The sequence below is a fragment of the Phocoena sinus genome, chromosome 21 (assembly GCF_008692025.1).
Source record: "Phocoena sinus isolate mPhoSin1 chromosome 21, mPhoSin1.pri, whole genome shotgun sequence".
NCBI classification, from domain to species: domain Eukaryota; kingdom Metazoa; phylum Chordata; class Mammalia; order Artiodactyla; family Phocoenidae; genus Phocoena; species Phocoena sinus.
In genome coordinates this window covers 7,782,063-7,854,151 of record NC_045783.1, presented here as the reverse complement: position 1 = coordinate 7,854,151, position 72,089 = coordinate 7,782,063, and positions in this window count along the sequence as shown.

The following is a 72,089-nucleotide window of genomic DNA, read 5'->3' as shown; positions in this document are numbered from 1 at the left end:
GAAAATGAAAAGCCCAAATACTTCCTGGATTCAAACGAATAAAATCATAACCCAAATCCTACCTGGTAACATTTCAGATGGTTTATGACTATTTTCCACAATGATATACCAAGTGAATCTCATATTTATAGTAGATTCCAGTGAAAATCACCCTTCATTAAACAAAAAGGTCAGCAAGGAAAAGATCGTATCTTTTTAGACCAGGAGAGAAATGCATTTACAAACAACAAGGTGTTTTTTTGTTTGTTTACATATTTGTTCTGCCCCTGTGACGATCGATGTATGTGTCAACTTGGTTAGACTGTGGTGCCCAGATACTTGGTCAGACACCGGTGGAGATGCTGCTGTGAAGGCATTTTGTCAGGCGTGATTAACATTTAAATCGGTAGACCTTGAGAGTACACGCTACCCTTTAAACTGTGGGTGAGCCTTAAGAGCAAAAGACCTTCAAAGAAACAGACTGAGCTCCTCCAAAGGAAGAAGAAATTCTGTCTCCATACTTGGGCTTTGACATCCACCTCTCCCTCTGCACCCAGCCTGCTGGCTGGCGCTGCAGAATGTGGACGGGCAAGCCCCTCCAATCACGGGAACCAACTCCTCAAAATAGAAACCTCTGTCTCTCGGATTTGCTATAACTGTATTTCCATCTATGATAATAACGATTGCATCACATCTTCTCTGCATGCAATTTATATGTAAGCTGAGTTTATTCATCATGACAGGTGAGGTCTTCCTGACCTTCACTCACCCTGCACTGCTAATGTAGGGTGATGGGAACCTTCTCTTCTTCCCTGTCATCAGGGCTCATGGTGACAGGGATCCATCTCATCAGTGCATCCACTTATTAAGGTTAATTGTGCACTGCCTTTTAAAGTATCTGCCCAGAAAAGACTCAGGTACTTTTGTTCATATTTCACTGGCCAAAATATGACGTTATTTCACTTAATTTCCCAGAAGGTTGAGAGGTGCAATTCTATCATCTACCCAGAAGAAAGAGGAATGATTTTTTGTGAGCAATAGTAGTAAATAGCAGTGTGTGAACAGTTCCTTTATGGAAGATACACTCATCATGTCCCCAAGGGTCATCATCCCTCCCATCAGGCCAGTGTGTCAAGGTCACAGTCTGGGATCTGAACCAGTGCTCTGTTCTCATATGATATTCTACGGGTGCCGCTCTTGGTAGAGAGACGCCGAGCCAAAATGAAAAGAAACCTCCCTTGCACTCATACAACCCATAGTAACAGAACAGTAACGAGATCACCACAATAAACATCTCCCTTTTGGAACGGGGAGAGATGTAAGACTCACAAACATCACCAGTCCCTGGCAGTTCTAAAATACCACAGGGAGACACTGCTGGGGTGGAGAATGTTCTCTGGTTACACCAGATGCTTACCTTCAGGAGACCAGGGTCTGCCCTCGGGAGAGGCCTTACTTTTCCATGTTCATCCTTGGCCACATCTGCAGTAGATGACAGAGAAGAAGCTCTCCTGGGGTCCAAGCAGGTGGTCCAGGCTGCTTCCTGCCAATGGAACATGGGAAGACTCAGTTTTGCTTTGCAGACTAAAGAGTCACAAACATGTCTTGAGACTAAGATTTTGATATCTTTAGCAATAAAACTCTCTTAAGACAAATCTTATGTATTTGATGACCATCAATCTTTACTAAAGATCTTTTTTCTTCAACCAAAGACTCACTTCTTCCACTTTGTTTTTTATGGAGATGCCTCAGAATGTAAATACCACTGTATGTGGGTGGTTTCCCTAAAATGGACAGAAATTTCTTTCCCTGCCCTTATTTCAGAGAAAAACTGATATAAGTAAGAGAGATAAACCAGATGCAATTTTAGTAAAAGAAAACAAAGAAGCTAAATGCCGGCCAATTAACTCTGTGAACAATAAAACCAAACATCAATCCAACTTCAATCACAAGATTCATAAATTGTTGATTTCAGAGAAAGTATAACTAAATATGTTCAAGAGCATAAACTTTTATGATTTGAAAAGTAATTTGCTCTCACATTGTTTGAATTTAACTGATAACGACAAACAACTGTGACCATGTTGAAGTGACAAAAAATGTGTTTATTTGCAGAACTGCACAGGACGGAATATAACATTTTTGTGTGAAAATGGGTAAAAAATTATGAATCTATTGTCCTGTGAACGCAGATAACGTAACATCACTCCAATAGGGTCTGAGCTTTCAGGATTCCACTTTATGAAATTATACAATTAATGGAGCAAACATTCCATTATAATATTAGGAGAATAAGAAACTAATCTTTTCATGTCAATATTTTTCTCTTAGTAGAGAAGCTACTTACTTGGAAAAGGGAGATCAACGTGACATGATTGCCCCCCCAATTTTATTATTTTTGAATGCATTTCAAAAATATATTTTCCATTGGGATTTAAAGAGTAAGTACATATATGTCCATTTGTTTTCAATATTACTCAAATATTAAAGTGTGAAATTAAAGAAGACATTTCTTAGGTTTTACTTAATTGTGTATAACATTCAGGTGAAAAGCACATACGACAGTGCTTCAGAAACATAACTGTAAAGACGGAAACTTAATCCCTGTTTAGTTTAAAACTAAAAAGGTAATAAACACAGTGGAAAAATCTAAATGTTTGGCAAATAATCTTAATCAAGTATTGACTTAACTGTGAGTTATGCTAAAATATGAGCACTTTTAAAAAGTCCTCATGTTAAAAGTTTGTCTAGCAAAGCAAAGTAAGCTTTTATTAAATTAAACTTTTTATATGAGCTAATTGTAGACTCACATGCAGTTGTTAAAAATAATAAAAAGAGATTCCATTTACTCTGTATCCAACGGTAATATCTTGTACAACTATAGCCCAATATCATAAATAGGATATCGACATTGATGCCCTCGGGTGCAGACATTTCCATCACCACAAGGGTCCTCCATGTTGCCCTTTTAAAGCCACACTCCATTCCCTCCCACTTCCCCCTCACCCCCAGGAACCATTAATCTGCTCTCCATTTCTGCAATTCCTTCATTTCTAGACCTATGTAAGTGGGTTTATCCATCATGTAACAACCTGATACTGACTTTTTCACTCAACATAATTTCTGGAGATTCATACAAGCTGTTGCCAAGTAATGTTTTCATGGGATGGTTGGACCACAGACTGTTTAATCATTCACCTGTAGAAGGACATCTGGGTTGTTTCCAGTTAGGGCTATTCAGAAAGCTGCTGTAAACATTCACGAATTTTCTTGTTTCTTTTTCGTATGAACATAAGTTTTCATTTCTCTGGGATACACGCCCGTGAATGCAATGGCTGGATAATGTGGTAACTGCATATTCAGCTCTTTAAGAATCTGCCAGACTAGCTCCCAGAGCGGCTGCACGGTGTTGCGTTCCCACCAGGAATGCATGTGTGCTTTGGTTTCTCTGCCTCTTGGTCAGCATTTAAATGTTATCGCTATTTTTTTATTTTAGCCATTCTGAGAAGTGTGTGGTGATATCTCACTGGAGTTGTGCTTTGCATTGCCCAAATGGCTAATGTTGTTGAATATAATTCTCCGGGCTTATCTACAATTTTTATATCCTCTTCATTGAAATGTCTCTATGTATTTTGCCCAGTTTCTAATTGGATTAATTTCTTTTTAACTATTGAGTTTTGAGAGATATTTATATATTCTACAGACTGGTGCATTGCTGGATATATGGTTCGCAAATATTTTCTCCCAGTCTGTAGCTTGTCTTTTCATCCTCTTGACAGGGTCTTTTGCAAAGCAAAAGTTTTAAATTATGAGGAAGTCCAACTTACCTGTTTCTTTTTTCTTTTATGGATTGTTTATGCGGTGTCAAGTCCAAGAACTCTTTGCCTAGCCCTAGATCTTAAAGATTCTTTTTTCCTTTCTCCCTAAGAGTCTTACAGTATTAATTTAAGTCTGTGATCCATTTTAGGTTAGTATTTGTGTAAAGTGTGAAGTTCAGGTCCAGGTTTGTTTTTTGTTTTGTTTTTTGGCCCATGAATATGTAATTGCTCCAGCACTGTAGCCCTCAATTGAATTGTTTTAACCCTTTGGTCAAAAATCAGCTGGGCATATTTGTTCACATCTATTGCTGAGTTATCTATTCTGCTCTACTGATTTATATTAAACTCTTTTTAAGAATTAAAAAATATAGGCGCAATTATACTCCAATAAAGATGTTAAAAAATATATATATATATATAGGCACTTCCCTGGTGGCCCAGTGGTTAAGAATCCGCCTGCCAATGCAGGGGACACAGGTCTGAGCACTGGTCTGGGAAAATCCCACATGCCGCGGAGCAACTAAGCCCGTGCACCACAACTACTGAGCCTGCGCTCTAGAGCCCGGGAGCCACAACTACTGAAGCCCACACGCCTAGAGCCCGTACTCCGCAACAAAAGAAGACACTGCAATGAGAAGCCCGTGCACAGTAATGAAGAGTAGCCCCCGCTCGCTGCAACTAGAGAAAGCCTGCGCGCAGCAAACGAAGGACCCAAAGCAGCCAAAAAAGAAGTAAATAAAATAAATTTATAAAATGTATATATACATATCTCCTGAAGAAAAGTAGAGTATTTAGTAGTTAATTCCTTTTGGTAATTGTAAGACAGAACAAACTGCTCCCATACTCCATTTCCTCCCTCCTCTGCAGAGTCAGCCTCTATCGCACACAAGCGAGGCCATGTAAATGAGTCAGATCCATTATGTATGGAATGTGGATAGATTTTACATAAGCTCCTTACAGTCCTGGCTCCTAAAACCTCTTTGGTAATCCTACATGCTTTCACTTTCCCATCTATTGGGTTGGCCAAAAAGTGCATTCCATTTTAAGTAAAAATAGAAGACACAGTTTTCATTTTCACCAAGAACTTTACCGAACAGCATATTTACTAACCGAACAAACTTTCTGGCCACCCCACTACCAGCTAAAAAAGGACTACTCAGTGACCATAAAGGAAAGTGGGGTCACAGAGACAAGGATCCTGAGCTCCTGAATGACTGAGTGGAGTAGATCCCTTCCCCCAGCTAAACTCCAGTACATGTGCAAAATAAACTTCCTCTGTGCTAAGTTATGGAGGTTGTTCATAAAAGCAGAAAATATCCTGATTTTCTTATCCCCTCTCCCTTAATGACCTGGGATTCTACTTCTCTATAAAGCATTGCCACATATTCCAAGAAATCGTAGCTTTTACCCAACATCAAATAAAAACAAGAAGTCACGGCCAGTGACATTCTGTTTGGCCTACCTCCCCCACAGACACCAACGGCAACCCGCTGAGTCCATTTTATCAAGGCAGGACACATTTTGGTTTCCGAGTGACAGAGAAACACCAACTGTATATGTGATATGAGTTAGTATGGGTCTTTCTATTCAACAAACAAGGAAGTCTGGTCTAATTCAAAACTGCCTTCTTCAGGCATTCCGAGGAGGGAGGGAAACAAATCAAAACGGGAACACAACATACTAAAATGTACGGGATGCTGCAAAAGCAGTTTTGAGAGAGAAGTTTATAGCTATAAATACCTATTGATACATTAAGAAAAATGAAAGATAAATAAACAACCTAACTTTATACCCCAAGGAACTAGAAAAGGAAGAAAAAATGAACCAAAAGTTGTTAGAGGGAGGAAATTACAAGGATCAAACATAAATAAATGAACCGAGACTAAAAAGAATAGGGAAAACAGTACAGCTACATACAAAAGAATGTAACTGGACCACTTTCTCACACTACATACAAAACTAAACTCAGAATGGATTAAAGACTTAAATTAAGACCTGAAACCATAAAACTCCTAAAAGAAAACACAGGCAGTATGCCCTTTTACATTGGTCTTAGCAATATTTTTTTTGGATATGTTTCCTCAGGCAAGGGAAACAAAAGCAAAAAATAAACAAATTGGACTACATCAAACTAAAATGCTTTTGCACAGCAAAGGAAACCATCAACAAAATGAAAAGGCTGCCTACTGAACGGGAGAAGATATTTTCAAACAATATATCTGATAAGGGGTTAATAACCAAAATATACAAAGAACTCACACTACTCAACACCAAAAGACAAGCAACCCAATTTAAAAAATGAGCAGATGACCTAATAGAGATTTTTCCAAAGAAAACATACACACGGCCAACAGACACATGAAAAAGAACTCAACATCACTAATCATCAGGGAAATGCAAATTAAAACCACAGTGAGATACTACCTCCCATCTGTTAGAATGGCTATTATCAAACAGACAAATAGCAAGTTTCGGCAAGGATGTGGAGAAAGGGGAACCCTCGTGCACTGTCGGTGGGAATGTAAATTGGTGCATCTACTGTGGAAAACAGTGTGGAAGTTGTTCAGAAAAATTTTTAAATAAATGGACTACGACGTGATTCAGCAATTTCACTTCTCGATATTTTTCCAAAGAAAACAAAAACACCAATTTGAAAAGATATATGCACCCCTATGTTCACTGCAGCATAATTTACCATAACCAAGATATGGAAGCAACCTCAGTGCCCATCAATAGATGAATGCATAAAGAAGTGTGGAAATATATACGGTGGAATGTTACTCAGCCATAAAGCAGAAGGGAATCTTGCCATCTGCAACGACACAGACAGACATAGAGGGTACGATGCTAAGTGAGATAAATCAGACGTACACTATGATTTCACTTATATGTGGACTCTTAAGAAACAAAACAAAACAAACAAACACAAGCAAAACCAACCATAAAAAAACAGAAAAAGGGTCATAGATACACAGAGAACAAACTGGTAGTTTCCAGAAGGAAAGAAGGTAGGGGAGGATGAGTGAAATAGGTGAATGCGATCAAGAGATACAAACCAAATAATAATAATGATAATAAATAAATAAAATTAAAATAATGGAAAAGCTCAATGAAACTAAGAATTTTTTAAAAAGATAAAATTGACAAACATTTGTTAGCTAAATGAACCAAGATTAAAATAGAGAAGATTCTAATAAACAAAATCAGGAATGTAACGGGGGCATTACAACTGATAAAGAAATACTAAGGATCGTAAGAAAAGAGCATGAAAAATGTTATGTCAACAAATTAGATAATCTTGAAGAAATGGATAAATTCCTAGAAACATATAACCTACCAAGACTGAATCATAAAGAAACAGAACAGACCAATTATTAATAAGGAGATTGAATCAGTAATCAAAAACCTCCCAACAAAAAAACATCCAGGACCAGGTGGCTTCACTGGTGAATTCCACTAAACATTTAAAAAAGAACTAATACCAGTCTTTCTGAAACTCTTCCTAAAAACAAAATAGAAGCAAATACTCCCAAACTAATTTTATGAGGCCAGTATTATCCTGACACCAAAACCCGACAAGGATGCTACAAAAAAGAAAATTATAGGCCAACACCCATGATGCACACAGAAGCAAAAATCCTCAACAAAATATAGCCAACCAAATATAACGGTACATTACAAGGATCATGCATCATGATCAGGTGGGATTAATTCCTGGGATGCAAGGATGGTTCAACATACACAGATCAAGAAATGTGATAAACCACATTAAAAAAATGAAAGGCAAAAATCACATGTTTCTCTCAATAGACACAGATAAAGCATTTGACAGAAAACAACATCCTTTCATGATAAAATCTCCCAGCAAACTGAGTATGTAAGGAGCATACCTCAGTATAGCAAAGGCCATGTATTACAAGCCCACCGCTAATATCGTATATTCTATAGAGAAAATTTGAAAGCTTTTTCTCTAAGATCAGGAACAAGACAAGGATGCCCACTCCCACCACGTTTACTTAACATATTACTGGAAGTCCTAGCCAGAACAATAGGATAAAAATATTTCTTAATATTACAATTACCAAGTATTTCTTTCAGAGGTGAATTTGAAGGGATGGATTCCCTTTTCATTCTGCCTATACTTACAAAAATAAATGTTTTTGTTAAAGACAATAGACTATCTCAAATTAGACAACAGGAAACAGTTTCAAACTGGAAACATGAAATCCAGATCAGGGAGTATGACCGTTAAATTTGTAGCCAAGTTATGATTATTATATATAATTTTTCACATAGGAGGTTAATTTTATTAATAACACAAAAATAGCTTTTTGAAACTATATTAGGTTGTATCTAAGGAATGTATATAGTTCCACCATTAAATGTTAATTAAATGTCCTATTTTTTCTTCTCATATAAATCTGTACATTCTTTTTTTAAATATATTTTAAAATTAATTTTAATTTTTTTTTTTTTTTTTTTTTGGCTACACCATGTGGCACGTGGGATCTTAGTTCCCCTACCAGGGATCAAATCCATGACCCCTGTGGTGGAAGCACGGAGTCTTAACCACTAGACCGCCAGGGAAGTCCCTAAACCTGTAAATTCTTAGCATTGCTTCATTTTTTAAGCTCTTTTGAGGTATAATTGACAAATAAAATGGCATTATATTTAAAGTCTAAATATGATGCTTTGATACATGTGTAAATTGTGAAAGGATCTCCTCCATTAGGTTAATTAACACATCCAGCACTTGACATATTTACCTTTTTTAAAATTTTTGCAAGGACGCAAATTATACTTTCTTAGCACATATCAAGTATACAATACAGTAGTATTACCAATTAAGGTCACGATGCTATTCTCTATCATTGCACCCTTTGTAATTCATCAGGATCCTTGTCTAAAGGCTTACACTCGTTTGATGTTCCTAGAACATAACTCCTTAAGGACAGAAATCAGAGATTTTACGGAATAACGTTAGCACAGTCCTAGCAGGAATGGTGTGTGTGTGTGTGCGTGTGTGTGCACGCAAATATATAAATATACACATATATAAAATTTAATTAAATGCCTGAATGAGTGGTTGGCACTCAGTTAATTTGGGATAAATGAGTAATGCAAGGCAGCCCCCAGGAGGCCAACAGAGAAATAATAGAGCATTTGGAGGGTTTATTTCCTACAAATAAAACATATTTGACATGAGACAAACCAGAACTATTGTCATGGGTTCAGGAAACACAAGAGGTCTAGGAATTTCAGTCTTCCATGTCCCAGACAGAAGAGAGAACGGGACTTTGCTGAAAAGCTGCAATGACTACTACAACAACAACAAAATGCAATGAAAATATTCTTCATAAAACATTTTGCTTTTCAAATTACATTTAGTGACCTAAGGTAGAAATTATATTTACATGTCTTTCTATCAGACAGTGTTTATCAAACTAGGGTCCTATATAATAATTTGAACATTTGTGTTTTGGTTTAAAATAAAACAGTTTAACCGTAGTTAGAGTTTATCCGGATGATTACCCTTAAGGACTGAATATTGTACCCCCTTCCCCAGATTCATATGTTAAATCCTTAATCCCCAGTGTGATGGTATTTGGACTTGGGGCTTTGGGGAGGTGACTAGGTCAGGAGGGTGGAGCCTCACAATGGGATTAGTGCCCTTATAAGGAGAGACAGGAGAGAGCTTGCTTGCTTTTTTTATTTTTTATTTTATCTCTTTCTCTCCACCATGCAAAAAAAAACCAGGGATAGAGCTCTTACCAGAACCTGATCATGCTGACACCGTGATCTCAGAGTGCCAGACTTCAGAACTGTGAAACATAAATGCTTATTGTTCAAGCCACACAGTCTATGGCATTTGCTACAGCAGCCCAAACTGACAAAGACAATTACAGTATAGCTAAGCACTGTTACATGATTTCAGTCCTAGATTTGCCTCACATTTGATGGTTTTATGGGGCCAAATGATTACTTAGAGATCGTTCAACTTGTAAAGTATTGGGTGGTGTGTTAACTGCCAGTAAGTTGTCACATCACAATGTCAAGATGACAACTCTGTGGCATATTTATAAACAATATTCTAAGGGACGGGAGAGCATTAGGTGAGCTAAATTAAATTTAATTAATTAGATTAAGAGTCTCCAGCATTTGGAGATCCCATTCCTGGACGGCATAGACATGATAGGACTGAGGTCTCTGAAGGCACTAGGGTGGCAGGGACCACTGTGCAACCCTGCCTTCTAACTTTTGACCCTCTGTTTTGTTTTTCTCCTGAATGGAGTGAACCCAAAAGTTCACTGGAAAAGTGGCTCTCTTTAAATTTCATTAAATATCACTGAAGATATTTGGGGGTCCCAATAAGCTTATTGTAATGAAATTCCATCTGTGTAATCTGTGCCCTCTGCCACGTTTGAGACATTCTTTTCTCAGACTCGAAATTTTAGCATTCAGCAGCTATGAATTAAGAATAACCAGATTAGATAACTGACAGATTTAAATATAAACACACACCTGCATCCAAGTGGAATAGAGAGCATGATTTCCATACTATATAGTATCTGGATTTAATCTAATCACCAAATGTCCTAACCTCTTGAGTGTTTGCTTTATAAACTGTCCTGAAATTTCAAACCTGGAAAGGCCCTGCCTCACCATGGAGCTTATATCTCCAACTTTATGCAAGTAAAATATTAGGCCCAGCAAAGTTAAAGGATATGCTTAAAACTACCTAGTTTGCCTATGGCAGAGTTAAGATCAAATTTAAATCTCTTGGCTATCAATCTAAAGATGTTAAAAAACAAAGCCATTATGAAGTATCATCACGTTTAAATAACTTTTTTTTATATTGGCCCCTTGATAATAACAGTGCCAGGGCTTCCCTGATGGTGCAGTGGTTAAGAATTCACCTGCCAATGCAGGGGACACGGGTTCAGGCCCTGGTCCGGGAAGATCCTACATGCCACAGAGCAACTAAGCCCATGCACCCACAACTACTGAGCCTGTGCTCTAGAGCTTGTGAGCCACAACTACTGAGCCTGCATGCCACAACTATTGAATCCCGCGTGCCTACAGCCCGTTCTCTGCAACATGAGAAGCCACTGCACTGAGAAGCCCGCACCCCGCAATGAAGATCCAATGCAGTCAAAAATAAATAAATAAAAAAAATAAATTAAAACAAAAGTGCCAATCTGACATGCTTGCCGAAGGGAGTAAACTCTGATGAAGAGCTCAGTACTCAATGTTATCTGATAATGATGACAATTATGATATTAACAATAATAATAGCACTCAAGGCACACTATCATATAAGGTAATTTAGAGATAAAACTTTGATTTATTCAAAATTCACCATTACATTCTCAGTCTGGTAGTTATAGTATCTTTTTTGTACGTGGGCCTCTCACTGTTGTGGCCTCTCCCATTGTGGAGCACAGGCTCTGGACGTGCAGGCTCAGCAGCCATGGCTCATGGGTCTAGCCGCTCCGCGGCATGTGGGATCTTCCCGGACCGGGGCACGAACCCATGCCCCCTGCATTGGCAGGCAGACTCTCAACCACTGCGCCACCAGGGTAGCCCAGTTATAGTATCTTTAAGCTAAGCATTCAACAAATGGTAAATGTTATTGATTGAATAAGGTACCATATATGAACATACATGTCTATATCTGCCTGTATCTATCTATCTTTCTAGTCTTATCCAAATTCAGAAAGTTAGGACTATGAGATTATATAGACTCTAAAACTGGTATTCTTGAAAGTAATGTAGGAAAAGGGATCTATGTAATCAATATAATCTGAAGGACAATCTTAAAATTTAAAACCAGATCCAGGATGGAACATATTTCACAGAAAACAAGGGAAACCTCTGTAATAGGTTGAATGGTAGCCCTCTCAAAAGATATGTCCACATCCCAACTTTTGAAAACCGTGAATGTGACCTTATCTGACAAAAGGGTCTTTGCAGATGTAATTAAGTTAGGGAACTTGAGATGAGATCATTCTGGACCACCAGGTGGACCTTAAATCCAATGACAAGTGTTCTTGAAAGAGAAGAGAAAGCCATGTAAAGACAGAGGCAAAGGTTGGGTAGTCACAAAGAAGAAAGAAAGCCACCAGAAAGTGGAAGAGTCACGGAAGAATTTTCCCCAAGGGTCTTTGGAGAGATTGTAGCCCTGTTGGTCCCATGATTGTGGACTTTGGTGAAAGAATAAATTTCTGCTGTCTAAAGCTTTTCAGTTTATTGTAATTTATTATGGCAGTCACAGGAAACTAATACAGTCTCGAAGACCTAAAAACAAACACAATTGAAAATTATAGGGGGGCTTCCCTGGTGGCGCAGTGGTTGAGAGTCCACCTGCCGATGCAGGGGACACGGGTTCATGCCCCGGTCCAGGAAGATCCCACATGCCACGGAGCGGCTGGGCCCGTGAGCCATGGCCACTGAGCCTGCGCGTCTGGAGCCTGTGCTCTACAACGGGAGAGGCCACAACAGTGAGAGGTCCACATACCACAAAAAAAAAAAAAAGAAAGAAAGAAAATTATAGGGATCTATAATCATTAAGTAAAAGAATAAGAGAACCATGAGCACTAAGTAAAAAGAGTGGGGAACCATGAACAAACATGGGGATGACTGGGGGCAAGAACCAGAACCAGTGCTTTCACTGACCTTAGATGATATTCAGAGCCCATAACAAATTTGCAGAACTGAATTTGAAATTACTGAGTTAAGACCTGACTTTTGAAAGGTACTAGGACAACAGGATTCCTGAAGATAAAAACCAAGCAACCATGATTTCACAATCCAAAATTACCAACACACGATGAAAAAGTAAGCATGAGAATCAGAGACAACAAACAATTTAAGCTCTGAAGATATGATCTTAAAATATAAGATACTAGTTACAGTAATAAACTAAAAATGAAGACAATGATTAAAGAAATAAAAAATGACTAAAAATAATGAGCAAGCAATAGGGGTCTCTTAAGTGACCACAAAGATAGGAAAAGAAACAAATATTTATATGATAAAAGTGTACTATTTTTATATTTAAACCTCAAAGGATAAGTTAAATAAATTAGATACAGCTGAAGATAAATAGCAAACTCAAAGGTGGATCTGGAAAAAATTACCCAGAAATTGGCATAAAGAAAAATGAAGAATGAAAACATGAAATTTGAGAGACACAGGTGATAAAATTAGGATTACTATATGGCTGAGTATGGTCCCCAAAGAGTTAATAGTGTAAATGAAGGAGAAGTATTATTTAAAATGTTAAAAACTGAACATTGTTTATAACTTAAGGCATGAATACAAAGATACAGGAAAGGCAATGGCTATATCAGGCAAAAAGGAAAGCAAATTCACTTGTAGACATAATTTGATGAATTTGTAAAATACCAAAGATGATGGAAGAGAGGAGACATTGCAGGAACAGATCCACAGTCGTACGAGAAAATGAAAGTAGCAGCATAGCATAAAAATAACTGATTATTTAACAATGATCCTGGAACAATTGGTTATTATCATGGAAAACAAATTAAACTGGATTCTTACATTAGGCCATAGCTTAAAATTGACTTAGGTATATTAACAAAGACAAATATAAAAAGCAAAAATTTTAAGGTTTTAAATGAAAATATAGGATTTTTTTTCCTGAACTTAGAGAAGTAAAAAATATCTTAAGTATCACCCCATTTTAACCACAATCCAATTACATTAAAATGAAAGCCTCTGTTCTTCAAAAGGCACCATTAGGTAAATGAACAGTCAATTCTCCAATTAGAAGAGGTTCACAAAAAGTTTTACTGAAATATGCTATTCACTTGTAAATGTGTCACAGCTGTATTAGTCCATGTTCAACAGAAAAATGTATCAGTCAATTGCATCATTCACAAATGAATAGTATAGTTGCCTGAGAAATACTGTATATCAAATATAGAATGTTGAATGAAAATATTACAAAAGTCTATACAGAGTATACTGTTTATACAATTACAAAGTGAACTAGACAAAACAATATATTGTTTAAATATCGCAAAAAATGAGAAACACAAAGTCCATTTGGGTGACAACGTCTAGGTTGGGAGCAGGTTGGGGACTGGGTTTTGGGAAGAATGCATTTATTGAATCATGAACAATTATAAGTTAAATGAATTCTCTTCTGAAATATACATTTTAAAATGCATTTTCTTATTTAAAGGTAACTCAAAACATATTTAAATAAATTTAATTCATTTGAACTCTTTTAATAGCCCTGAATAAAGTTCATGACAAACTACTTTGTAGCACCAGTCTTCAGAATAGAATTCAGTATTCTCCAAAGAAAGCAGGGTTTCAGTAAACGTTTTTAAAAGGTGTTCTGTACTCAGTGAATATAGGGCTTCAACCTCCAAATGCAGTATATAAACAGAGTTTGGAGGCAAAAATAATCACAACATTGATGAGATGAAAATGTCCTAAATTTAAGTTACATATTTAAAAGTTAATATCATAATTTTAAATTAATATCATAAATGACATTTTCAATAGAAGGAAAATACTTGTGGTTTCAATTGAGTCCCTGGGCCGCGGGGGAGGTGAAGATGTTAATTTAGCAATGTTTCTCCAAGATTACTGAAAGAAAAGACCACAGTTTCATTCAAAAACTACTGTTTGACTATGCACGGATTCATTCACCAAATAAGAATTTATTTCCCACCTACTTAAAGAAGGACACTGCCAGGTAATGTGAGAGATATAAAAATTATCTCTTTCCTCCAATAGCTTATAGACTGATGTATTGGTATGAAACTGCATGGTAGGACCTGCAGTGGTGGTATCCTGCCTACATACAAATTCCTCACATTTGAGTAAGAAATCTCTATCTTTCTTGCTACTAACTATGGCAGAGCCTACTAAATCATGCAAACTCATGATTTTCTCCCCTAAAAATCTCTATGTCACAAAGAAAATAATTTGGTTTGATTATGTGAAAAATTACATTTTCTAAATAAAAGCTTACGTAAATGGACAAAATTCCATTTTAGACCCATTTTGGAATTCTGAAGCTCTCCACATGATTTTAAAGCAACACAATACAGAGATTAGAGGGAAGAGGCAAAAGGTCTTTTATCCCTGTTTGCCAGCAGAGTACCAGGTCAGCAAACAATTTCGTTCAAATAGCCAGAAATCAACTTAACAACATTCAACGAGGGAAAAAGAAGCCAGTCTATCTATTTTAAAGTTTCCTTTAATTCTAGAAGTCCTGAGTCTCTGTTTTCAATTCACTAGAACTCACACCCACTGTTCCATGCAGTCTTCAAATGCATCATCTTTGTCTGATACTTGTACCAAATTAAGTTTTCCTGATCATAATAAAGGATTTCAAAGTGAAGGATCCAACCAGCGTAGTCATAATATTTTGGTAGTTTAAAAACTATGTGAATTAGATGGTTTGATATCCCACAATTACTTTTGGAGGAACAATTTCTGAAATACACAGTTGTGCCCAAAATGTTAATAAAATCTAATAAGGCATCAATAATGAAAATGAATCCTTGGGTGTATGTGAAGTACTGTCCTGAGCATTATATATGTTGACTCATGTAATTATTAACATGACTTTACAAAATATATGCTATTATTATCTCTATTTTGTAAATTAAAAACCAAGATGGAAAGAATTTTAAGTCACTTGTCCAAAGCCACAGAGTTAAACAAATGGAGTGCTGAGTTTAAAATTCTGTCACCTGGATTCAAATCCCATGCTTAGAGCTCCCAACCACCAAGACAAAGATGATTTACCATCTAAGTTCGATGTCAACAAAACAACAGCACACAAACATATACACGGCAGAAGTGCTGCCTCTTGAGCTTAGTCATGTGATGAGATGATCTACTTGACTTAAATTCATATTAGTGCTACTTCTTGAGTAGATTTTTGTGGGTTTTTGTTGTTGTTAATCATACAAAAAGCTGTTTAGCTGTAATATTATTTGAATCTATGTGAACAGTTCAAGTGCTTCTCAGATGACGTTTACATTAAATTAACATATGTGTCTTGGCATATATTTTAAAATCAGCAAAAATCCAAGGATACTCTCTAAGGAGAGTGAGATTTTAAAAATAGAGTTTTAAAAATATTTGTAAAAAATATAAATTATTGAATATGGTAACATAGCTTGAGCTCCACATAAATGACCAAGACAGTGCAGCGAGAGTTAAAGGAAACAAGCTGTTCCTATAGCTTGAAGTAGTTAGGGTACCCTTCACATGAAAAAAATTAAAGTGAAAAAACCCTTGATGGATGGACAGAATATATGAAACTGAATTGGCAGAATAAATATTTTCCAAGCAGATGAATGCTGTGAGCAAAGGAAATGAATAGGACTCATGATGCTTTGTGATGAAAACCACTGATGAGTCCATACGTGTATGATTATAAGTCCTTGCATCTCTCATAATACAAGATACTTCATTTACTTTCAACAACTAAGTACTATTTGAAAATTTCATATTAGTGTGACAGCACCCAAATTGATACTAGTTTTTAGTAAATTAAATGCTTATACATATCATCTGGTAGAATTCCTGAAAATAAACAAAAATGAAGGGAAAGTATTTAATACAAAGTGAGTAATAAGGGGCTACTGACTACACAAAGGTAGTGATGGGTGTCTTAGTAAATAAGTCAAAAATAATACTGTAATTGCTCAAAATGTGGACATCACACATATATCTTTACATGATAAATATAAAATTATATAATTATAGGACATACCTATAACAGTTTATTTCCCTGAAGATGGATATTTATGAATTAGAAAATTTCTGCATATCATAGTTTTAAAAGATGAACAGAAATAGTCTAGAATAGTTTCATAAAATATGAACCTACATACAGTAAGTATTTGGCATTCTCTATGTCTAACCAGCCTCATAGAATAATCTCTCCTTTACTTGCCTGTATACTCTTTTTGAAGTTTCTTCAATTGTTAATATTTTGCCCTTTTTTTTTTTTTTTTTTTTTAAACATCTTTATTGGGGTATAATTGCTTTACAATGGTGTGTTAGTTTCTGCTTTGTAACAAAGTGAATCAGCTATACATATACATATGTTCCCATATGTCTTCCCTCTTGCGTCTCCCTCCCTCCCACTCTCCCCATCCCACCCTTCCAGGCTGTCACAAAGCACCGAGCTAATATCCCTGTGCCTTGCGGCTGCTTCCCCCCAGCTATCTACCTTACTACGTTTGTTAGTGTGTGTATGTCCATGACTCTCTCGCGCCCTGTCAAAACTCACCCCTCCCCCTCCCCATACCCTCAAGTCCGTTCTCCAGTAGGTCTGCGTCTTTATTCCTATCTTACCCCTAGGTTCTTCATGACATTTTTTTCCCTTAAATTCCATATATATGTGTTAGCATACGGTATTTGTCTTTTTCTTTCTGACTTACTTCACTCTGTATGACAGACTCTAGGTCTATCCATCTCATTACAAATAGCTCAATTTCATTTCTTTTTAAGGCTGAGTAATATTCCATTGTGTATATGTGCCACATCTTCTTTATCCATTCATCCGATGATGGGCGCTTAGGTTGTTTCCATGTCCTGGCTATTGTAAATAGAGCTGCAATGAACATTTTGGTACATGACTCTTTTTGAATTTTGGTTTTCTCAGGGTATATGCCAAGTAGTGGGATTGCTGGGTCATATGGTAATTCTATTTGTAGTTTTTTAAGGAACCTCCATACTGTTCTCCACAGTGAATATTTTGCCCTTTTCACCACATCACATCAAGGGTACACAGCATCAACATGACTCATCACAGTTGATGTTTAACTTGATCACCTGACTGAAGGAGTGTTTGTTAGGTTTCTCCACTGAAAAGTCATGCTTTTTCTCCCCACTCTCCATACTCCATCTTTTGAAAGAAAATTACTATAAACAAGTGAAATTTATGGAACGAGGAGTTATGTTCCACCTCCTCTAGGGCAGAAAATATACATAAATTATCTGGAATTCTTCTGCATGGGAGAGTTGTCCCTTTTTCAGCATGTATTTTAATTCTTTGATCCTTAATTTATAACAGTACAGATGCAAAGATATTTATTTTATACTTGAGGTTATTATCCAATGATTATTATTATACTCAAATAATTCCAGTTGTAGTACTACTTTCACTTGGTAATATGCATTTAAGGTTTCATGATGTCTGTTACCAGATAGCTCATTTCTTTTTATCACTGAATAATATTCCATTGTATGGATATACCACAGTTTGTTTAACCATTATCCCATTCAAGGACAATCTCCACTTGATGCTATTGTAAATCATGTTTTATTAATTTCAAATTCAAACAGTTTATCAATGATATTTAGGAAACTAATTGACTATTGTATATTATTTTGTGTATCTTGTGATCCTACTGTACTCACTTATTAGTTCCAGAATGTTCTGTGTCCATAGCAGCATTATCTATAATATCCAAAAGGAAGCAGCTTAACCCAAGTGTCCATCCACAGATGAATGGATAACCAAAATGTGGCAAACACACACACACACACACACACACGTGCACACACAAACATCAGAATATTATTCAGCCTTAAAAAGGAAGGAAATTTTGATACACACTATGATATGGATGAACTTTGAGGATATTATACTAATTGAAATAGCCAGTCACAGAAAAACCAATACTGTATGATTTTATTTATACAAGGTACCTAGAGTTGTCACACTCATAGAGACGGAGTGTAGAATGGTGGGTACCAGTGGCTGGCAGGAGAGGGAATGGGAGGTGCTTTTTAATGAATATAGAGTTTCAGCTTTGCAAAATGAATAGAGCTCTGGAGATTGGTTGCACAACAATGTGAATATACTCACTCAGTCCTGAACTGTGCACTTAAAAATGATTAAGATGATAACTTTTAAAATTTTTTAAATGTTTTAAGTGAAAAATATTAAGAAAAATAAAACTTTCTATTTTACCTTCGCTTTCCTTTCTGATGCTCTTCCTTTCTTTCTATAGATCTGAGCCTCTGATCTATGTAATTTTCCTTCCCCCTAAAGAATTAACATTTCTTTCCTGCAGGTCCGTTTTATTTGTCTAAGAAACTCTTCTTATTTCCTTCTTTTTCAAAGATTCATTTCACTTGATGTAGAATTCTCACTTGTTTTTGTTGTTGTTTTCTTCAACATTTTCAATGTTTTAGTTTACCCTTTTCTTCCTTGTATGGTACTGATGAGAGTTTGCTATTATTTTTATTTTTGGTCCTTAAAAAAAAAAAAAACACCTGTTAAGCCTGGCTTCTTTACATTTTTCCTTTGTCTTTTGACAAAGACTGACAAAGATACATGCACTGAATATATGCTTAGGAGTATATTTCTTGTACGTTTCCGGACTGGTATTCGTTGAGCTTCCCAAATTTGTGGTTTTGTGTCTGCCATTAATTTGTAAAATTCCTGTCATGATTACTTCATATATATTTTTTTCTACTCCACTCTCTTCTACTTCCCCTTCTGGTATTCTAATTATGTATATGTTCTCCTTTGAAATTGTACTACTGTTCTTGGATGTTCTGATCTTTTATTTTTTGGATTCTTTATTCTTGTGTGTTAAGTGTGAGAAGTTTCTATTGACTTATCCTCAAGCTCACTGATTCTTACCTTGGCTGTGCCTGGTCTACTGATGAGCCCAGCAAGGGCTTTCTTCACTTACGTTACAGTGCATTTGATTTCTAGCATTTCCTTTTGATTCTCTCTTAGGGTGTTCATTCCTTAGCTTACTTAAATCCATTGGTTCTTTGATGTAGTCTACATGTTTTTCCATTAAAGCCCTTAACATATTAATCATGGTTATTTTAAATATCTGGTCTTACAATCCCAACATGCATGCAGTCTGAGTCTGCTTTTGATGTTGCTTTGCCTCTTCAAATATTTTTATCTTTTCTTTTATTTCAGTATGCCTTGTAATTCATTGGTGGAAACCTGGACATGATGTATCAGGCAGTAGGAGATAAGGTGAACAGGCCTATAGCACAAGGTTTTATGTTATTCTGGTATTTGTTCAATATTTGCTGTAGCTGTAGATATCAGAGACACCAACTTCCTCCAGTGTCCTAGTTTTCATCCACAATGTTGACATTTGCATCCCCTCTTTCTTGGAGAATCTGTGTTTTACAGCTCTTTCAACTCTAACCCACTGTCTTATACTGGGTCCCTGTTGGAGGTTGGTGAAATGGGTGGAGGGGAAGGGTTCTATAACCTTATGACTAAATTTAGTCTTTTAATGGGTCTGTGCCTCTGAGCTGTGACCTTTGCCAAGTGTTTCTCCACTGTCCTGGCTTTTCCCTCAGCCTTTACAGTGAATAAGGAAGGCTAGAGGGGGGTGGATTAGAAACAGTGCCCTCCCTCCAGCTGGGAGAAGGCTCCATTAAATCTCTTTCCCCAGAGATTAAGTCTGTTATAGAGAACAAACTTGGTGTGTTTCACAATTATAACCCTTTCTCTCCTCTTTCCAGGGTCAGTTGGAGATTCCTCTTGGTTCTTCATTGTGAAACCCAGTACAGTTCCCAGAGGTAAAACCTACAAGAGTAGGGCCACCTCCAGAGAGCATGGTCCCAGGGGTTCTTTCCGCACTCAGCCTCCAGCAGTTCGTCAAATGTACTCTTTGTGCCTTCCTACCAGCTCCTGGCTCCTGAAGCTCCTGCTCCAGGTAAGCAAACATCAGCCCTGATGCTTCGGGGTCCCCTGTGCCTCCAGAATGGTGCTTTACCTGCAACCACAGTTGTCTGAAATGCTCAGGAATGGTCATCTACTTTCAGTTTGCTTGGCGTTTTCCTGTTGTAACGATGTGACTGACAGCTTCCAAGCTTTTTCCATGTTAGGAACTGAAACCAGATGAATAAAGAAATCCTGTGGATGGCAATGTATGTGAAAAAGATGCCCAGAGAGCCAGCATTTCAATTTAGTGGTGGATTCCGATACTGGATTGGAAAAATAATTCCAGCCAAATTTCATTGTCTGTTTAGCCTTAATTTACTCACAATTTGAAGAAACAGCCATTAGCTCAGGAGTATCAGACTTTGGTAGCAGTAGGCCAAGGGGCCCTTGTTGCCAGCTACATCCAGTGCCAAGATTTAGAATGCCCGCTTAGATACCATAGCACACAACTGTTGGCCATTGTTTTGGCTGCTGCCATCTGTCTTGCTTCCCAAATAAATTCTCTCCCCTGTTGACTGACATAAATGACATTCTGTAGAAGGCCAGCGCACGAATTTCTGAAAGACATTCCCAAGCAAGGGCTTTCTCTGTCATTCATGGCTGCCAGCCTTCTGACGTGACTTGCTGGTGTGCTGATTTGTAAGGAGACTTCCAGGGTAGCTCCTGTGTGAAACGTTTGAGGGGCCAGATTATTTACTGCTTTCCTCCTACAGCCAAGGCTCATTCAGCCCTGGATTCCACGCAGTGTGATTCAAAAGTGGGATTAATAGAGCAGGCCTGGTAGTTTGGTACCACTGCCCATGTGACGCTGTGGGAAAAATAACCTCAGATGCATCCCATTCACGAGCACAATACCATCACTGTGTTTCTCAGTGTGTATTTGTCTAATCTCCCCTCCTCTTTGGAAATTTGTGAGTAACTACAATTTCAAAAATAGAGACATATATATATATATATAGATAGATAGATAGATAGATAGATAGATAGATATAGATAGATAGATATAGATAGATATATTAGTCTGTGGTAGAATTAGGTTTCCTGGGAACAGAAGATACTGGGTACTCATGGTAACCGACCACCATTGCCAAAGATTTTAGTTGGAAATAATCCCAGAACTTTCCATTTATTTATATTCTGTTCAACACTTCATGCTGTACCAGAGTTAAATGAATAAAAAATCTGTAACTAACTTTACCCATGATTCACTTATCTTTAAAAGAGCTGAGATTCACTCTCCAGGTGTCCAATAAAGGGGCAGTATATTAATCCAAGGCTGGTGCTAATTCATGTACCAATTTAACATAAAATATCTTTGAGAAATGTGTGTCTCAGTGACAATTCAACTATCCTTCTGTTAGTGACAAAAAATTCATTAAAATTCACCCTGAGAAGCACAGGGAAGGAAGACCTTACTGAATTTCTAGAATATGAATTTCTTTAGCTCCCAGTCATCCTATTCTTCACATTGATTTCGATTCTTAGAGCACAGAAATGAAAGATGAGAGAGAAAGACAGGCGGAGTTAAGATGTGTATTTAGCCTTAATGAAGGGTCTTAACGGTAATCTATCATGTTAAAAAATAAAACATTATATCCACTCCAAATTAATCTTCTATTCCTCCCTCAAAATAGTTTCATTATAATATTATCTACTTTAACTAGAAAACATTAAAAAAAAAAAGGGAACATATTAGGGAGAACCACAGGCTAAATCTGGTTCAAACCAAATGCTAACATTATATTGATTTAGACAAATGATTTTTTTTTAACTCGGAAAACCACACAGCCCAAATTTAAAAGGTAAGTCAGCCTTGAACATCATAGTGATAATGACTAAACACCTGCATGCACATAAATTAGGAAAACGGGGATCATGAAATTAAAACAGCACTCTCATTTATTTCACTTACTCACAAATTATCTTTTAAATATCAGTGGATTTGGAATATGAGCCTAAATTTTCAAGAAGTTTTTTTTTTTTTTTTTGGCAACAATATGAGAAGAATCTTAAAACAATAGTTATTCAGGAGGGAGGTAAGAAGTGATGTAATAAAATGGAAAGCACCTGAGTCTGGAAACTGGCACCTTGATTGCACATTTAGCCCTGCTTACTGCTTATTTGAGACCTTAGATAAACTGAGGCTTAGTTTCCTCATCTGCAAAATGGGAATAATAATAGAATATTCTTCTCACAGTCACTGTCAGGATTTAGTCATTGTCAGGATTTAGTCTACCTGTGTCAGTGAACACATCTGACTAGCAAAAGATATACAGGATGTACTCGTAAAGAGAAACCCAGGAATATCCCTAGAGAGGGATAAAATGGGATATCACTGAAAAATTACTACTTCTATAGCTTTTCCCTTAGGAAGATAGGCTTTTGTTTTACCTCCACCATTTCACTCCCCTGATTTTTGAAACTGAATTTAGACTGTGGATGTATTGAAAATAATGTTGAGAACTCAACTTTGAATCTTTGTGGTGCCATATTGTATCAGGACTCAACTACACTTTAATCTAAAATCCAAACTTGAGAGTCCAGCTGCAATGAACTTACTTTCTCACAGTAAACAACTTTAAAAATTTGACAACTTACATGAAACAACTGGCTTTATAAAACTGATCAGACAGGATCCGGCTCAGGGTGCAAAAATGAAAATCATTATTCATTGCAATTTTCACATTAGGGCAATTTCCAAGGGAGAGAAGAAAGACACAAAGAAGGAGCCCCTAGAATATGTGAAAAGTTTCCTCTTAGCTTTCTGGCTGACCCTTAAGCTAGACATGGACAGTGAGAGCTGAGTAGAGATTTCAGCAGCTGTGCAGCGAATGGGAGATATCAGTGTTTAGACTTGGGCAGAATGGATTCTCCATAGTGGAGACCACAGGTTTTCACTTAAGGTCCAAGAAAGATCATATCCTGGGCATAAGTGTCATGCTCTGAACACCCAGAATCACTTTTGAGAGATTCTTGTGTTATTAGGGAAAAGATTAGAGTGTAGCACATCAAATAAAACTATTCTAATACTGTGAAAGTTTGTTAAACCAAAAGAATAATACTGGTGTAATAAACAGTACAACTCCATTTGTCCTGTTGGGTTGGTAATGACTTTCAAGCCTCGCCACCCCTCTTTCTGCTCCTCCCCACCTGCCCGTATCTCAGCAAGCTAATAAGAAAACGCTGGTTTTCCTCTTCCTTTGGCGCTGCAGGACATCAAATTGTGCAAACTCAGCCCCCATGTGGAAACCCTCCTTCCAGCCCCACCCTTTAACCACCATAAAAGTCCAAGCCAGTCCCTTTTCCCTGCTCTCTCAAGCCATTTCAGACCAGTTTAGAAGCTCAATGTGTTCTCACAAGAAAGACTTAACATGTAAATAATAAATATCTTGTCCCACGTGTGACATCATTGGTCTCCATATCCAAATCGAACCTGAGGAGTGGGGTTTATTCTATTATGTGGAGTAACCACAACAACTGGACAAAAGGATTTTATAATAATAAAAATTATAGTAATAATAATACAATATTTGAATAATCAAACATAAGAAGACAAAAGGAGATGTAAGTCAATAAAGATTGTTACTAATCTGTTTTCCGTTACTATAATTATAGTAAAACTTACCAGTTGCTTAGCTTAAATATGTGTAGTTTAATGTATATCAATTATACTTCAGTAAAGCTATTAAAAAGATTGTCAGACTAGATTAATAAAATCCAATTATATAATATTTATAAGATATACTTTTAAACATAAAGATAGAAAAATTTAAAGTAAAGGTATGTAATGGTATATCATGCAATCTCTAACCAGAAAGAGATATCTGATGTGGCTATAATAGTATTAGACAGAAAAAATATTTAATGCAAAAAGCATTAAGGTAGATAATGAAAATAATGTTAAGTGGCTCAAATTAAATATATATATGTAAAATTTATATATATATATATATATATATATATATATATATATATGTATGTATATAGGTATAGCTCAGTTATAAGTGTGGACCCCTAATAATGTAACTACAATATATAGAAAACTGAAAGAAATTAAAAAAATAGACAATCCTAGTATTATATTTGGAATTTTTAACACACATCTCCAGTCACTGATAGAAGAGCAGACAAAAATTATTCATACTATAAAAGATTTAAACATAAAGAGTAACTTGAATTAATTGACATATATATAAGGGCTACATCCTACAACTGCAGCATATAAATTCTTTTAATGTGTAAATAAAATATTTACCAAAATAGACTGGGTATCTGACAACAAAGCCAAGGCCCATATATTTTAATTATTTAAATAATTCAGTGATTTTTTTAACTTCTGTAGAATTAAATTAAAATCAAGAATATTAAGGTAACTAGAAAATCAACAGATGATTGCAAGTCAACTAAGTAATAATGAGTACATGACAAACAGTCAAGCAGTGGCTTAGAAGATAATGTATAGCTTAAATTGCATATAATGGTAAAGAAAATTTTAAAATGCTTAAAATAAAGAATCTTGGCTTTCAGCTAAGGAGCTAGAAAAATAACAGCAAATTAAATACACAGAAATTAGATGGATAAAATTAATACAAATAAAGGAAGAAAAAAGAAAATAGAAAACAGACATAGAATAGAAGCAAAATCCAATACAGACAGAAATTTATTCTTTGAAAATATTAATAAACTTAATAAACCACTAGCATAAGTAATCCAAAAAATATTAAAAGGCAAACAATCATTACAAATAGCAAGACTGAAAGAAAGATCTCTACTACAGACCCTATGGACAGTCGAATGGTAATGGGATTATTTATAAAGAACTTTAGGACAATAAATGTGAATATTTTGATGAAATTTTCAGATCCTTTGAAAAATAAACATAAAAACTGACACAAGAAGAAATATAAAACATGAATGACCTATATCTTTACGGAAACTGAATCCTTAATCAGTAACCTTTTGATAAAGAAAACTGCAGTCTCAAATGTTTTTGAAGTGAAGTCTCAAAAATATATGAGAGAAATAATACCAATTTTGCATGAAAACTGCGGAGGACAGTAAGCAGAGGGAAGATTTTCAAACATATTTTACAAGACCAGTAGAAGCTTTATATCAAAATCTCATAAGACATTCCAATTAAGGGAAATAAACAACCAATGTCTCTCATGAACATGGATACAAGAATACTAAGCAAAATGTTAGCAAATGTAATCCAATTACATATATAATAATGGAAAAAAGTAATAAGATTCATTCCAAAAATATAGAGATGATTTAATATATTTGAAAATAATGAATATAATTAATTCATCACATTAATAGAATAAAGGACATAACGATCACTTTAATAGATATAAAAAACATTTCATAAATTAAAAAAATTCTTAGTTAAATTTGTAGCAAATCAGGAATAGAAGGGGACATTATCATCTAATAAAGAACATGCTATAAAAGCTATAGGTAACATAATATCTAATGATAAAGTTTTGAAAGCTTTTCCCTTACAGTTGAGTATAAACATGGATGAGTACTATCACCGTTTCAATCCAACATTGTACAGAAGCCCCTAGCTAATGTAATAATGCACATGTACTTAATGTGGTTCCTGGAAACAAAGTCAGCAGAAAAATAATCAACTTTATTTCTATATGCTAGCAAGACAGAGGAAGGCAAAACAAAATATAATTTATGATAGTATTTAAAAAATCAAATATCTAGAAATAAATCAACTAAATTGTTTGTAAGACTCACACACCATAAACTGCAAAATGCTCGAGTGAGAACAATGGAATATTAGTCATTACAAAAGAAAAAGAATCTTGCCATTTGCAACAACATGGATGGATGTAGGGGGCATTATGCTAACTGAAAAAAGTCAGAGAGAGAAAGATAAATACTGTAAAATTTCACTTATATGTGGAATCTAAAAGAGAACGCAAATGAATAAACATAACAAAACAGAAACAGACTCATAGACACAGAGAATAAACAGATGGTTTCCAGAGGGGAGGGGAGATTAAGAGGTACGAACTTCCAGTTGCAAAATGAATGAGTCATGGGTATCAAATGTACGGTGTGGGTAATACAGTCATCAATATACTGGGTTGGCCAAAAAGTGCCTTTGGTTTTTTTAAGTAAAAATAAAAGACACATTTTTTCATTTTCACCAAGAACTTTACTGAACAATGTATTCACCCTTTTGTTCCATTACCTTCTGCCATTTTTCAGGCAACTTCATAATTCCATCTTCCCAAAACTTCTTATCTTTTTGCGCAAAGAACACTTCCAAGGTACCTTTTACAGTCTGCCAGGGAATTGAAATTTTTTCCATTAAGAGAATTTTGTAAAGACCTAAATAAATGAAAATCTGAAGGTGCAATGTCTGGCGAATAAGGCGGATGAATCAGAACTTCCCAGCCAAGCCGTAACAGTCTTTGCCTGGTCATCACAGAAACATGCGGTCTTGCGTTATCCTGATGGAAGATTATGCATTTTCTGTTGACTAATTCCGGATGCTTTTCATCGAGTGCTGCTTTCAGTTGGCTAATTGGGAGCAGTACTTGCTGGAATTAATCCTCTGGTTTTCAGGAAGGAGCTTATAATAGAGGACTGCCTTCCAATCCCACCATATATACAACATCACCTTCTTTGGATGAAGAGCGGCCTTTGGTGTGGTTGGTGGTGGTTCATTTCACTTGCCTCACAATCTCTTCCGTTCCACGTTATTGCACAGCATCTACTTTTCATCACCTGTCACAGGTTGTTTCACAAATGGAACATTTTCATTACATTAAGTAGAGAATCGCATGCAGAAACCATGGTCAAAAAGGATTTTTTTGCTTAACTTATGTGGAACCCAAACATCAAAGCGATTCACATAACCAAGTTGGTGCAAATGACTTTCAAGGCTTGATTTGGATACTCTGAGAAAGTCGGCTATCTCCCGCGTGGTATAATGCTCATTGTTCTCAAGGAATGTCTCCATTTGATCGCTATCAACGTCAACTGGTCTACCCGACTGTGGAGCATCATCATATCTAGCAAGAAATCTCCAGCACAAAACTTCGCAGACCACTTTTGACATGTTCGATCAGTCATAGCACCTTCTCCATACACTGCACAAATCTTTTTTTGCATTTCAGTTGTGTTCTTACATTTCTTGAAGTAATAAAGCATAATATGCCAAAAATGTCACTTTTTTCTTCCATCTTCAATATTAAAATGGCTACACAAAAATTCACCAATTTTGATAAGTCTTCTTTTAAGTGCACACTGATGTGACAGCTGTCACATACAATCTAACAAAAATTTTTTGAATTAAGTTAAAGACAAGTAAGTGCTACTTGAGCCATCTTAGGGAAAAAAACAATGGAAACTTTTGGCCAACCCAATATAATATGTTTGTATGGTGACAGATGGTAACCAGACTTATCTTGGTGATAATTTTGAAATGTATAGAAATATCAAAACACTATATTGTGTAACAGGAACTAACATAGTTTCTGTAGGTCAATTATACTTCAAAAACAATCAATCAAACAAACTCATAGATAAATAGATCAGATTTACGGTTACCAGAAGTGGGGGGAATAGGGGAAGGGGGATTGCATGAAGACAGTCAAAAGGTCCAAAATTCCAGTTATAAGATAAACAAGTACTAGGGACATAATGTATAATATGACAAACATAATCAGCATTTCTCTATGTTATATATGAAAGTCGTTAAGAAAGTAAATTCTAAGAGTTCTCATCAGAAGAAAAAAAATTTATTTCTCTATTTCTTTTATTTTGTATCTATATGAGACACTGGATGTTCACCTGACTTGTGATAATCATTTCATGACGTATGTAAGTCAAATCATTACGCTGTACACCTTAAACTTATACAGTGCTGTATGTCCAATGATGGACATAGAATAAAACTGGAAGATAAAAGATCAAACATCTAGAAAAAAATCAACTAAAGCGTGCGCAAAACTCCTACACTGTAATTTGCAAAATGTACTTGCGAGAGATTTAAGAACACCTAAATCAATAGAGTGATGTCGTTTTCATAGACCAGAAAACTCGATATACATCAATCCTTCCAAACTTACTATCAGATTCAGTGCAATGTCATTCAAATCACGAGGATCTGAGTACATTAACTTTCTTACTGTAAAGTTCATACAGAATCACAAAGACCCAAGGAGAGCTACGGGTAGCCTTAAGTTGGAAGCTACAGGTCTTACTCTACCAAATCTTCTACCAGATGATAAGACAGTACAGCTTTCTGGAAAGCCCCAGAGCGGGAGAGAGTTTGCCATTGATAAATAGACTAGGGGACAGATTAGAGGGTCCAGAAAGAGATTCACTCACATAAGATAACATGATTTCAGAAAGGCATAACTTCATATCCGTTCAGAAAGCATGGTCTTCTCAATTAATGGCACTGAATCACTTGCATAATTGTTTAGAAAATTAACAAAATTTAACTTGAGATGGAGCATGTATGTAAAAGTGAGAGATAGAGTTTTAGAGCTTCTAGAAGAAAACCGAAGAGAATCACTTCGTGATTAAGGTAGATTTATTAAACAGAATTCAAAAAGCACTTTGCATAAAATAAAAATTGGATACTTTTACTTTAAAAATAAAAACTTTCACCCATACAAATGTCATATAGTAAGTAAAAAGTCAGGCCCCAGATGGGATAATATATTTGTAACATATTTATTTAATAGACTCACATCCATCAAAATATAGAACTATTTCAAATCAATTATAAAAAGAGAGAAACTAATTAAGATTGGGTAAAATGCTTTACAAAGGAGAATATCAAAATATCCATTCACATATGAAACATGGTTAAACATCATTATTCATAAGACAAATGGAAATTAAAAATAACAATGAGATACCCATTAATCCTACCACAACTGCTGAAATTTAGAAGACTGGCAGTACCAAGGCTGCAGAACAATGGGAACCTTCAGACATTTCTGATGTGAGATGAGTAGTTAGAAGCATTTGGAAAATTGTGAGCAATGTCTACTAAAACACTAAGTATTAGCATAACCTACAGATCAGCAATTTCACTCCTGGCTATGTGATACATGACAAATGATTACATCCATGAAAATGCAAGATGTACAAAGGACGAGAATTCTCATACTAGCTTTATTTGTCATGGCCCCAAACTGGAAATAATCCAAACAATGACCAATGGTAGAACAGCAAATCATGGGACAGTCATACAATGGAATAGCAGAGTAATATACTAAAGCATAGAACAACATGGATGTATCTCGTAGGTATACTACTGAGTAAAATAAGTAAGATACAGAGTGCATACCATGTGCTTTTACTCATATATAGCCCAAGAACAGAAAGAACTAATCTACCGTAACAGGAGTAAGAGTGATGCCCCATGACACCCACGGGGAGGTTGTACTGAGTGGGTGTGGGTGTGAGGGAGCTTTCCTGGGGGGTGGAATTGCCCCATGTTTGGCCTGAGTGGTGATTATAAAAGTCAATACCTGTGTGTAAAAATGGCTGAGCTGTACACCTAATTATGATAAGGGCATCTGCTGTCAATGATTCCCCAACTTAAAACATGGAACTTTTAAAAAAACTTAGTGTGCAATACTGAACAACCTATTTAAATTCCCTCAGACGTGACTCTTTCACGTGCAAAATGAGATAATACCAACCAAAATATGAGATTATTACAAATATTCAATATTAAATGAGTTAATGAATCACACAATGCATTATGTAGGAAACATGGTTTGCATTCCCATATGAAGCTAGCCTTCGATTTCTTCTCACTCCATTTAATTCATTTGTTGTCAGTCACACTGACGTCTTAACTCTATCTATTTAAATGCCCACGGAATACAAATTTCTAAACATCATATGCAACACAAAGCATGTATTTCTTCATTCATAAAAATAAAATGAAACATCCCAATTTGAGGGTGCAATTGCTTTCATACCAGAAAAGGAACACAAAAATTTCAAGTAATAGGAAAACATTTTCAAAAAAAGGAATAGCAGGAATTTTAAAATTAAACATGTTTTTACATTTAATTTGCAACTGGGGGCAGTTTTTGCCTCCCCAGGGTAGACTGGGCAGTGTCTGGAGATATTTTCATTTGTTACAAGGCAGGTGTGCAACTGACATCTGGTGGGTGGAGGCAAGAGATGCCGCTAAATATCTTATGATGCACAGGACAGACCCCACCAACAAAGACACGTTGGGCCAAAATGTCTATAGTGCCCACATTAAGAACAATCTAAACCCTGGCTCAGGACAATGAATATCTACTATTACTGCCTGCAGACTCTGGCGGAAATCAGTCTCATCTTTCCCCAGACAGTTTTCACCATTGATAGATTTTGAAACTCCACATAGGTTTGGACCAAAATTTCTTACTCAAAATTATAAAATCCAAAACATTGTGATATCAGAATTCATATCATCATGAATTGACTGGACATGTTTTGCTCTGAGGCCATTTATTGCCTTTATTTATCCAATATAATGTATGTCTGCCTTCCACTGTAGACATAATAATGCATGTGATTAAAGGGTACTGCCCCAGATGTATTTGGGGGGTTATTAGAGTTTTATATGATATATACACTGTAGTGCTCTCTTGAAAGTCAAGAATCCTGAAAGGTCTCTATCCCCAAATGCTTAGGATAACGAAGTGTTGATCAGTATTAGATAAGGGCATTATAAGGAAATTAGAAAGCAGCATTTTTTCCCTTCTCCCAACCACTCCACTTACGAGCAAACTAATTCTACATGGGTAATTTATCCCAGGTTTCTCACGTAAAAAACATAAATAATAATAACACCTAGGTAATAATAATAACACCTACTTCGTAGGTAGAGTATTAAATGAGTGAATATTTAAAATGACCACAATAATTCCCAATATCTAGCTGGTGTTCAATGAATGACAGCTTTTCTATACGTCTTTTCTCTGTTATTATTTATTATTATTTTATTAATAAATGAAATATATTGCTTTTTAATACTTGAATTGAGCACTCACAAATTAAGAAGTCTTTTTTAACTGACTATATATACATATCAATATATATGTTATATATATATATATATAAATAATTAGAGATGATCTGGGCACACCACTTGGAAACCTGATTATATTACATCCTTACTTGAATCTACATGGTTAAAAGAGTCACCTGCTAAAGGCATAGCAGCAGAAGCTCCAATCTGGAGCAAGGGCTCTACTGGGGTGCTTTTCAAGAATGGGGATTGACTGTGCATGAGGCAATAACGTGTATACTGTGGACACGGTACGCACTGCATTCAACACCAATCACCTTCAATGCCTTTATGCAGCCATCAAGAAAAATCTTCACATACGAATAAATGGGGGATTGCAAGTGAAGTTGCTGACAAGTCAGTGAGTCAACCTGGATAAGCATTCTGTACTTCTCATCCCTGCAGCTGTATGTTCTGGAATGTATGTACGGAATACCTCACTATTCCATAGTCCTTTGTTCCAATCCCCATGTGTTCTAGTGAAGGAGAATTATTTCTGCTTTGGAAGCATTAGCTCTTTTCAGTGAATAAGGGCAGTAATTTAGGACTAAGAGAACATATCATGGGTGTATTGTGTTTGTGTTTTCTCTAGTTAAAAACTTCCTAAGTATGGAAGAAACAAAGTTGAATAGGAATGTATACGGTGCAAATCAGACTCACAGAAACAGAAAACAAACTTATGGTTACCAAAGGGGATAGTGGGACGATGGAAGGAGGGAGATAAATGAGGAGTTTGGGATTAACAGATACACACTACTATATATAAAACAGATAAACAACAAGGACCTACTGTATAGTACAGGGAACTCTACTCAATATCCTGCAATAACCTTCAATGGAAAAGAATCTGAAAAAGTATATACACACACATATGTATACATATGTATAACTGAATCACTTTGCTTTACACTTGAAACTAACACAACATTGTAAATTAACTATACTTCAATTAAAAGATAGAGTTCAATGGAAAAAAAAGAAAGAATGTGTGCTGTGGTGCTGCACCCAGATTCCCTCTCACACTCACACTCCCCGACACTGAAAACATGAGCTGCTGACAGCTCACAGCTGCCTCTCCATGGAAAGTGCCTTCGGTAGCTTCACCCAAGATTACGTTTCCTCCGAGATGGTAGTCCACGCTGAGAACCAGCAAGGATAAATGGCCTGACCCCTTGCCTTAATTTGGGACCGTCCCAACTCCAGAGCTCCCTATAGGATTGGCTGAGCCCTCAGGTGCAAACGCAGGTCAGGTCAACGCTCTCCCCCGCAATCTTGCCTTCCTCTCGCCCTTCCAGATGTTTCTCCCAAGAACATTCCCCAATAGACCTTCTGCTCACATTCTGTACTCAGAGTGAGAAACTCAAGCTGATACAAAAAATTATTTGATTTATTCAACAAATATGTATTAAGTATCTACTGCACAATGCAATGTGCTGGGTCCTGGAGATATAATGACAAAAGAGATTAAACAACTTCCCAGATGAGGTAACTGTGCACTGGTTTTTAACCAAGGGATGGATCGACCCATATTTGTACTTTCTTCCAAACACAAAATCCATTTCAAATGCCTTCTAAACTAAACATTAGGTATCGATTCCTAAATTTGATATATCTTCAAGCTGGTGGTGGCAGGTGCGTGTGGAGGAGGGTGTCAGGATTTTAAGTGTTTTTTCTGAATGGTAAAAAGACACAGAACAGTAGAATTCTAACCTCGGCTCTCCTCTTAATTTTCTGTATAAATTAGTAAGTCACTTTGCCTTCTTAAGCGTCATTTTTCTATCGCAGAGAGAGGCTGTGAATTTATCTTTGAGATTAATATTAAATATTATTGAACTTCTATGCAATTAGCCACTGAGGTTTTCAGGTGGCCATAATGTAGGGGGAGACCAAGGGGACCCCATCTGAGTGATCGGTGTGGGGAAAAGAGCTATAAGTAAGAACTGAGAGAGATACAGAAGAGCCAAGGAATTTAAGAAGTAATGAGAAGTATGAACTAAATTTCTAGGCACTTCAGTATTTAGACGTAATGTTCAGATTCTCTAGTTTTGTCCTTTTATTGCCTATGTGACAGCAGATGTTAAAATGAAAGACAATATTGGAGAATTAAAAGTGAGAATGAAGCTAGACTTATCAAACTGCACATGAATTTATGTGCTAGAAATAGCACTTCAATGAAGAACAAATAACATACAAGCCCCTGTAACATAAGAAAATGTTACATTCAATGTTTTACTCCTGATTTATATGTATTACACAAGCAGTATGCAACAATAAAAATAATGTTAAAATGTCAACTATCAACTTCCCTTAATTACAGTTTTTCATTTTCTAACACATGTCATAGAAAATAATGGAATGATTGGTCTAACTTGAATATAAGGAAGAAATATTTTCAACACAACTAATTAGAATCTTGTAGCATCTCTCTTGTCAAAGGCATTGATTTGTTTACGATATTCTTCTTTCATTTCTTCTCCAGTGCTTGCTCATGAGTGAATCACATTCCCACATTTTTATTTCATGAGACAGTAAATCTTAGCATCAAGTTTGTGGTTTGTTCTTACGAAAGAGAGTATATGGATCTAAGACCTTGTCCAAACATCAAGAATATAACCTGCACCTACACTGTCAACTTTTAAAAGTGTGCCTTCTTTATATATTTGATTTGGTATAAGATGACCCTTAAGAAAACGTGGGAGACATATAAACCTGACTCAGAAGACTCCGTAAATCGACTCTCCCTACTTCCTAGGAAACCACTTTGGAGTAGATGCCTTTTAATCAGCTAGGCTCCATATGGAACAATGGAACCCAGGCCAGCTTATTCCATGGAGAAAATTGATACAGCTGGTATATTTAGTGGAAGAGCTAAAAACAGGAAAAAAGTGAAGCAAAACAGAAATGAAAAGTGGGAGGGGTACCCTGGTAATGCAGGGGGCACGGAGAGAAACTGGCTTCTGCAGAGGGCAGGAGCTGAGTGGCCTGGCCAACACTGTGATCTTGAAGAAAAGGCTGCCAGGTGGGAGCTAGGACCCTAGAAGGAGGAGCTGACTGATGGGAGTGGAAACCAGTGAGGAGAGCCATCACCTCCAGAAATACTATGAGAGACAGAGATAGAGAGACAGAGAGAGACAGAGAGGGAGGGAGAAAGAGGGGTAGGTTCAAATTCTTTGTAGAAAAAATAAAAACGTTTTGGTTCTCTTAACTGAAATATTCAAGAAGTCAGAAATGCTGGGAGGAATCTTGCTAGCTTTCAAGTTTGAGCTCTGCTTTCCTCTGTGCGGTCAACATGTTGCAGTAGGGCTTCTTGTGTTTTTAGAAGAATTGTCTCCATCTTCTTTAGGTTGACTTGGTCCTTACAGCTTGAGATCTCGGAAGCAGAGGCTGCAATCCCCTTGTGTCCACAAGGAAGATCCTGCCCCTCGATCACGTGAACGTCCCAGAATAAATGATTGGGTTCAAGTGGATGGCGGCCCTCTGGCCAGTTTGGGTCACGTGTTTGCTACGATGGAGAAGGGAGATGCCTCACATATGAGAGAGGGAGCAATAAACATACACAAACAAATTGGAAGCAAGACAGATGACAAAGTGGTATCCATAGCACTTGGTACTACGTTATTTTCATCACGTTCTCTGTATTTATCAGCATGTCACTAGGCACGAACTGGTTAAATGGGTCAAGGCAATTCAGAAAGATTAACCATCTGGAAGTAAATTCCTTATTGAAAGTGCAAAGATACGGGAATGGACATACATGGCTCTAGGCAATAAATACAATCCAGTTTGCAGAAATACAGGCAAATAAGGTCAGGAATAACTGTAAGAACAGGGCTAGAGATTGGGCATCTGGTCTCCAAATCACAACAGAGACCAATGATCTGACTTGGGTCTTTAGCAACAAAGACAAGTTTTGTACTTTTATACTAGACTTCCTTAAATCCCCCCTTCCTAATGTGAAATAGTTCAAGATAATGGGGGTAAAGCTATTCCTTGTTATGTGCTACAGAAAACACCAGAGACTGGCAAAATTAGTCAAGGCCTGAGAATTTCAGTGCTTTTGAGAGGAACACCAACTCCTCTGTTTTTCAGAAACAATTTTTTTCTGATTTTCTCTTATATATCATCTGGCTCATAGCTATTGTAGAATTTTCAACTAAGAAAATACTATTCAGGTCTCCTTCTACTTCTTAATTCATTTTCGTCTCCTCTTATTGATTGAATAATGTAATTAAAGCAACACCATTTGCTACATTGCCTGCAGTCATGATATTTCCACCATTCTTTTCTTTGGAGTTGTGTATAATTATATTAATCTGAAGCTTTTCAAACTAACTCAATCGATCTTCAATAGAATATTGAATTAGGTAATTGATGTCAGGAAAGTCTTGTCGTTGTTGTTATATCTTATTCACTTAGAACTGAATGGCCCCAAATGTTTTTTACGTTTGAACGAGTCCATTCATGTTGACTGTGTATTACAAACAACTTAACGTTGGTTCAAACCTCATTTATTTTTATTTATCCTTCTATGTATTTATACAAATGTTGCCTGTAGGTTGCCATGACCTTTCAGAGTTGTAATAATCTTCTAAAAGTGGACCATTCTTTCAGTGTTCCATATTATAATTTAAGGTATAGCATCTATTATAATCAATCATTCTTAAAAGCTTAATACTGCAAAAAGCTAAATAGCAACCCCAAAATAATCTTTTCATCATTAAGAAAAAAAAAAGGAAAATTATGCATGAATGCTAACAGTATAAGCTCTTAAGTGCATCTGATGACTGTTAAATATTGATGTCGTAGAAACGGCCTCCTTTATATTTGTCAAGTCTTACTGGAACACCCTGATATAAAAGCCACAATTACGTTTATGGTGACAGAGTTAATGTATTGTTAGCAAATCTACATTTGTCACGGGGTCAAAAATACCTTGGTGTCTACATTAAACTTTTAATACAGGAGTTTTTAGTCCAAGTTTTTAGTGAATAATAATTACTGGTATATGTATAGCTGGTTCACTTTGTTATAAAGCAGAAACTAACACACCACTGTAAACTAACCACCATTGTACTCCAATAAAGATGTTAAAAAAATAAATTAAAATAAATTTAAAAAAAACAAAACCCAAAGAGGCGGTACATATCTATTTTTAAAAGGGATACCTGGAACGATCTTGTTTGGCTATGACCTCAACCCAATTGTCTCTGTGATTTACAGTCTTCTGATGCCAGTCTAGACACTAGCTACCTCCTGGTCTCTGGGCTTATTCTGAGATTGGCCACTGGAAGAATTTCTACTTGGCCAGGGTGCCAAACACTGAAGTGTTTTCTCAAAGACTCTAAAATACTGTCCCTTCCCTTTCGTGTTTAATTGCTATATTGCCTGATTATATAATCAAAATTAGCAGGTGATTCTGGTTTCTCCATTAAGTTGAAAGATCCATGAGAACAGAGACTATGCCATGTATGACTAAATGGATGAATAAACTGTATTTTTCCCATAAAAAAATAACTACTGGTAAAGTAAAGCTCAAAGGAAACCTCTTGCAAACATGCATATGTGAGATACTCTGTGAGTCCAGGCTCTTTTAGAAACAAGTACAGTGGGACAGTAAAAAGCAAGAAAAAAATAGAGTGCAATTTAAAAACAGAAATCTGAGTCAGCAGTGGAGTCTAGCTCCGTGTTCCTTAGAGAAACGCATTACCATCTTTTCCGTCAGAGCTAAAACATCAATACATCTGGGTGGGTCTACCCTACTACCTAACTTACTGGAAGGAGCTTGACCACTGCACGAAGGACTGCAGCAGCAGCATGAAAAGAGGGAGGGGGGAGAGAAGGAGTTATGAATGGTTCTGTTCTAGCCCTGATCTCTACTGCCCATTTTTACAATTCTTTCGTGTATCAAAATGCTTCAATGTATTATCTTATAGCGTCACACAGTTACATAATTTATATTAATGGCCAGAAAAATCCTTACAATCAAGATTCTCAACGGGGGGTGGGGGGTCCCAGATCTACACGTGGGCTTCAGACAGCCTTTGAACACTGAATTTTTCGTATTGACATTTGCAATTTGTTTCTGGAAAGGACATCAATGGGATCACAAATGATTTTTCACATGGGATACAAAGCACAGTTTAAGAATTCCTGCTGTAGAAACTAGACTCAAATAAAGTTATTTTGGGGGTAGTGATTATGTTTTAGACAGACAGTCCCCCATAGATCCCTTGTGTTTCTACACTCCTGCAAGCAGAGACACTGACCGTCTGTTCGGGACTGTCTTTACAAGGGTGTGACTACAGCAAGTCCTCTTGGATGACAGAGATCTCCCTCCGGCACAAAGGGAAGGTTTGCATATAGACTTAGAAGATACAGGGAGTATCTCTCTCTGGGGCCAAAGGCCAATTTGCTTACTGCAATTATAGTAAACACTTTGGGCTCCCTAATCTCAGGGTCCCTTTCTTGTAATGGAGGTCACTGCATGTTGCCAGTGTCACCTGATCTCTTAGTGTCACCCTGCGGGGATTAGGACTCAGAGAACTGGGACAGGGAAATGCTGATCCTCTGGCTTCTTTGTTGCTCTTTGTAATCAAGTCCTTTGTCTTGACTCAGGAATATGGTACCTTCAGCCCAGCCAGCATCCACGAACCAACTGCAGGCTAACTGTACAATACCATACCTTCACAGTTTTGGCCACAAGCATGGAAATGCTGACAAAGGCATGGCTTTCTGGAAGAGGAAAAATCAAAGCCCTCTTGGACAGACTGTAACCGAGCAGGACCCTATGAGGTCTTCCCAGAACAGACCCCAACCTGTGTCCTCCACCTGCCTTTTGTCTGTAGAAAAACTTCAGTCAAACAATAAATTTCATCAGAGGAGTGATAAAATGCAGAAAGAAAGGAAAATAGTCAAGCAAGACGAAATAATAATACTGTAGCCACTGAACAAAGTCAAGGACGTTTAGCTCTTCCTCAAGGACTGCAGATAACACTCTGAGCCATGTTCTTTGAGCTGTTTTGCAGATACTGAAACTCCCAGCAGGTGGAAGAAGTTAACCGCACGCCGCCCACCAGCACGTAGACCGCAGACCGGGTGGCGCCAGAAGGCCGATGATGCTGATTCCCCATTACCTCACCACCAACCAATCAGAAGAATGTCCACGAGCTGACCACGCCCTGCTCCTTGAACACTGTAAGACTCCTCACTACCCCGCCAGGGTGGACACACAGTCTTGAGGGCAGTAGCTTGCTGTGGCCCCCTGCCCCTGGCAAAGCAATTAAGTTATTCTTTTCTACTTCACCCAGAACTCTGTCTCTGCATTTCTATTCAGCACCGTTGAACAGAGGCTGAGTTTCAGCAACAAGATTAACAGGATTTGAGGGAAGTCCACGATCTTCAGTAGCAACCATACTGACCGTAATGCACAGTCAACTGGGCAATAAATGGTTCTTTACACCATGGCTGTTGATTAGTAGGAACTGGGGAGGCGGCTGCCGGCTGAGAACCATCAAGTAAGTTCAAAGACTTTGTGTCCAAACAGTGCTCTAGTCATGGTTACCTCTCCTAAGGAAGCGGCACTTCCTGGCCAGTCTGATGCCAGCCTTAGGTTTGCCCCATTATAAAAACTAATACTAAGATTCTTCCTGGGGGTGCTGAATTTTCCACTCCTTTTCAGACAAGAGTTGTGGAGATGCATAACCATACTGAATATTAGGGGAGAGACGTGGCAACCACTGTGGGCAGAAACCAGGGGTAATGCGAGGACAGACTGTCCAGCTTGGGCAGGGAGAGCGTGGGGTACAGGACATTGTGTCAAAGAAGGACAACAACCATCCACTATGGCTGGACCCCTTCTGTGGTCTCTCAGGCCAACCTTAGATCATTCAGAGACAACAGTAAAAGATGCTAGAGATTTTTGCAATGGGTCCACTCAGCTACAAAGGAAGTTCAAGGCTTTAGGGAAGATTTCCCTGAGTCAGACAAACGCCCATGGGAACCCACAGAAGAGACTGACCCTTGTATGAGGCTCTCACTGCCCTGGGCTGGGTTTACAAGTTAAAAGATGACCCACTAGACAATGAGACTGAACAAAGGGATTTCAGACAAATTATTTCAGTCATCCATGCATCCATGGAAGACTCTCCTAGCTCATTTGTTGAAAACGGGAAGAACTTAAAGATGACATTGTAACGGAACATTGAGATGGGTGGACGCCTTTAAAGGATGCCACAGTGTAAGTCCATCCCAGGTCAGCCAAAGGGGGCAAACCCTGCAACCCAGCAGCAATATGGGGAGGATTGCTGAGTCAAGAGGCTCCCAACGCCGAAACGGATGGTGTCAATAATGATGACCTTGCTACTTAATATATAAAACGGATGGTGTCAATAATGATGACCTTGCTACTTAATATATAAAACATGATTTCAATAATGATGACCTTGCTACTTAATATATAAAACATGATTTCAATAATGATGACCTTGCTACTTAATATATAAAACGGATGGTGTCAATAATGATGACCTTGCTACTTAATATATAAAACGGATGGCGTCAATAATGATGACCTTGCTACTTAATATATAAAACGGATGGTGTCAATAATGATGACCTTGCTACTTAATATATAAAACAGATGATTTCAATAATGATGACCTTGCACTGAAACACTGAATTTTGTTTGATTGAGCTGCTAGCAGTAGCCATGCCACTCAGAGACAAAAGTCAATGTGCCTCGTGTGTGTGCCGAACTCTCCATTCACGACCCCGATGCTCAGACCTTCTCCGTTGCTCGGACCTCAGCTGGTGTAAGGAAGAAGATGGTTAGGGGTGAGGCCAGGATCTCAAACTTCAGGGACGGGAGAACCTCCAACCTGTATGACTTTGTTGGAGCCCCAGTCGCTGTGTGACTCACGTACCTGACACTGTGGGGGAGAAGGGGTATCTCCCTGTCCCTTAACTAGGTTTTACTGGTGTTCTCAATGGGAAGGGATGTGAAACTGACCTTGACCTTGGGGGGTACAAGAGATGGACCAAATCAATGTGCTTTAGTTGTTCCTACAGCCAAGTATAGAGTGGGCATTGAGGTGCTGTGTACCTGTTCATCCCTGTCACATAAATCCCAGGACTCTCTCAATTGAGGGCTCCTCATGCAGAGAGGCGCTAGCACCTTTGGGACCCTGCGATCCTGATGAGCACTTTGAGCTGTAAGTTTCTCTGCCTGAGGCTGTTGCCAAATGGAGCCCCTGGCAAAGGAGGTGCTCTCCGCACAAACACAGCCCTCCAGGGTTTTGGACTTGTTGCCCCCTTGACACAGCGACCAGCCACACCCCGCTTCAAAAGCAGCCATTAGCTTCCTAATGGGACGATGGGCTTTCATTCAAACCAAACACCTGACCCAGGAGGCCGGTGTGACTGAAATGCTCCTGTTGGGTGTGTCAACTCAGACTCCAGGACTTGCAATGTAAGGAAGACCCGAGGGCACTCACTTTTCAGATGGAAATGGCGTATTCAAGAAGGAACACCTCTGAGCCCTCTTCCTGACCCGGCCTCAGCCTTGACCTCCGAGAACCACAGACTCACATCATAGATTCTTTTGTCCTCCCTCCACACTGAGAGACTTGAACAAACATGTCTTAGTCAGCTCAGGCTCCTATAACAAAACACCATATTTTTCACAGTTCTGGAGGCCAGAAGTCCAAGATCAAGGTGCCAGCTAGCTGGGCTCCTAACAAGAGCTTTCTTCTTGGCTCACAGACAGTAGGTCCTGGCAAGGTAGAGAGAGTGCTAGAGTCTCTCCCCCTTCTTATAAGGACACTAATCCCATCATGGGGCTCCACCCTTATGACCCCATCTGAACCTAACTGCCACCAGAAGGCCCCACCTCCTAATATCAGCACATTGGGGATTAGGGTTTCAACACAGGAATTGCAGAGGGACAAATGTGCAGACCATAACAAAGCCCCAGCATAGTTTCTAACAGCTTAAGGCCGTATCCTAGAATGACCCCAGCCTCAAGTACAAACCTGAGAAAGGTCAGAGCTGCCAGGAGAACTTACTGTTTGTTTCAGCCAAAACTCAATGATAGGCAGATAGACTCCTCATCCCTTCTTGGATCAGTTACTTTAGAAAGGCTCACAATTATAAATGCTTTCTCTGACCCTTTGAGATGTAAATCTTCTAAGATCCAGAGCTCTCCTCTCAAGGACCTGAGAACCATCTCTTTAAAATGCAAACACTCAAGTTACTTTGGGCTCCCAAATCTCAGGGTTCCGTTCTTGTAATGATGGTAGCCTTAATTAGATCCTGTATCAGGAAAATTGAATGGATTTCATCCCACCCTCTACGTCCTATGAATCAGAATGGACAACAGAGTGCCTTACTCTTAGGAAATGTTTTCAAAAAGCAAGGTAGCCTAGAAATGAGTGGTGTTTATTATCGAAGCCAGTTCCCTATGGGCCTCTCACATTTCTGCTTATCTTGCAATAAAGCAGAGGTGCTGACTAAGATCTTTGTTCCACAACATCTTTGTTCCAAAATGTCAAGGGTGTTTTCAGAGTGATCAGTCTTGGAAGACAGAGATAGCATCTCTGTCCAGAGCAAAGGGCAGGTTTATTTACTGGCCATTATGAAAGAGTTATGTTCCCAAAGCTCAGACTCCTCTCTGGTAACGTGACCCACTGCATACATAGGTGTCACCAGGCAAGTCATGTTTCTCTGAGGGAATTAGGGCTGGTGGAAGCAGCTGCAAGAAAATGCTATATTCTGACCTATTACTACTTTTGGGAGTAATAATGTCCTTTATTTCTGACCCAGGAATCTCTGACCCAGCCAGCATTCATGAAACTGGAGGCCCAGAATTTTAATTGCAAGTAGGGTAAATTAGTAGACCCTTCACAGTTCTTGACATATGCTTAATTTGTTTGCTGGGATTTTTTTTCTATCAACTCATTTCTATAATTTTTATTTATTAGCTCAGTTAGCATAAAAGAGTAATGCATTGGGGCTTGCAGAGAGATATATAATATTTTAAAAAATTCTGTTCATTTGCAGCTAACTATAGTTTAACACATTTACGAATCTATTTATTAAACAAATACTGATTGTCAACAATGCTATAAAAGTTATAGGGATACATATAGTATGTCCTCATGGAGTCAGATACACACCGTTATCACTTACTTCATTTTGTTAGAGCTAAGTTGAGAAAAGATAAATATATAGTGCTTTCATGTTTATCAGACAGAAGGGAACTCACTTCAGTCTGGCTGGGCAGCAGAGAGGTTTGGGGTTTGGGAGATACACCAGCTATCTCGTATGCCCACCTTAGATCCTCTGGCCTCACTTGCCTCTATTTTTCATTCCAGCCACTACTGTGTAGGGGAGTCAGCTCTTTTCCATATGCCTCTCACCGCCTGCCCTAGAGCTTCCCATGTGACACTGAGGCACACGAGACCTTGGGAAGCCACTTAACGGTCATGTGTGAGCAACTAGGGGTGCAGGTGGGATCATGCCCTATGGGGTAAACCTCTGACCAGCAGAGTCAGGAAAGGAAGCATACATTTGTTTCCCTTTCTCATATACCCAACCCCATGCATGAGACACCATAGCTATATACTCTGTTGGAAGATGGTCGATTAAGATTGAACAATTAGCTTCACTTGAGAGATAACAGGTGGCAGACATCTGAGAAAGGTGCCTTCGTTTTGACTCATTCTTTTTTCCCTGTCTCTTCCTTTTCCTTACTGCTGCTTCCCTGAGATTACGCACTAATAAAGTTATAATGCATAAGGTTATAACACACAAGGTACGGGTTGTACTTTTTAGAGAACCCAGACAAAGAGAAGTCAATCAAGAACTAGGTAGAAATTAAGTGGAACACAAAAATAGTTGAGATGTGTGGAGAGACCATAAAGCCTGAAACAAAAGGTCATCTAGCTGAAGCTAAGAGTAAAAATACTTATAATGGGAAAACGAAAGACAAGGCATGCATCAGAAATGGCAAGTGGAATCTGATTGCAGGGTTTGTTGTATAAATGTCAGCTGGGTGATTCTGGGCTGAGAGCTTAACAATTCAGATTGAAGGGATTTGTGGTCCCATTACAGAACCTACATGGCAGAGATCACTGTAAGCAGGATGTTAAGAGCATCAAATCCAAATTCAAGCCAATGAAATAACTTAAAATGAAGACAGGTTATCAGGCAAGGATTAGTGCCAATGAGAAGAATATGCCCCCTTCAAAACCCAACACATTTTCTCTCATCTTAGGCTCAGCCTTGGAATTTTCAAATAAATACAAGTCTAGAAGTGATTCTGATATAGATCTCGTTAGCCCCTCTGGCTTCTGTAGTTGTCTTCCATAAAGGCTATGTTTACTTTGATCAGTCCTAGTGACACAAGAGGATCCACAGACTAGGAGGTGGTGTGGGCAGACATGTGGAAGAGGGCAGAATCTCCTTAGTGAGGGGAACTAGAGGGGCTCTACACGAACCTGCTTGCCTGGTTTTTACTTGGTCACGTAAGGCTGAAGAGGGAAAGGGAAGTAAAAAGGACTCGAAGACAGAACATGAGCAGGAAAGATAAAAATCGGGCATTTAAGAGACTACAAGGAAGACAGAAGATTCATTAAAGGTGCTTCCAAATTTAAACCCAAAGTTAGTGACACAGGGCCACGGGCTAGGGAATGCGATGGGAGGCATATCGTAGAATAGGAAAAACTCTGCGCCACAGGGAAAACATCCTAAGAAAGTATATTCAACCTCATTAGCAACCAAAGAAAAGGAAATGTTCCTTTAAAAATAGTAGATTTTTTAGTAATAGTTTTGGTAAGGTTGGGCTATTTTTGTCTGAGAGAGCCTTTTGGAACTGAGTTTTGGAACGTAATTTGCTAAAATGTACTGGAAACTTACAAATACTTAATACTCAAGGAGATTATCCAACTCCTAGGACTACGTATCTATAGCACATTTACTGAGTGCACAATATATTTGAAGTGCTGAGCCGATTGTTTTCTGAGTGTTACACCTTTCCACTCTCTTGCACCTTAGAAGGTAGCTAATATTTTCATCTTCATTCTACAAAGAAACTGAGGTTTGGTGATGCTAAGGATATTGCCCAAGTTTAAATAAATTTTAAGTGACAAAAACAAAATTAACTTCAGATTCTCACTTTTAATTACTCACTACACACACTCTGTTTAAACTACTCACAACATACACTTTAATCCTAATTTATCTTAAAGAAATATGGATATGCCAACGATTATAAGGATATTCCAAAAGCAAGAAACAAAGTTAGAAACAACCTCTTTGTTCTACAGCAGAAAAACTACATATGTATTTTTTCTTGGAGTATTATGATGTTTTTACATATAATTTTTATGGAAGAACAACTAACAAAAATGATACAATGTCATGATACAGTCAGTTCTGTATAAAAACATGTTTTGAAAACGTGACATTGTTCCAGTAGGATTGATGCACTGGGAACAATTTGAGCATAAGGGGAGTTTTGTTTATTCTCAATTTCATCTTCAAAAGGACTAGGCAAGTGCGGAAAACCACACTCAGTTGAAATGAGCTGCAGAAGAATACACTGCCCGCACACACATACACACACACACATCTCTGATATCTACAAGCTACCTCAGTTTACTCCTTGTATTATGAGCAACACACATCTACCTCGGCTGTGTCAACCTCAGTTCTATTTCAGGTCATCCTCCTTTAGAACTTTACCATAATTCACAAGCTCCAGCCTTTCAGAAGGGCTTCCACAAATAAGGTTTAGGTCTTTGTGAAGGCAAGGCACCGCATTTATCGTAGTATTATGTATCCTGTAATCATTTGACATGTATAATATTGTACCTACTTTTTTATTAGATTCCTATCTTTTTTTTTATCACTAACCAAGTTGTTGAGTGGTGTGACCCTAGCCCATTTTCCCTTTACTTAAGCCCTGTGTTTTGTTTTATTTTGCTTTTATTATGTGTTTTTATTACACTATGTGGTGATGTTTAGGAACACACGTTGCACTGTAGCAGAACTGACTGCACAGTGTTGAGAGGGGAAGGATATGGAACTCTAGAGAGTGTATTACATCTGCATAAACAGTCCAGTAGTGGAAGAAATTATACCAAAACGTGGAGTGATTATTTCCTGGTGTTTATATTTCTATAAGATTTCATGGGCAGTGGTATTTCTGGTATTTCCTCCCTTCAGGTCCAAATACTTTACTATGATGCCTTATACTTTATCTTTTTCCTTCCTGTGTTAAATTTGCATTATTTTCATTCTAAAACAAAAATTAAGATCGGCTGAGATCTTATTTTTTAAAGTGAAATGACCTTTTATTTTCTAGTAATAAAAGTAAAATGCTAAGTGACCCCATAGCTTAAAAGCCAATTGTACTTATATTTTGAATTATCCTTATATATATAGTTGCGAGAGAGGCTGTCATTACAAATTAACGTTGGATATGATAGAAAATATCAGTAATTCAATTTTGGAAGATGAGAGTATAGGAATGAAGGAGACCTCAGCTGATTATAACAATACACATATGGGCTTATACATCCTTGCTTTAAAAATATTGCTGAGTTCTTAGTTATAAAAATTACAAGATTTCTGGCATGTTATCCTTAAACTCTGAGAATTAAACCTTATTCAATATATATTTTCCAGATTATCTGCAAGTTACTCTGCCGGGAATATTCTAAATTAACATAACTTGAAAAGAAATATTACACTGTAAAGCTTTTATCTGAACATTTTAAAATGAGGGGGTTTTTTGTTTTTTGGTTTTAGAAGCAGTGATCTCTGAGGATGGGGGATTGCTTAAAAATCAAATAACATACTTTCAGGAAATAAAGCTTAACTGCGTCACCCAGGGTTTTCACCCCACTAAAAATTCAATGAAAACCATATGATATTATGGTGTTCATGTAATAGGGAAGAACAAATCTGACTCCATATTAGATCTGCTCCTTTTGCTTTAACTTTTGTGCCCTGTGGCCTATGCTTAGTCATGCTGGCTCTGCACCTTTTGTAAAATAATGTTGCTTGTAGCCTGAAATATACAGGATAAACCCTTTCTCAGGGCTCTGACCTTCAAGAGTATAACACTTCTCCATTAATATAGAGATAAAAAGTTGAAGAACAGAAAATAACATGTGTCTTGTTGGAAGTTTACAGAAAACATCCTGACCTGACCTATGTGGACAGCTGTGAGAACAAAGGATTCTGACACCAAGAAGTCTGCAGCAACTAACCACTTCCCTCCCTCACCTTACCTTTAAAAGTGCTTTGCTGAAACCCTTCAGGGAGTTCTGAGTTCTGTGGGCACAAGCCACCAGTCTCTATGTATGGCCCTGCAGTAAACCTCTTTTCTGCTCCAACTCTGATGTTTCAGTATTGTTTGGCCTCACTGTACATCTGGCACACAAACTTGTGTTCAGTAACATTCACTCTGTTTTGCATTTTGCTATGCTTTTATCATGTGTCCCTATTATCCGAGGTTCTGATGTTCTCAGAATGGATGGTGTGGTTCAGAAAACGCGATGTATTCAGGCTCAAATCTTGAAGCCCTGACTTCAATGCCTCCAAAACTGCACCTTATTAAATGCTGTGTCAGTAGCCCTTTAAAAGATTGATCTTTAGAGTCAGTTCTCTTATTATTTCATATGATGTCAAAAAAATCTTACACATATCAGTTTTCCTTTATTTCATTTACAGGTAGTAGGTTGTAACCTTGATCCAACTGTAAATTTAACAACATTAAGATCAGAGAATTGTTATGCCCAGGTTTTATTTTTATGCTTCCTTGGACAATACAGTGCACGAAAAGGTGATCTTCACCTCCTCAGAAAGCACCCTATTGTTGCCAAATATGTACTTTCACCAGGCGTAGTTGCAGGACCCTTGAAGCAGGTCCTATTTCTCATGTAGTCACTTAAGACAAGTGTTAAATATAACACAAATCAACAATACCTGAGTATTGGCTCAACATCTAGGTCAATCAAAAATAATTCTCTTGGGCTCTAAAAACACATATAAAATGAGATAACTGTCATCCAGTGTGAAAGGAAGATGAATCTGAGCGAGAACTAATAACACAAGCTAGTGAAATACAAATTCCAAAGAAGTTTAGCGGTATCTGTGTTGTGTCATTAACTGGTATGAAAAAAGTCCTGGTTTGTAAAATTGGGGTAAATAATCATAACTCCCAAGGGTGATATGAGGATTAAATAGGAGAACTTTGTGAATGTACTTAATGCAGATTGCCGTATTCTGTTGATTCTGCATTTGTACATGTGGAAGAGAAGGCAGGGGCGGTCACATCAGCTTCAGGATAAATCTGATAAAATCAAATGAGGTATTGTCACTAAACTACAAAATGTTTCCACCCTAGGATATGTTTTTGTAGTAATTATTCCTAGATAGATTCATGTACTTCTACGAACACTATCACTACTCCTAACCTAGACCCAGGGTAGAAATGAAAACAATAAGAAGTTATCCAGTTAACTAACTTGAATGAGCGCTTACCATATTCTAGACAAATTTCTAGGCACTGGGACTAAATTAGTGAATAAAACAATAATAAATATCTCCGTCTGGAGTTTTAAATTCCAGTATACTGTAACCTAATACAAATAAGGTTACTTTATCATCCTTAAACAATGCAAACATTTCATGGATGATGTTATGGTCTGAATATCTGCGTCCCTCAGAAATTCATATGTTGAAATCTTAATGTCCAAGGTGATGGTTGTTAGGAGGTGGGAACTTTGGGAGGTGATTAGGTCATAAGGGTGGAGCCCTCATGAATGGGATTAGTGTCTTTATAAAAGAGGCCACAGAGAGCTTTCCAGCCCCTTCCACCATGGAAAGATACAAGGAGAAGTTGGCAACGTAGAAGAAGACTTTCACCCGGCTACACTGGTACCCTGATCAGACTTCCAGCCTCCAGAACTGTGAGAAATGAATTTCTGTTGTTTGCAAGCCACCCAGTGTACTGTATTTTGTTATAGCAGCCCAGATGGACTAAGACAAACCACACATACAAAAACAGTTACCAGAGCCACAATTATGACACAGGCTCCAGCTTCAGAAATAGATCAGTGGCAGGTAAGCTTAACTCCTCTAGGATATTTCGGGCCAGGGAGGGTTTGGTGCAATGTCAGGATAAAATACAAAGCCACACCTGGAAGTCAGGGGCTGCATGTAGCACAGACCCCCATGGAGAAGACTGCCAGGACCTGCCCTCAATACCTGGATCTACAGATCACTGAAAGACACATCATTACAGGTAGAACCTGGCAAAGCCATGTGTTTGACTGTGTAACTGGATCTGCGATATCACTAATGTCCTAGCAAAATGAATTCACAAGCGGCCAAGATATGATCTGGTTTGAACTTTAGCTACATAGATGCTCAAGTAATTATGTAAGTATGCACAGTAAGTATTTAGTGGAACAATTAAAAAAAAAAAGAGAGAGCATACTTATACAGTAACTCATAATGTCCAAATTACTAACTGGAATGAGGAGGGAAAAAACAGTCATAATAATAATGATAAAAATAGCAATAATAATAGTAATTCTATAATAACATATAAACTAATAATTTAAAAATTTTGATAAAGTGGACATTTTCATAGAAAAATGTAAATTACCAAAATGGTTTAAAAATAAAATGGAAAACCAGAATATCTTTAAATTACACAAATATTCCCCTAAAAAAGTGACACATCAGGCTAAAATAATTTTTTCAAAGGTAGGATTTACCTAAATACTGAAGAACAGATAACATTTGTGATGGTTAATTTTATGTATCAACTTGACTTGGCCATAGGGTGTCCCAATATTTGGTCAAACATTATTCTGGGAGTGTCTGTGAGAGTGGTTTTTAACACTTGTACTGGTAGACTAAGTACAGCAGATTGCCCTCCCTATTGTGGGTAAGCCTGCCCTATCAGTTGAAGGCCTGAATAGAGCAAACAGGTAGAGGAAAAGGGAACTCCTCTTTCCAACTACCTTGAGCTGGGACATCCATCTTTTCCTGCCTTTGGACTTGAACTGAAACACTGGCTCTTATTGGGTCTTGAGCCTGTGGGCTTTCCAACCGACACTACATCACTGATTCTCCTGGGTCTCCAGCTTGCTGACTGAAGATCTTGGAACTTCTTAATTGGCATGATCCAACTCATTATAATAAATCTATATCATCTTTTGTCTATTTATCTATTTATCTCTATTGAGATATACCCTATTGGTTCTGTCTTTCTGGAAAACACTGATGAATAGTATTAATAGAAATAAATAGAAACAAATAATAAATAAATGGATTTGTATAATTTTTCAAACAGAAAAAAGGACAGTATAGTACATAGCAAAAAAAATTAAATATGCTGTCCCATGAACAAAATAGAAAACAAGATGCAAAAATGTTAACTAAAATATTAACAAATAAAATACAGAAGCAGAATGTGTCTATGAGTGTGTGTGGGTATTCCCAAAAGTTTAGTGCAGTTTCAAGATTTTATAACTTCGGAAGTATAAATTCTACAAACTGTAAACATCACTTAAAGTGTAACTACAGTTGACCCTTGAACAACATGGGTGTGAACTGCGTGGGCTCACTTAAATGTGAATTTTTTTCAATAACTCCATACAGTACTACATGATCCATGGTTGACTGAATCTGTGGACATGGAGGGCCATCTGAAGTTACACACAGATTTTCGACTATGTGGGGGGTCATCACGCCTAACCCTCACACTTTCTAAGAGTCAACTGCATTTATATTTCTTAATCACTTATATGAGTGATAGTTTAATAATGCATCTTCAGTTCTTTGTGTGCTTTCATTTGGAAAATTTGAATTAGACTGTGTTTGAGTTTACTGATTCCTCCCTCCACTGTGTCATGTCCACTAATGGATCTTTCAGAGACACTCTTTATTGCTGTTACCATGCTTTTCTTTTCCAGCATTTCTAGTTAATTCTTTGCATTTCCATTTCTCTGCTGAAATTCTCCACCCATTCATGCATGTTTCCTACCTTCCCACTGAAGCCTTTTACATATTAATCATTGTTATTTTCAATTGTAATTTTAAATTTTGAATTGTATGATAGTCCAAACATCTGGGTCATATGTGAACCTGGTCCTGTTGTGTTTTTTTTTTCTTCCAATATCATGTAATTTTCAGCTGAAAGCTAAGTGTTTTATGTGGGGCAAAGTAGACTGAGGTAAATAATATTTATGCCTGGAAATGGAATGTCTCTACTCTTGCCAAAAGTATAGTTTGCGGTGTTGAGTCAACCTGACTGAAGATAGGAAACCTTGAAAAAAATTAAAATAGTTTTTTTCACAATTAAAAAACTTCAAAATAATGCATTTAAAAAATATGTACCGATTACACTTGTGAAGTTATAAAAGCTTAAAACTGCATGATTTGTGTATACACACACATATGCAAATACACACACACAGAGTATTGGTTTTGTTAGCCTCCCATAACAAAGGGTCAGCTTAAAACAACAGAAATTTTTCTTTATCAGTTCAGGAATCTAGAAGTTCCAAATCAAGGTGTTGGTAGGGCCAGGTTCTCTGAAGAATCTAGGGAAGAATCTGTTCCATGACTTTCTTTTCCTAGTTTGTGGTGTTCCCTGGCTTATAGACGGAGCGCCTCAATCTCTACCTCCATCTTCACATGGCTTTTTTCTCTTGTCTGTCTGTGTCTCTGTGTCTCTTCTCCTCTTCTTACAAGTACACCAGTTATATTTGGTCAAGGGTTCATTCCACGCCAGTATAGTCACATCTTAAATTAACTAATTATGTCTATGCTGGCCTTATTTCCAGATAATTAATGCTCTGAGGAACTAGCGGTCAGGACTTCAACATATCTCGTTGCAGGACACAATACAACACATAACACATACTCACACATGCACAGAATTCTGACAGGGCTGACTGTACTCTAGGACTACAAGGATGGTTCAATATCAGATAATATAGCATCATAATTCATCCCATTAATATCTGTATAATCATTTTATTTGATAATGAAGGAAACATTACATTTAACTTTACCCATTCATTTTACAATAATACTACTTTAATCTAAAAAATCTTTCTTAAATAGCTTATTATTTATGAAACTTTATCAATACTACCAAATGATCACAGAGGGAAATGACAGCCAATCTCCCTTTTACTATGATATCTTGTCCTGGAGTTCTTAACAACTTTCAGAAAACAAAAAATAAACACACCAAAAAAAGAGAGAGAGAGAGAGAGACTTGCATAAATGTTGGACAAAAAGAAACACAATTTTCATTTATTCAGATAATCTTATATTTTCCTAAAATTTATACTTATCAATATGTATAGCTAAATAGGTGTGTTTTTAAATGTTAATCATTCATCAATAAAATATAAGAAAACCCAATATTAGGAGCTTATGGAAAAAGAATGTCACCAAACAGTTCTTTTATTACACGGATTCTAAAATAATAAATAATAAAATCAAACAAGCTAGAAACATAGTGAAGTTTCCTATTTGTTCCAAGTGTTTATTATTTATGTTTTTACTACCAGCAATGACTGAGAACTGGGATTCTGAATCACAAAATGCAAATCAGAGATAAGGGAAAATGTTCTACTCTAAATATTTATATCTAGAAATACATACTCACCAACATTCTAACTGGATAGTGTCGGTTAGTAACTCTGAATATCCCTTTATTTATACCCATATGTAATTTATAATTTATACCCATATGTAATATTTATATTACATAGGGGTATTACATATGTAATATTTATACCCATATGTAATTTATACCCATATGTAATATTACATATGTAATATTTATACCCATATGTAGTTTATACCCATATGTAATATTTCTATTTTTTTCTATAGATTTAAGTGTAAGCACACTCTAAGAAATGACATTCATTTCATTACACAGATTTAATTCTTCACAGCATTTGCTACCCTCCTAAAGTCTAAAGATAAAGATCAACCATAAATATTGCTAAAGAGATAAACTGATCTTAGTACATACAACTATACTTTCATAGCTACTATTCTAGTATACAGGTGTGCACTTTTAATCTGAACACACTGTGTGATACAGAACTCTCAATGTTTGACTTTGAATGGGTTCTACAGCTGCACAGAGAAGATCTAAGAGAATGGAAGGTGAACTTGAGCACAAAGACCATGCAGAGGCATTGGCCATGCTGAACACCAGCCCCTGTCGTGTTAATTATATGCAGTGGTCAATTACCCACACCAATGATCCCCTTTATGGCACTAGAAAATCGAAATTTCGATACTTTACTCAGATTACATACAAATCAAGTTGATCTTGGAGTAATAACATCATTGAATATGAAGGACAAAAAAATAACCCTTTGATTACCATGTTTATGTCGCCTTTTTTAGTTACGCACAGAACATAAACATGCTCAAGAGCATCATGGCAAGTACTGCCTGCTTTTCAGACTGTTTAATTATGAGTGAATCAATCAATATGGTTCTATTCACTGCCTCACTCCAATGCTTTACACCAGTTTTGAAAGTGAACGTTTCCCATAGACTTGGGCTTATATTTCCCCCTTATATAGTTACCTTAACCCTTAAAAACTGGCTAAATATAAAAGCGTATCATTCTCCTGTACTTTCCACGGCACTAGCTTTTTCTCAAGCTTTTTTTTTTTAACATCTTTATTGGAGTATAATTGCTTTACAATGGTGTGTTAGTTTCTGCTTTATAACAAAGTGAATCAGCCATACATATACATTTATCCCCATATCTCCTCCCTCTTGCATCTCCCTCCCACCCTCCCTCTCCCATCCCTCTAGGTGGTCACAAAGCACCGAGCTCATCTCCCTGTGCTATGCAGCTGCTTCCCACTAGCTATCTATTTTCCATTTGGTAGTGTATATATGTCCATGTCACTCTCTCACTTCGTCCTAGCTTACCCTTTTCTCTCCCCGTGTCCTCAAGTCCATTCTCTACGTCTGTGTCTTTATTCCTGTCCTGCCCCTAAGTTCTTCAGAACCTTTTTTTTTTTTTTTTAGATTCCATATATATGTCTTAGCATACGGTATTTGTTTTTCTCTTTCTGACTTACTTCACTCTGTATGACTTCTCAGGGTATATGCCCAGTAGTGGGATTGCTGGGTTGTATGGTAGTTCTATTTTTAGTTTTTTAAGGAACCTCCATACTGTTCTCCATAGTGGTTGTATCAATTTACATTCCCACCAACAGTGCAAGAGGGTTCCCTTTCTCCACGCCATCTCCAGCATTTGTTTGTAGATTTTTTGATGTTGGCCATTCTGACTGGTATTAGGTGATACCTCATTGTGGTTTTGATTTGCATTTCTCTAATGATTAGTGATTTTGAGCATCCTTTCATGTGTTTGTTGGCAATCGGTATATCTTCTTTGAAGAAATGTCTATTTAGGTCTTCTACCCATTTTTGGATTGGGTTGTTTGTTTTTCTGATATTGAGCTGCATGAGCTGCTTGTAATTTTTGGAGATTAACCCTTTGTCAGTTGCTTCAGTTGCAAATATTTTCTCCCATTCTGAGGGTTGTCTTTTCATCTTGTTTATGGTTTCCTTTGCTGTGCAAAAGCTTTTAAGTTTCATTAGGTGTCATTTGTTTATTTTTGTTTTTATTTCCACTCCTCTAGGAGGTGGGTCAAAAAGGATCTTGCTGTGATTTATGTCATAGAGTGTTCTGCCTATGTTTCCCTCTAAGATTTTAATAGTGTCTGGCCTTACATTTAGGTCTTTAATCCATTTTGAGTTTATTTCTGTATATGGTGTTAGGAAGTGTTCTAATTTCATTCTTTTACACATAGCTCACCAGTTTTCCCAGCAACAATTATTGAAGAGGCTGTCTTTTCTCCATTGTATATTCTTGCCTTATTTATCAAAGATAAGAGGACCATAGGTGTATGGGTTTATCTCTATGCTTTCTATCCTGTTCCATTGATCTACATTTCTGTTTTTGTGCCAGCACCATACTGTCTTGATTACTGTCGCTTTGTAGTATAGTCTGAAGTCCAGGAGCCTGATTCCTCCAGCTCCGTTTTTCTTTCTCAAGACTGCTTTGACTATTTGGGGTCTTTTGTGTTTCCATACATGTTGTGAAATTTTTTGTTCTCGTTCTGTGAAATATGTCATTAGTAGTTTGATAGGGATTGCATTGAATCTGTAGATTGCTTTGGGTAGTATAGTCATTTTCACAATGTTGATTCTTCCAAACCAAGAACATGGTATATCTCTCCATCTGTTTGTATCATCTTTAATTTCTTTCATCAGTGTCTTACAGTTTTCTGCATACAGCTCTTTTGTCTATTTAGGTAGGTTTTTCTCTCAAGCTTTTTAATGGCTGTCCTTTTGTTTATACCTATCACACAGCCATTCTTCCATGTAGATGGCACAATTTCATCTGTTACCCGAGAATGAGTCTCTGCCACATGCCTCAAAGCCTACAATTTCTGTATAAGAGGCAGACACTTTCATTTGCTCCTTAAAGGTGAAATTTTAAAAACTAAATAATTCAGTGTATAATAATATCTGCTATGCCTTTGGGAAGCTATTGATGACCTTGGACCCAGGCGGTACCCATCTTTTCCTGGGATTTAACATACAGTGTAGGCGTGCTTCAATTTTCCCACATAGCAATTAATTTCTCCATTATGTTCAGCATCCTCTCTTTCCACTCACACGTTCCTTCAAGAAATAAGCCAGGATTACTAAAAACAAAAAAATGGAAAAACAAAGAAACAGAAAAACACAAGAAAGAACAAGTGCTGGTGAGGATGTGGAGAAAAGGTGACTCTAGCACTCTGTTGGTGTAAATAGGTGCAGCCACTTTGGAAAATAGTAATGAGGTTCCTCAAAGATAGAACTACCGTATGATCCAGGAATCTCACTTCTGGTTATATATCCAAGGAAATGAAATCATGATCTTGAAAAGATATCTGCACCCCCAAGTTCACTACACCATTATTTACAATAGCCAAGACACGGAAACAACGTAGTATCCGACAATGATGAATGTATAAATAATACGTGCTGTGTACATACAATTATTCAGCTATAAAAAAGAAGGGAATCCTGTCATTTGTGACAACATGGATGAACCTGGAAGACACTGTACTAAGTGAAATAAACCCGAGACAGAAAGACAAGCATGGCATGAGAGCATTTATAAGTGAACTTTTTAAAAGTCAAACTCATAGAACAGAGAGTAGAATGATGGTTGCCAGGGGCTGGGGTGTGGGGGAAATAGGGAGATATTGGTCAAAGGGTACTAACTTTCAGTTATACGATGAATAAGCTCTGGGATCTAATGTAGAGAATGGTGACTATAGTCAATAATGCATTATATACTTGCAACTTGCTACCAGAGTAGATATTAAATGTTCTCACCACATATAAAAAGGGTTACAATCAATGTGAGGTGATAAGTGTGTTAATAAACTTCATTTTACAGTGTGTTTGTACATGAAATCATCACATTATACACCCTAAATAGATATTTTAAAACTGTTATGCTATTACAAATAAGTAAGTCAGGGTTAACAATGTTTCCGTGGGCACCAAGTTTGGGATATTCCCTTACTGGAGGCAGGCTCTCCTGATGAACTAGAACTTAGCATTTCTAAGTCTTTGAATTCCAGTCTTAGCCCTAAAATTTCCTGCTAGCCATGGCTGTACTCCTACCATGACCTGTCTATAATTATGGCCTCAAAATGGAAAGAGTGGATATTAAGAAAAGATAAATATCTGGTCAAATGAAGACACTTGCTTACTGAAGTAATATAGCCAAGAAGTGCTTTTCCCCTTATATCCAGTGAGTGTACAAGTATTTTTTAGGTGTTTTTTGAATTCCAGCCAATAATAATAGCACTTCCACAGTTCATGACATTTGATTGATACTTGACCAAATATTTTTCTTGTTGTTGTTCATTTTTTTTGGTCCTTTTCTTTTGCCCAGAATCTTCCTGATTAATTGTCTGCCAGGTACTAGAAGAAATGCAAAGAGAAGTGAACATCTTGTCCTGTTCTCCTATTTTAAATGGAGATGGGAAGCCTCAGACATAATGAGTACATTGTCAAGGTCCTTTTTTGCTAGCAAATTCTCTGTAATTTGCTAGTGTAACCCCAAGACTCATGCTTTCCCCATTACTGTGCGGCTCCATGCTTTCCAGAACTGACCTCATACAAATCACATGTCTTTGATGCGTGTCCATGTTTTGTGCACTGAAAACTTAGCGAGTTTTCAGTGAGAAAGTGAGAAAACAATGAGAAAACTCACACACAATGTATTCTCCACTGAGTGGCGCATGTTTGAGAAAATGTACTTGTGTGAGTTCTATGGGGGCCCAACAATGAAACTCATCTATCCATCAGGACAAACCAAAGGGCAGCAGAATTGCTTCTGTCCACCTTTGCTTTTTGTTTTAATTGACGTGTAGTTGACATACAATGTGTTAGTTTCTGCTGTATTGCAAAGTGATTCAGTTATACATACATATGCATTCTTTTTCATATTCTTTTCCATTATGGTTTATCACAGGATATTGAATAGAGTTCTCTGTGCTATACAGTAGGACCTTGCTGTTTATCCATTCTATATACTAGGCTGCATCTGCTAATCCTAAACTCACAATCCAACCCTCTCCCATCCCCTCCCCCTTGGCAACCACCAGTCTGTTCTCTATGTCTGTGCGTCGGTTTCTGTTCCATAGACAAGTTCATTTGTGTCATACTTTAGATTCCACGTATAAGTGAAATCATATGGTATTTGTCTGTCTCTTTCCGACTTACTTCACTTAGTATGATAATCTCTAGGTCCATCCATGTTGCTGCCTTAGCCTTTGAAGTGATGGTTTACAGCACTGTGTCCATAAGAGCTCCCACTCCTCAACCTAACACCGTCTTCCGATAAATCTCCATTAGTTAAAAGTATAGATAAACACAGATCTAGGACTTCTGACATGACAATGTCTAATTCCTCACTCACTACACGAAGCAAAACTTATTCACAAGTCCTAACCAAATTGCTCTTGCTCTAGAAAGAGCAAACTTTGTTAATGCTTTCTTTAATTTAAAATCAATTTAAAAGCCAACCTCAAATTTGCTGTATTTTGAAAGGGTTATTGTGAATCCTCCCCAAATGCAGCAAATGAGCGAGTAAATGAAACTCTCTCTCAGGAGAGAGTTTGACCAAATTCATGAAGAGAAGACACTGAAGATTTTTGGTGAGAGGTTAGAGGAGTGAAGCCCAAATGAGTAAGCGTTCGAAGCGCTAGAAATAATGAATGGAAAGCGATCCTTTGAGACAAATATTTTACTCTGTCCTGTTATGTTATGTTATAGTTTATACAATAAAATTCACATTTTTAAGTACACATATGACAATCATAGTCTACAAAGCACATGATTTTAAGACTTTGAACTTTTTTCATATGGAAGACAATATTTGTTTTATCAAAATAATATTTTAGACAAGTTTTCCTACTTAGTTTAAAATATGTTCAAGGTTTTTTCCAAATTCACACACACATTCTACTGTCTTCTTCTACGTTTATGCATCTTTTTACTTATCAAAGTCTGAGGCATTCTAGAAGCAAGAATCCTTAATCTTAAAATTTCAGAAGTTTGGACTTTGCACAAGCAAAACCCACATTTTTCTTGGAAAAATTAATTGTAATATTTTACAGATGTAACGTTAAAACAGGCTTTCTTTTTTGAATGATGACTGAACATGTAAATGATAGCCTACGCTGTACGTGTACATACGTCCACAAGGGGTCACAAAATGATATAATGAAATCTGTCTTTATCTTTTGGCAAGTCTTATGGTATACTAAAAAACCTGAGAAAATAGTAGATTCATTAATAATGAAAAAATGTAATGACATGAATTAACTGTTTCACTATATCTTTTCTTTTAAAAATAAACAAGAAAGAACGATACTGCTCTTAATTAATAAAAAGATAAATATTCCTTTGGGAAAGAAAAAGAGAAAGAAAATATAGCATTTACAAACTAACTTTTAATTATATAACTTAAAATGGTAATGCAATTTGGGTTTACCTTTAACTAGAACTATTTTGAATTAACATTGTAACAATTTTTTATATCAGTACATGGATACTGCTCAGATAACCAAATCCTTCATGTCTGAAAAAAGAGAGTGAGTCTAATAGAAAATGTCAGAAGAAAATACATACAAAAGAGAGAGTGGTAGAATACAAAATGTAAGAAACAAGAAGGCAGTAAAAGAGGATAATGATACGGCTGTAGGCAGCTATTTTTCATACACACAGTTGTAATTTTAGCCATGCAAAATTAAAGGCAAAAAAAAAATAACTTTATTGCAAAATGCAGCATAGAAACAATACATGTATGAAATCCTGGTTTTCTTATTTGGCTGGTTTCATCCATTTCAGTGAAGTAGGTCACAATGATGAGTAGAAACTGGGGGATAAATAATTTGTAACTTAGCTCTAAAATTGCGTGTGTGTTTTTTTTTAAACCACTACTTGGTGTCTCTTACTACTTTAAAAAAAATTATATTGCTACTATTTTTAAAAGTGTAACATAAGACGATGTGATCCTGGGAGGTGCCAAGAAATAATGCTGATTTAAAACTCTACTGTCTTTTCACACCTTATACCTTCCTTCATTAAGAGAGAGGCGTAGTGTTTCCTCTCCTGAAAGTTGTTACTTCAAAAGAGCTACCACAACTTTGACAGCTGAATACACTGTTCTTAAGAATCTACCGATAATTGGTACAGCCACTATGGAGAACAGTATGGAGGTTCCTTACAAAACTACAAATAGAACTACCATATGACCCAGCAATCCCACTACTGGGCATATACCCTGAGAAAACCATTATTCAAAAAGAGGCACGTACCACAATGTTCACTGCAGCTCTACTTACAATAGCCAGGTCATGGAAGCAACCTAAGTGCCCATCATCGGATGAATGGATAAAGAAGATGTGGCACATATATACAATGGAATATTACTCAGCCATAAAAAGAAACAAAATTCAGTTATTTGTAATGAGGTGGATGGACATAGAGTCTGTCAGAAAGAGAAAGACAAATACTGTATGCTAACACATATATATGGAATTTAAGGGGAAAAAAGGTCATGAAGAACCTAGGGGTAAGACAGGAATAAAGACACAGACCTACTAGAGAATGGACTTGAGGATATGGGGAGGGGGAAGGGTAAGCTGTGACAAAGCGAGAGAGTGGCATGGACATATATACACTACGAAACGTAAAATAAATAGCTAGGGGGAAGCAGCTGCATAGCACAGGGAGATCAGCTTGGTGCTTTGTGACCACCTAGAGGGGTGGGAGAGGGAGGGTGGGAGGGAGGGAGATGCAAGAGGGAAGAAATATGAGAACATATGTATATGTATAACTGATTCACTTTGTTATAAAGCAGAAACTAACACACCATTGTAAAGCAATTCTACTCCAATAAAGATGTAAAAAAAAAAAAAAAAGAATCTACCGTTTTCAAAAAAGAGAAAATCACTATCTTATGCAAAACGAAGACATGCTGGAAAGACCTTTGGGTATCCACAAATCAAAAATCAAGACCTGTACAAGTATTCCCTAGAAAGAACTGGTGTCATGGGTGCTCCACAGAATTTAGCAGCAGAAACCCTTAGAGCTTTATACTAAGGCCCCATCATTAACCTGACTTCAGTACATTCTTGAGTGAAAGGAATTCTGTGGACGGTTGCCAGGCAAACATGAGGATGAAGTAGTCTACACGGTGAGGGTCATGTAACGGAGACATGGATGCTGTGCTTTACCTTGAAGTTGTGATTCAAGTTCTCAGAGAAGAGGGATTGGCTGAGAAGCAATCTAAACGCTTCCTACTCTAATGCATGGGTGGATATTTCACATCACATTGCCTCACCGAGCAGAAAATCATTTTCCTCATCTCTGTCTCCAGCCCTTTCCCCTGAGAAAAGCATATTCTTTCTTAAATCAGTCAAAACCCCTTCCTGACTTCAAAAAGATAATTACTTGAAATACCAATTGTAGTATTAAATTACAGAGGCTCTGGATCAGAAATTTATTGTCCATGAACCCCAGACCTATCTACGCAGTATACTGGAACTTAAAAGAATAAAGTGAGGTAATTTCTTTATGGTGATTTCAAACATCCGCTTTTCCAATGAGAAATGTCAAATGGAGTTTGTTCACAAACCAGGGAAGGGGAACAACAGTCACTTTGGAATAGTTGTAATTCAGCCCTTTGAATTCTGAGAATTTTCTAGAAGCTAAATATATACGCCGACTCCATAATTACTTCTATCTCAAGGATTAGTCAAAACATGATTTGCAGCTAGTCAAAATAAGGTAACGGTTTTTTAAATGTGTTCGCGTACTTTAATAACAATACATCTACCGTGCTATCACCAAAGAGTGAAGTTCGTTTTTGACAGATTTTAACAAGTAAGCCAAAGTTTGTGTCAAATGTCTCATCAAACTGACTTACTCATGAATCATCAATCACTGCCAATATGGAGTAATGGATTTAGTTTAACATTTGTGAATCTTACAGAGAAAATAACTGCACACATTTAAAAGGTGATTTTCATTCATTTTTGAATCTGCACTTTGTATTACACAATTCTATTTAAAATGATATTCAAAATTATTCTAATATGACAACAGCAAATGTATAGCTCTTTAAGTATAAAAAAATCTGAACTGCTCCCCCAAAAAGTCTAGGGCTGCCAAACACATGGGGGCTTGGTGAATGGGCATGGTTGTGTTTCTGTGACTGTTTGGATTTATATAATCTATACGTAATAATTGCTGTAAAGCCTGTCATTTCTACTGGCATGAATCCCTGATCTTCATCATAGAAACAAAGAGACCTGGGTCGACTAAGAAGGTGATTTACTGAAAAATCTTTCACTAGATAGCAGAATACTTCATACTCCTACTGGCTTCACAAGCCCACAAGCTTTTGATATAATCATCTTTTTATTTAAAAAAAAGGAAGGAAGATAAAGTAGTGGAAATAACTACTGCAGAGCAGAATAAAGAAAAAAGAATGAAAAGAACTGAGGACAGTCTCAGAGACCTCTGGGACAACATGAAACGCACCAACATTCGAATTATAGGGGTTCCAGAAGAAGAAGAAAGAAAGAAAGGGACTGAGAAAATATTTGAAGAGATTATAGTTGAAAACTTCCCTAATATGGGAAAGGAAATAGTTAATCAAGTCCAGGAAGCACAGAGGGTCCCATACAGGATAAATACAAGGAGAAACACGCCAAGACACATATTAATCAAACTGTCAAAAATTAAATACAAAGAAAGCATATTAAAAGCAGCAAGGGAAAAACAACAAATAACACACAAGGGAATCCCCATAAGGTTAACAGCTGATCTCTCAGCAGAAACCCTACAAGCCAGAAGGGAGTGGCAGGACATACTGAAAGTGCTGAAGGAGAATAGCCTGCAACCAAGACTACTCTACCCAGCAAGGATCTCATTCACATTTGATGGAGAAATTAAAACCTTTACAGACAAGCAAAAGCTGAGAGAGTTCAGCACCACCAAACCAGCTTTACAACAAATGCTAAAGGAACTTCTCTAGACACAAAACACAAGAGAAGGAAATGACCTATAGTAGCGAACCCAAAACAATATATAAAATGGAAATAGGAACATACATATCGATAATTACCTTAAATGTAAATGGACTAAATGCTCCCACCAAAAGACACAGATTGGCTGAATGGATACAAAAACAAGACCCTTATATATGCTGTCTACAAGAGACCCACTTCAGAACTAGAGACACATACAGACTGAAAGTAAGGGGATGGAAAAAGATATTCCATGCAAATGGAAACCAAAAGAAAGCTGGAGTAGCAATTCTCATATCAGACAAAATAGACTTTAAAATAAGGACTATGAAAAGGGACAAAGAAGGACACTACATAATGATCAAGGGATCGATCCAAGAAGAAGATATAACAATTGTAAATATTTATGCACCCAACATAGGAGCACCTCAATACATAAGGCAAATACTAACAACCATAAAAGGGGAGATCAACAGTAACACATTCATAGTAGGGGACTTTAACACCCCACTTTCACCCATGGACAGATCATCCAAAATGAAAATAAATAAGGAAACACAAGCTTTAAATGATACATTAAACAAGATGGACTTAATTGATATTTATAGGACACTCCATCCAAAAACAACAGAATACACATTTTTCTCAAGTGCTCATGGAACATTCTCCAGGATAGATCATATCTTGGGTCACAAATCAAGCCTTGGTAAATTTAAGAAAACTGAAATTGTATCAAGTATCTTTTCCGACCACAACGCCATGAGACTAGATATCAATTACAGGAAAAGATCTTTAAAAAATACAAACACATGGAGGCTAAACAATACACTACTTAATAATGAAGTGATCACTGAAGAAATCAAAGAGGAAATAAAAAAATACCTAGAAACAAATGACAATGGAGACACAACGACCCAAAACCTATGGGATGCAGCAAAAGCAGTTCTAAGGGGGAAGTTTATAGCAATACAAGCCCACCTTAAGAAGCAGGAAACATCTCGAATAAACAACCTAACCTTGCACCTCAAGCAATTAGAGAAAGAAGAACAAAAAAACCCCAAAGCTAGCAGAAGGAAAGAAATCATAAAAATCAGATCAGAAATAAATGAAAAAGAAATGAAGGAAACAATAGCAAAGATCAATAAAACTAAAAGCTGGTTCTTTGAGAAGATAAACAAAATAGATAAACCACTAGCCAGACTCATCAAGAAAAAAAGGGAGAAGACTCAAATCAATAGAATTAGAAATGAAAAAGGAGAAGTAACAACTGACACTGCAGAAATAAAAAAAATCATGAGAGATTACTACAAGCAACTCTATGCCAATAAAATGGACAATCTGGAAGAAATGGACAAATTCTTAGAAATGCACAACCTGCCAAGACTGAATCAGGAAGAAATAGAAAATATGAACAGACCAATCACAAGCACTGAAATTGAAACTGTGATTAAAAACCTTCCAACAAACAAAAGCCCAGGACCAGATGGCTTCACAGGTGAATTCTATCAAACGTTTAGAGAAGAGCTAACACCTATCCTTCTCAAACTCTTCCAAAATATAGCAGAGGGAGGAACACTCCCAAATTCCTTCTACGAAGCCACCATCACCTTGATACCAAAACCAGACAAGGATGTCACAAAGAAAGAAAACTACAGGCCAATATCACTGATGAACATAGATGCAAAAATCCTCAACAAAATACTAGCAAACAGAATCCAACAGCACATTAAAAGGATCATACACCATGATCAAGTGGGGTTTATTCCAGGAATGCAAGGATTCTTCAATATACGCAAATCTATCAATGTGATAAACCATATTAACAAATTGAAGGAGAAAAACCATATGATCATCTCAATAGATGCAGAGAAAGCTTTCGACAAAATTCAACACCCATTTATGATAAAAACCCTCCAGAAAGTAGGCATAGAGGGAACTTTCCTAAACATAATAAAAGCCATATATGACAAGCCCACAGCAAACATCATCCTCAATGGTGAAAAACTGAAAGCATTTCCACTAAGATCAGGAACAAGACAAGGTTGCCCACTCTCACCACTCTTATTCAACATAGTTTTGGAAGTTTTAGCCTCAGCAATCAGAGAAGAAAAGGAAATAAAAGGAATCCAAATCGGAAAAGAAGAAGTAAAGCTGTCACTGTTTGCAGATGACATGATACTATACATAGAGAATCCTAAAGATGCTACCAGAAAACTACTAGAGCTAATCAATGAATTTGGTAAAGTAGCAGGATACAAAATTAATGCACAGAAATCTCTGGCATTCCTATATACTAATGATGAAAAATCTGAAAGTGAAATCAAGAAAACACTCCCATTTACCATTGCAACAAAAAGAATAAAATATCTAGGAATAAACCTACCTAAGGAGACGAAAGACCTGTATGCAGAAAATTATAAGACACTGATGAAAGAAATTAAAGATGATACAAATAGATGGAGAGATATACCATGTTCTTGGATGGGAAGAATCCACATTGTGAAAATGACTCTACTACCCAAAGCAATCTACAGATTCAATGCAATCCCTATCAAACTACCACTGGCATTTTTCACAGAACTAGAACAAAAATTTCGCAATTTGTATGGAAACACAAAAGACCCCGAATAGCCAAAGCAATCTTGAGAACGAAAAAAGGAGCTGGAGGAATAAGGCTCCCTGACTTCAGACTATATTACAAAGCAACAGTAATCAAGACAGTATGGTACTGGCACAAAAACAGAAAGATAGATCAGTGGAACAGGATAGAAAGCCCAGAGATAAACCTACGCACATATGGACACCTTATCTTTGATAAAGGAGGCAGGAATGTACAGTGGAGAAAGGACAGCCTCTTCAATAAATGGTGCTGGGAAAACTGGACAGGTACATGTAAAAGTATGAGATTAGATCACTCCCTAACACCATACACAAAAATAAGCTCAAAATGGATTAAAGACCTAAATGTAAGGCCAGAAACTATCAAACTCTTAGAAGAAAACATAGGAAGAACACTCTATGACATAAATCACAGCAAGATCCTTTCTGACCCACCTCCTAGAGTAATGGAAATAAAAACAAAAATAAACAAATGGGACCTAATGAAACTTCAAAGCTTTTGCACAGCAAAGGAAACCATAACCAAGACCAAAAGACAACCCTCAGAATGGGAGAAAACATTTGCAAATGAAGCAACTGACAAAGGATTAATCTCCAAAATTTACAAGCAGCTCATGCAGCTCAATAACAAAAAAACAAACAACCCCATCCAAAAATGGGCAGAAGACCTAAATAGACATTTCTCCAAAGAAGATATACAGAATGCCAACAAACACATGAAAGAATGCTCAACATCATTAATCATTAGAGAAATGCAAATCAAAACTACAATGAGATATCATCTCACACCAGTCAGAATGGCCATCATCAAAAAATCTAGAAACAATAAATGCTGGAGAGGGTGTGGAGAAAAGGGGACACTCTTGCACTGCTGGTGGGAATGTGAATTGGTTCAGCCACTGTGGAGAACAGTATGGAGGTTCCTTAAAAAACTACAAATAGAATTACCATATGACCCAGCAATCCCACTACTTGGCATATACCCTGAGAAAACCAAAATTCAAAAAGAGTCATGTACCAAAATGTTCATTGCAGCTCTATTTACAATAGCCAGGACATGGAAACAACCTAAGCGCCCATCATCGGATGAATGGATAAAGAAGATGTGGCACATATACACAATGGAATATTACTCAGCCTTAAAAAGAAATGAAATTGAGCTATTTGTAATGAGATGGATAGACCTAGAGTCTGTCGTTCAGAGTGAAGTAAGTCAGAAAGAAAAAGACAAATACCGTATGCTAACACATATATATGGAATTTAAGGGAAAAAAATGTCATGAAGAACCTAGGGGTAAGATAGGAATAAAGACGCAGACCTACTGGAGAACGGACTTGAGGGTATGGGGAGGGGGAGGGGTGAGTTTTGACAGGGCGAGAGAGAGTCATGGACATATACACACTAACAAACGTAGTAAGGTAGATAGCTGGGGGGAAGCAGCCGCAAGGCACAGGGATATTAGCTCGGTGCTTTGTGACAGCCTGGAAGGGTGGGATGGGGAGAGTGGGAGGGAGGGAGACGCAAGAGGGAAGACATATGGGAACATATGTATATGTATAGCTGATTCACTTTGTTATAAAGCAGAAACTAACACACCATTGTAAAGCAATTATACCCCAATAAAGATGTTAAAAAAAAAAAATAAAAAAATAAAAATAAAAAAAATAAAAAAAAGGAAAAAATCATTCTAATCTTGCTTTTTTTTTCTTCTCTGTCTCTTTCTGATTCACAGTCTCCTTAAAGAGAATATATTATGGTATACGATCCAGCGTTGGCCAGTGAGTTCTTAAATCTTCTATAATACAATTCTAAGAAAGTGAAACATTTCTTTATGTAATCCTTATCAGACCCAGAGATCACAGAAAGAGCCAAAACTGACAAACAAAAGAACCCTGTCGCATGTGGAGAAAAAAGGGGCGAGACTCATTCATCACACCAAGTTGCTTCCATAGGACCCTGATTTTACAGTAAAGTGAGTAAAACTCAAATCTTTGAATTTGGGAATTAGTTCTGCAGAAGAGGAAATATTCCTTTCCATATAATCCATGAATATTCTTCACAACTCACAAGGTTTCTTAGGTGTTCGGAGAAAGATTCAAGATTTTAGTCCCTTTTTTTTTTTTGGATAATGCGTCCTTTGCTCAGAAATCAAGGCCTCACACATGATCAGGACTCAAAGTTGTTAAATGTTTTCAAGTACACAGTAAATAATATCGGTGTGTTCTATCCAAGAAGTATACCTTGTAGAAATAACAAAGAAATGGTATATGCATTTCCATTCATATGTCTAAAAATTCTTGATGGAAATATCTTGGACTTGGCTAAAACAATGCCTTAAAAACATCTAATGAGCCAACTGAGATCATGCCAACTGAAAGCTTTCCCTGGGCACAAATACTTCCCTTTACCTTCACCTAGAAGACCTGGCTTTCACAGCTTTCCTTCCATGCTGATAAATTCCCAATTGATCCTCAAAACTTACTTAAAATAACTCCTTTCTAGAAAAGCTTCACTTCCCAGCTTCACTCCTCCAGGCAAGTTTAAACACACTCTTCTCCTTCACAGTACACAGCTATGCCTCTGGGGCAGTGGTGGTGAAGTGCTGAAATGATGTGTTTGTGTGTCTTAACCTCCTCTTCCCAGACCAGATGAGACCCTTTGATGAGCAAGGTCCGCCTCTAGCCTTTCTTAAAATACAGTCTTACTGAACAGCCCCACAGCTATGGTTGTGGAGGGCACAGCAGCAAGAAAAAGAATAACACGTGGTAGGGAACATGCTAAGAGTTTACCCACATATAATCCTCAGAAACGTGATCCTCTGTGAGGTCATTCCTGTTCTCCTACCCAAGGCAAAAAGGAGAAAGCCCAACGTTAGGAATCACAGAGCTGGGAATCAATCCATATCTGTCTGAGCACAAACTCTCAATTACAGTGCCATATTGTTTCACAGTTTTTTAGAGTATGTATCAAATGAATGATGATAGGAAGAACGTGTTACGTGGATTGATTTGACTCAAATGTTGAGGTCCCACTCCAATATCATTTCCTCTGTCAAGTCTCCTTTCCCACCCAGCCACTTTTCCCACAGGAGATTCTAATTGTGCTTTCTTCCACATTGTTCATATGAGAGTATAACACCTAGCACGTGCTATTATGGTTATCGTCCTAGATTGTGAGACTCTTGAGGACTGGGGCAGTGTTTTTCTTCTTCTCTGGGTCACCAGAGAATAAATATTTGCTGAAATTATTGGAAAAATTAAGTCACTTACATAGTCATTAAAGTGCATGAAAATGCAGCTTTAGTTGTCACTGCTGGTCTCACTCATCTTTTAAGGTGGTAGCTGTGCATTAGAACTATCTAGAGAGGTTTTTAAAACACTAATTCTCAGACCCCATCAATGGGCATTCGGATCACGTGGGTGGGGGCCCTGAAATATACAATTAAGAAAAACCTCAGTGTGAAATCAGACGCTGTGACTGCTTGGCTTCTCTCCATTGCTCTCAGCTACTTTCTCTATCCACGTATATTCACTTTAACCCTAAAAGCAGGGGTGGGGGAAGCCAACCCCGCTCATATCAGAACTAAGTATTTTCTTTTTCACAGATTGCAATTATCTAGTTTTGTGTTAATTTTGGTACCTGTGCCCTGTATAGCAGCTGGTGCATATGGGCATTTAATGAGTATTTAATGATTTGCTAAGGATGATTTAGTGTACTGGACAGGTACTATCATGAATAATAGCTGAAAGTTTTGAGATGTTAACTACAACACTGGCCAAATTCCATCTAAGTAACTTTAATCATCTGTCAGAATTTGTCAAAATATATATTTTTTTAAATAAAAGTTGTTGTGTTATTTTGTTTCATTTTCTGATAAAGTACCTTTTCTCCATGTACTGTATAGTTTACTGTTGCTACATAACAAATTAACACAAATTTATCAGCTTAATACAGCGCAACTTGATGATGTCGGTGTTTCCTGGGAACAGGGATCTAGGCATGATGACTTGGTCCCAGAGGTAGGAGTCAAGTCGTCAGGCTGTGCATCTCATCTGGGAGCCCGGGGGCTCCTCCAAGGTTATTCAGGTCAATGGCACAATGCAATCCACTGAGGGAGCAGGATGGAGGTCCACGTCGGCTCACTAGCTGGAGTTCACTCTCAGCTCCTCCAGGCCACACACAGAGGCCTCCTGTGACCCCCCACCCCCCATCTGCACCAGGAATTCCTGATGGGCAGGTGTGAGTGAGCCCATCAAGTTGACTTCCCATCCCCCATCCAGTCTGCTCTCAATATAACTTAATCATGAGAGTGACCGTCCACCACCACTTACTGTGTGAAGTAACTAAACCGAGGGACCTGATATCCAGATAATTCATATTCAGAGGTTGTGTCCACCCTCAAGAAGAGGGAATATGCAGGCTGGCATGCTGTGTGCCAGGAATCACAGCGGCCATCAGAGAATTCTGCTTACCACACTTTCCTAGGGAGCTGCGTGACTCTAGAAGCTCAAATTTTATATTTTAGAGCTATTCCCCACTGAAGGTCACATGCCTGAATTTTACATCAGCAAATTTTCTTCACCTTACAATTTTATAGGTAAAAAAATACGATATTCTATTTCATCCATGCCTTGGTTGTTGTTTTGATTTAGAGAGTCTAACAATAGACTTTGTAGGCAGGCTTGGAGGTTTCATTCTAAATTACAGATCAATGACCTTGAGGCAAACTACACTGGGTTTTTACCTGAAACACAAGAGAACAAAAGGGGAACGGCTGTTTCAGTGTTTTTCTGTAAGCCCATTTGCCAACATGAGAAGATATTAATCCTCAGGGTTATACAGTCCATTAACTGGTTTTGATTTCCTTTTCTTGCACAGAGCATGCATTACATTAAGAGTTTATGTGATGATTCTCCAGCACTATCAGAGTTTACTAACCTCGGGGGATGTCCTCACCTTCAGCACTCGGCTCTCAGCTTTTTTTCTACAACTTGTTCTGCTATCATTCTTGTGACTTCTGTGCTGAGGATGGTTCAGACTACAGTTTGACTGGCTCTATGGCCTCGCAGCACAGGACCCTGGGGGCAGGTTGCTTGGATTAGAATCCCAACTCCGACTCCTATAAATCTCCCTGTGCTTTATGCATAACAGTAACAGAAACCTTTTCTGGTGACTGTGAAAGATAAATGAGTATTCACGATACCTGTGAAGTATTTGGGACAGTGCCTAATACATTACAAGCACCATATAAGTGCTTACAGTTATTTTGAGCTTACATTCACATCCTCTTCACTTTTATCTAAATTCCTCCCTGGCTAAACTGACCAAGCCTTGTACCCTCTACTTCTGAGAAAGGACTTTAGGATTCCTGAATGTAAGGAGACCAGTCTCATTTTAACTTATACTTGTGCTCTTTTGAACACTGAATTAACTCTTTAGCATCTTCTATTATCAACTTTATATTCTGGCGTTTTCTTAGTTAATCCTTGGAAGTAAATTTCATTTTATTCTCTTCCCAGCCCTCCATCTCTAAACTTAAAGTTTTCTCATCTCTGTATTGCCAACTCTCCAAATTTTGTGTTTGTCAAAGAATATTTTCCAATATCGAACATGTTATGATTAAAAAAAAAAAAACTCTAGGCAATATGTAAGAGCAGAAAGAAAAAGCCTCTTCTCAGTGATAGCCACAGTTTGCTTTTAGTCTACATGCCTAAACACAACTCTTATGTATGCATATTTATATTTATATGTAATCATATGATGTGCATTTCTGTGAAGGCTGCTTTTTCACTTAATTTGATTTTAGTGTCATTTTATATGAAATATAAAACTATATCATCATTTTAATTGTGGAATGGTATTTGGTTGCATAAGTGAACTACAATTTATTTAATAATCCTCTGTTATCAAGTTGTTTGCAATTTCTAACACACACATGTATGTGCACACACGCATTCACACACCTACACAAATCCAGATTGGTCATTCACGGACTATCCTGTATCTTAGATTCCTCTTCATCTTAGATTAGCTCCTGAAAACCAATATTTAGAAGTGAGATTAAAACAACAAGGGCCGGGCTTCCCTGGTGGCGCAGTGGTTGGGAGTCCGCCTGCCCAATGCAGGGGACACGGGTTTGTGCCCCGGTCCGGGAGGATCCCACACGCCGCGGAGCGGCTGGGCCCGTGAGCCATGGCCGCTGAGCCTGCGCGTCCGGAGCCTGTGCTCCGCAACGGGAGAGGCCACAGCAGTGAGAGGCCCGCGTACTGCAAAAAAACAAACAAACGAACAAACAAACAAAAAAAACAACAAGGTCACACTGTATAGCACAGGGAACTATATTTAATATCCTGTGATAAACCATAATGGAAACGAATATAAGAAAAGAATGCATACATATGTATAACTGAATCATTTTGCTGTACAGCAGAAATTAACACATTGTAAATCAACTGTACTTCAATAAAAGTCTTCTAAAAAGAAGTGAGATTACTATAACGTACCTCACTAAGATTTTCTATATGTTACCCTATTTTACTAAAACAGGATACCAATTCATGATCTGATAACAGTATACGTGAGGGAGGCTGTGTCTTCTCTTCAATGACAACATTGAAAATGGTCATTTGAATTAAGCTGTGGTATTCTTCCTTCTCAGCTAAACCTTGTACTTTATCACCTACTTCTCACTTCACTAAACTTACTAAAACCTGTCAAGATGCTAAAGACAGCCTCAAGTCATGAGACACAGAAGTGACAGACTGAAGGCTCTGAGTCTTTTACAAAGTCTTACATTTACTTTAGATTAAAGTGATAACAAATAGAGGAAAAAATGATCTAACACCATCATCACGTGCAAGAAAAGAATAAGTCAAATGTTGCTGAAGATTACTTATTTCAACATCTCTCTTAAAATCTTATATCTGAAAGACATGAGAGCATTGAAATAAAATGTTTGCAGTGTGTAACACCATAAATAATGTGCCATTATTATCTTTTTACATGAGAATTTTCCTGAAAAATTTTATGTCTCATTTATTTTTCATACCTTACTCCTGATATTTTTTGAGTACTTTTTTGTCATTTTCAGACTCCTTCTGGGATGGTGGTTTAAAGAGTAATTTCCAAAAGTATGATAAGATAATACAGTTTTCTGTGGCAGAGAATGTGAATTTTAAGTATCTGCTTCTTTTCGCCTTAATGCAGATTCTTTACA